This window comes from Bolinopsis microptera, chromosome 5 (assembly GCF_026151205.1).
Source record: "Bolinopsis microptera isolate Bmic1 chromosome 5, MBARI_Bmic_1.0, whole genome shotgun sequence".
In the NCBI taxonomy this organism is placed as follows: Eukaryota; Metazoa; Ctenophora; class Tentaculata; order Lobata; family Bolinopsidae; genus Bolinopsis; species Bolinopsis microptera.
Window position 1 is genome coordinate 7,611,060 of NC_087076.1, and position 66,245 is coordinate 7,677,304.

General features: G+C 39.3%; 5 protein-coding genes across 6 annotated transcripts; 2 read left to right on the top strand and 3 right to left on the bottom strand.

The window, feature by feature from the left end:
* Positions 1-1,741: 1,741 nt before the first annotated feature.
* On the bottom strand, positions 1,742-26,578 carry LOC134815192 (replication protein A 32 kDa subunit-like). The gene is made up of 7 exons (XM_063823705.1): positions 26,440-26,578; positions 26,065-26,192; positions 25,725-25,841; positions 24,894-25,086; positions 2,992-3,086; positions 2,359-2,448; positions 1,742-2,153 (listed from the first exon to the last, which is right to left on the bottom strand). The coding sequence occupies exons 1-7, from the start codon at positions 26,573-26,575 to the stop codon at positions 2,064-2,066; spliced, it is 849 nt and encodes a 282-aa protein (XP_063679775.1). The 5' UTR covers positions 26,576-26,578; the 3' UTR covers positions 1,742-2,063.
* On the top strand, positions 9,614-10,486 carry LOC134815193 (uncharacterized). Its single transcript, XM_063823706.1, has one exon. The coding sequence runs from the start codon at positions 9,614-9,616 to the stop codon at positions 10,406-10,408; it is 795 nt and encodes a 264-aa protein (XP_063679776.1). The 3' UTR covers positions 10,409-10,486.
* LOC134815194 (uncharacterized) lies at positions 21,289-24,624 on the top strand. The gene is made up of 2 exons (XM_063823707.1): positions 21,289-22,006; positions 24,524-24,624. The coding sequence occupies exons 1-2, from the start codon at positions 21,289-21,291 to the stop codon at positions 24,547-24,549; spliced, it is 744 nt and encodes a 247-aa protein (XP_063679777.1). The 3' UTR covers positions 24,550-24,624.
* Positions 26,579-26,712: 134 nt separating the features above from the next.
* On the bottom strand, positions 26,713-34,212 carry LOC134814884 (eukaryotic translation initiation factor 2D-like). 2 transcript variants are annotated; one of them, XM_063823187.1, is made up of 10 exons: positions 34,000-34,212; positions 33,619-33,748; positions 33,395-33,491; positions 32,723-32,835; positions 31,814-32,002; positions 31,582-31,708; positions 31,356-31,461; positions 31,062-31,186; positions 27,509-27,667; positions 26,713-27,360 (listed from the first exon to the last, which is right to left on the bottom strand). In XM_063823187.1, the coding sequence occupies exons 1-10, from the start codon at positions 34,053-34,055 to the stop codon at positions 26,852-26,854; spliced, it is 1,611 nt and encodes a 536-aa protein (XP_063679257.1). In that variant the 5' UTR covers positions 34,056-34,212; the 3' UTR covers positions 26,713-26,851. The 2 variants fall into 2 exon arrangements, with proteins under 2 accessions (XP_063679257.1, XP_063679258.1); XM_063823188.1 differs by lacking the exon at positions 34,000-34,212 and having other exon boundaries at positions 26,730-27,360; positions 33,391-33,491; positions 33,619-33,700.
* A 204-nt stretch (positions 34,213-34,416) lies between these two features.
* LOC134814882 (probable methyltransferase TARBP1) lies at positions 34,417-38,712 on the bottom strand. Its single transcript, XM_063823186.1, has one exon. The coding sequence runs from the start codon at positions 38,632-38,634 to the stop codon at positions 34,417-34,419; it is 4,218 nt and encodes a 1,405-aa protein (XP_063679256.1). The 5' UTR covers positions 38,635-38,712.
* Between the last annotated feature and the right edge of the window lie 27,533 nt (positions 38,713-66,245).

Below are 66,245 nucleotides of genomic sequence, written 5' to 3' on the forward strand. Positions count from 1 at the left end.
TTAAAACAGAAGTGATAACTGATTTCTAATTCAAAATTTCGCTGCATTTCGATTATCGGGTTTTAGTTTACTATATTTAAAATCAATTTCCCTGGCATAGGTTTAAAAACGCGAACAATTTACTTAAAATTTATCTTTCGCCCTGACCAATGACCATATTTAACTCGCATATGCCAGAGCCCAAACCAGATACCCACCCCCCCCCCCCCCCCCCAGCTCTTTTCAAAAATCCAATTAGGACAGATATACTGATTTTAAGGCACTCATTAATAAGTACGTAAATCCTTTGAAAAATTACACCCGCTTATTTCCTAACTTCGATGTTAAGATGAACAAATGAGCGTTTCTGCAGACAATATTATGTAATAATTAATATTATTAAAGTTTGAGATAACATAAAAGGTAGACACGCTGATAACCAACATTGATCATTAAGAAGTTGTATGTAAGTCATATAATACATGATATTTTCCGGGAATTATTTCCCCGAATAGTGGTGAAAACAGGTAACCGATAATTTTCCCGCAAGGGTTGCCAGAGTAATATGAGGACAGACTGCAAGTCACCTCAGACTGGCTGGCGGAAGTTTCAGAACATAATAATACCTTGGCTGTTGAGTGCCTCGAGCGATAAGTTTTAAGGTATGTTTTTAAACCTGCTGTTTGACTTGGTATGTATTATGTAATATGTATGTATATAATATTAATTTAATGCATAACCTGTAAAAAGTGAAACCAGGGGTTAGCAAACTAAACGGTTCATGCCAACGCAATCGTCAGTGTTTAACTTTAAGAACTGCTAAAACCTGGCTATATAACCTGTAACGCACGTCACGTAGCAGCTCTCGCCCAAAAGCAAAATTAAGTGGGTTAGCAAACTAAACGATTCATGCCGAAGCAATCGTCAGTGTTTAAGAACTGCTAAAACCTGGCTATATGACCTGTAACGCACGTCACGTAGCAGCTCTCGCCCAAAAGCAAAATTAAATACTAAGTAATGACTATGCAATTGTGCTATTTTGACATTTATATTTTAATACTTTAAAGACTTCAGTCTAATAAGTAAGATTTCATGTATGCTAGTAAACATTTAAGTCATTTAAAATGTAAGTAAATCTATTGTGAACTGCTTTCAACTCTCAAACACTGAGTTTATTTTCATTACAATAACTGTGTCTATTAATTGATAATGTGTCCGCGCCCCACAAGATACTCAATGTATTATTACAACTGTACAATCTCTTCAGTTACAGTGAAGTTGTGCAAATGACATCAGGCAGTGACGACAGACGCCCCAGAAAATATAACACAATTATTAGGGTAGTTACTCACGAAAGTATGCCGAATCAGGATTATCGAAATCTTCTCAGCTGTAACACTGCTGCCTTTATACTCGCCCAAAATCCAAATCGTTGAAAGAATTTGTTCACGAACTTAGCTGAAAAGGATTTACACAAGTTGTTCTGAAACCGAACAATTCGTATTACAATGTTTCGGGAGGGTCATAACGCACGCCCAAAACCTGCGAGGACCACTTTGAAAATTTCTTTTCTGTCTTGAACCATTTTTCAGCTATAAGGGAAGTTGATAATGTTAGAATGGTCAGATCCCTGGTACATGTTTAAAATTTAGATAAATAAAGTCTCAATTCTCAACAACTGTTTTACAGATTAATATGAGTAATTAAAAGTAAGTTCCAATTTTAAGTCTATTTGTCGAACTAAAGAAATTAAAACATCACAGTGAAATGTAATATGGAAAGTTTTAAAATAAATAAGTCAATATAATTTAAAATTATACGTAATTATTGATTTTGAATTTAAAATGGGATGTTAAAAAGATCATTTTACTGAGAAGAGGGAAATGACAGGTAAAAATTACTGTTAAAGGATCTTATGAACAGATCAAGGAATCATAGCAGCCCATGCATAAAACCGCTGAACGTTTACCAAATATCATTATAACCGAACAAACAAACATCCTCTGCTTATCCAAAAGAGGCTGAAACTGATTTAATAAGCTTCTACGGAGTATCCTAGCAATTTGAGTTTGTTTATCAGCATATCAGCAGTAGTCTGTCAGCTTGTAGTGCTCATCGTCAACAGTTGAATAGATGTGGCCTTCGTTGCTCAGAAAGTCAATAGCACTCCGAATCTGAGAGGAATCAGGTGAAGTAATTATTATAATTATTGAGGAATATATCCAAATTTGTTATTGGACTTTAAAGGTAAAAAGGATGTTTCAGTTCATTCTCTTATATGTATTTTATCATAAATTGGAGTGCGTTTCAGGTGCGTTCATCCTAAATTAATTTGTTAAATACACAATATGTTTATAAGTTAACAGCTGCACGCCCTACCTGAGTGACTGAGAGGTGGCTTGTTATCTTAGACATCTCCATCACGCTCATCCCTATATCCGAGGACGACTTCTTCAGTGCGTCAAACACCTGTCAAATAGTAATTTGATTTAGATATCTTATATATATATATATGCAATTATCCATTGATCTAAATTTCTCCTGGTTTTTAAAAATTTTATTTTACTTAATTTTTTTAAATTGTATTTTAAATATACAACCAAAGCCCTCTCCCAAAATCCAACCCCATGATGATAAGTTCTAGCTACGTTACTGAACTGCCTTTCTTCGTTCAACATTGAAACATGTATTTTTCGATTCGATCAAGTTTGATATGTTCAACCGAATTGACGCAATACTATTAACAATAGACACCTTCAAACGTTATGCCCAAAAATCAATTTTCGATCAAACGGCAATTATATTAAGTAAGTTAGAGAACAGAAGTGCTATTCTGATCAGGCACGTAGCCAGGGGGGGGGGGGGGGCTAGGGAGAAGTGCTATTCTGATCAGGCACGTAGCCAGGGGGGGGGGGGGGCTAGGGAGAAGTGCTATTCTGATCAGGCACGTAGCCAGGGGGGGGGGGGGGAGCTAGGGAGAAGTGCTATTCCGAGAGACTATTTATTACATACCGACTGTTGAGCTGGCCCAAGTCCAGATGTTGAGTCGTTTCCGTTGGAGTGAGAGTTTCCATTTGTAAAGGTCCCGTTGGCAGCACCAGCCATACCTGAAATATAATAAACTTAATAGGGGTCCGTAAATTTGAACACGAAACTCAGAAGTGTTCATGTAACAACATGATCTGAGAATGATTCATATTTAAGGAATTCGCCTTGGTTCGTTGGTCGTTTTCAAATGGGTAATCTAGCCTTCAGAATCGAATATGCACGAGTCTACTTCGAACTTGAAGATGGGCTTGTTTTACTAATTACTAATTACTAATTACTAGTTACCAGTTACTAATTACTTATTACTAATTACTAATCACGTAATTCATACCTAAGTGTAGTTTGATGCGCATGCGTTATTTCACATTATATTTAGGATCAAGTTACGGATCATTTATTATTTAAATACTTCTTTCAAGTAAAATAATTGCTTCTTATAAGAGTTACAGTTTTTAGAAATAACTCTTATATGCATGTTATATGTATATTGAGTTAGCTATAGGGGGGGGGGGGTGTCATGTCCGTCTATGTCCGCCTATGTCCTGTCCTTTTTGGATTCTATGAGACAAAAAGGACACGGACGGACATTGGCGGACTCAGACGGACATTGGCGGACCCGGACGGACATTGGCGGACTTGGATGGACATTGGTGGACATTAGCGGACATTGGTGGACATTAGCGGACAAACATTTTGAGGACTGAAGAGTACTGAAGAGTACTGAAGAGTACTGAGGAGGATGGCTGAGAAGGATGGCTGAGGAGGATGGCTGAGGAGGATGACTGAGGAGGATGACTGAGGAGGATAACTGAGAGGGAGGAGAAGGATCAGGAAGACCCAGGAGGAGGAGGACCCAGAAGGAGGAGGACCCAGAAGGAGGACCTAGGAGGAGGAGGAGGAGAACTGAGGAGGAGGAGGACTCAGGAGGAGGACTGAGGAGGATGGCTGAGGAGGATGGCTGAGGAGGATGACTGAGAGGGAGGAGGAGGAGGAAGAGGAGAAAGAGGACTGAGGAGGAGAAGGAGGACCCAGGAGGAGGAGGACCCAGGAGGAGGACGACCAAGGAGGAGGACCCAGGAAAAGGCCCCAGGAGGAGGAGGCGGACTGGGGAGGAGGAGAACTGTTGAGGACTGATGAGGAGGACTGAGGACGAGGAGGAGAAGTAGGAGGAGGACTGAGGAGGGGAGGAGGAAGAGGACTGGGGAGGATCAGGAAGACCCAGGAGGACCCAGGAGGAGGAGGAGGAGGATGACCCAGGAGGAGGAGGAGGACTGAGGAAGACTGAGGAGGAGGACTGACGATGACTGAGAAGGAGGAGGACTGAGGAGTACTGAGGAGGATGGCTGAGGAGGATGGCTGGGGAGGATGGCTGAGGAGGATAACTGAGGAGGATGACTGAGAGGGAGGAGGTGGAGGAAGAGGAGAAAGAGGACTGAGGAGGAGAAGGAGGACCCAGGAGGAGGAGGACCCAGGAGGAGGACGACCAAGGAGGAGGACCCAGGAAAAGGCCCCAGGAGGAGGAGGCGGACTGGGGAGGAGGAGAACTGTTGAGGACTGATGAGGAGGACTGAGGACGAGGAGGAGAAGTAGGAGGAGAACTGTTGAGGACTGAGGAGGAGGACTGACGATGACTGAGAAGGAGGAGGACTGAGGAGTACTGAGGAGGATGGCTGAGGAGGATGGCTGGGGAGGATGGCTGAGGAGGATAACTGAGGAGGATGACTGAGAGGGAGGAGGTGGAGGACTCAGGAGGAGGACTCAGAAGGAAGAGGAGGAGAACTCAGGAGGAGGACTCAGGAGGAGGACTTAGGAGAAATGAGAAGGAGGACTGAGGAGAACTGAGGAGGAGGAGGAGGAGGAGGACTGAATAGGAGGAGGAGAAGGAGGGGGACTGGGAGAGGACTGGGGAAGAGGAGGACTGATGAGAAGGATGAGGAGGAGGACCCAGGAGGAGGAGGACTAGGGACCGAGGAGGAAGAGGAGGAGGATGAAGAGGAGGAGGAGGACCCAGGAGGAGGAGGACTGAGGAGGAGGACTGAGGAGGACTGAGGAGGATGGCTGAGGAGGATGACTGAGAGGGAAGAGGAGGAGGAGGAGGAGGACTCAGGAGGAGGAGGAGGACTGAGGAGGACTGATAAGGAGGAGGAGGAGGAGGAGGACTGAATAGGAGGAGGAGGAGGGGGACTGGGGGAGGACTGAGGAGGAGGATGGAGGACTGAGGAGAAGGATGAGGAGGAGGACTGAGGAGGACTGAGTATTGAGGAGGAAGAGGAGGAGGATGAAGAGGAGGAGGAGGACCCAGGAGGAGGACCCAGGAGGAGGACTCAGGAGGAGGAGGAGGACTGGGGAGGACTGAGGAGAAGGACTGTTGAGGACTGATGAGGAGGACTGAGGACGAGGAGGAGGAGTAGGAGGAGGACTGAGGAGGGGAGGAGGAAAAGGACTGAGGAAGATCAGGAAGACCCAGGGGGAGGAGGAGGAAGAGTAGGAGGAGGAAGCATCTAAATGTTATTTCCATTTTTGTCCGTTTTTGTCCATTTTTGTCCGTTTTTGTCCGCTCTATTTTTTGTCCGTTTTGAAAATATAGGGTTCCGAACGGACAAAAAACATGATCCCCCTATAACAGCAAAAATTGAACATTTTATTTAGCAATTTAGGTGTCTATTAATGTCCGCCCATGTCCGCCTATGTCCGCCTATGTCCGTCTATGTCCGCCTATGTCCGCCTATGTCCGTCTATGTCCGCCTATGTCCGTCTATGTCCGCCTATGTCCGCCTATGTCCGCCTATGTCCTGTCCTTTTTGGATTCTATGAGACAAGCGGACATAGACGGACGTGACACCCCCCCCCCCGCTATAGATATTAGATACACATTCTGTATGTCAACTAATACCTAGCTCTTCTCATCCATTCATTGCAAATAGTTTGATTAGATACAGACTGTCTTATGGTCGGATTTTTAAATCGTTTGCATCTTTCAGGCTTTATCAGGAATTTTAATTAAACTAATATTCGTAAATTACACACGCACACACGCACACACACATTTATTGAGATTATAGATGTGGATTCTCTTGGGGAAGTGAGGCATATTTGTTTACTTTAAAGGGTTAGGTTCTGTTCAGCACAAGAAAGAGGTGATGCACATTTTGTATTATGGAACGCTTGTAACGCTTGTAACTCCCTCTTGTTACCCCCTTTGGAGGTTCAGATTTATTTTCTGAACGAAAGCTTGAAAATAACCGAAAAATCGACCTTGTTAATGTCATTTCAAAATTGCACGAGAAATCGATTTAACCAAGTTTCAGAACCTATAAACATTTCCTCATCCCTCAAAATTGATGTTTTATAGTTAATACGAGCAACAATTAGCAACATATTTTGAACCTTCGGTTCAACTTAGGGGGTTAAAATAGAGCTGAGTTGTGTGGTAGACAAACTGAAACAGAAGATCAAGGCAATCGTCACCTTAACTGATCGAACAGGTACCAGCACGATTTTCAGAGTAAACTCTAGATCGATATGTTTGTTACAATATCTCAATATCAAATATGTTTATTGTAAGAGCTATTCAACTCATGATTTTTTTTCTGACCTAATTATTTGACATCATAACCCTAATGCTCTAATGGGTTATCACCCAGGTCCCAGACTAACTAGCAGCTCCAATTCAACAATACTACTATACTGTATAGTGTATCAAGCTATCAAGGATGCGCAGCTGTTTGAAGACAAGCTGGTTGACCACTTAATCCAAGTTTTCAAGGCCACAGCACACTTTCTACACATTACTATTTTTGTAGGATTATCTTCCTCGATGCTGCAGTAGTTTATAGTTTTAAAACCTAGCTGTGCAAGGATCATTGTGAACCTCGGATGGAAATTTCACATAATATTAACTCTTTAAAACATGCTCGAGATATTATGGTGATGGGGAAGTGCAGAGGTGTACTACAGCTATTGTAAGAATAACGTTATTGATTTTATTATGGCAAGGTGAAATCTTAATGAAATAAGATCGTGAGTAAAAAACTGTATTTTTTCAATGATAAAAATGATGCCTAACAAACTATGTATTAAAATAAATCGCTTTTCTTGCTGAACGGTAAATTCCATATTTCACGAAGCAAAGAGTTGACCGTGATATTCATAAAAGGCTTCGTCTGATATTAGTACCCAAAAGCGAAAGTGCAGCTGTTGCAATGTGTCTTTCGTGAGTAACTACCCTGATAATTATATTATATTTTCTGGGGCGTCTGTCATCGCTGCCTGGCGTCATTTGCACAACTTCACTGCAATGTGTCAACGCTATGTGCTTATCTCCTTGAAGAGGACTCTTGAAATCCTTCAGATAGTCGAATATTACAGGAACAAATAGGATTCTGAAGGTCTAACATTATGTTCATAGTAACTGACCAAAACAACAGTCAGATAACTGGTATCACCAGAAATCTTACGTTAACATGTTTACAAACCCATACTCAATTCTTATCCTACCAAAATTCTTACCCCAGCCCCACCTAAGTTAACCTTTATAAAGTGCCCACTTTGCAACCTTTTCATTATTCTTTGTGACGTTATTTCTTTAAATTTTACTTCAGCTAATAACACCAATTATTGTTGTTCTTGGACTTTACGTTGTTAAGCTGCAAGGCAGCAGGGTCATCTATGAAAACCACTATTTTTCTTTTACTTCGGACAACCATGGCCGGCACCAGCACTTACAGGAACCCGCATACTATTTTGATATACAGGGTGGGCCAAAAGTCAGTACCCATACGTTATTTGACGTAATTCTTTCTGGTACCATTTTTTTTAATCAAGGCTCATTTTCGCATAAATTTGATAGTTTAGATAGTCGGATCGAGCCAAAATTTATTAAATTGTGTTTGGCCATTCGAATTACGTTTGTCCTGAAAAAATGAGAGTTGTAGCTTCTCAGATGACCGATATACGAAGCATAACGAGTTTAGTCATTACGTGTGATCAGGTGATTGGCTTACCTAATCACGTGATAAGGTGACCCCGTTAACCACCCCGTTAAACATTATGGGAATCGTTAAGGCTGACCAATTAAGGTGTCGTTTCACGGTGTCACATAATCACCCAGTCAATTTTGTTAACGTTATACACAAAATGCTTGATAACTTCATCATTTCAAATCCGTTTCACATCATTCTTTTAGATCAGATGCAACATTTAATAATCTACCGTCTCTGAAAAAATTAGGCGTCCAGCATGTTCAGAAAAAACAATAAAGGTGTTTCATATTGAATGGGTGTGGTCTAAAATATTCGAATCTTCAAATTTTGGCGACGGAATCCTCGAACAAGTAGGTACAGTATGCCATCTGCAAAGCAACAACTCTCAAATATAAAACACAGCGGAGGTATAAGACCCAACGTATGGGTACTGACTTTTGGCCCACCCTGTATATTATTTCTTTTTACTTGGTTATCTCTTAGGTCGTTACCAACCCGCTGTATTTGTTTTTGTAATCAAATAGTTACCAAAACGTTTGTAAAAACGTTGTAACGTCTAAGTTTCAATTATGATTTGCATTCTTACTTCTCAGCTATGTTTGAGCATAATAAGGAAATACAATATAGACGTTAAGGTCGACATTTTGAGAACATGGCATTTAATTTTTGAGCAGATTTAAGTTTTAAGTAGGATAATAACAATTGGGTGGGATTGATTAAAGTAACCCAGAATCACAGGCACGTCAGTACTATCTATAAACTATTATAAGCTCGGCAATCTTTCGTGAGTAACTACCCTGATAATTATATTATATTTTCTGGGGCGTCTGTCATCGCTGCTTGGCGTCATTTGCACAACTTCACTATAACTAAAGAGATTGTACAGTTGTAATAATACATTGAGTATCTTGTGGGGCGTCAGGCGTGGACACATTATCAATTAATAGACACAGTTATTGTAATGAAAATAAACTCAGTGTTTGAGAGTTAAAAGCAGTTCACAATAGACTTACTTACATTTTAAATGGCTTACATGTTTACCAGCAAACATCACGATATCTTACTTAATAGACTGAAGTCTTTAAAGTATTAAAATATAAATGTCAAAATAGCACAATTGCATAGTCATTACTTAGTATTTAATTTTGCTTTTGGGCGAGAGCTGCTACGTGACGTGCGTTACAGGTTATATAGCCAGGTTTTAGCAGTTCTTAAACACTGACGATTGCGTTGGCATGAACCGTTTAGTTTGCTAACCCATTTAATTTTGCTTTTGGGCGAGAGGAAGTAACTTACTCCTTCCGCAACACATCCTGAGTTCATATGTAATTCGATAGTTTTATCATTATAGGCGGGGTTTGGCTGTTGATATGATCGACAATTCTAGTACTTCCCTGCTACTAGTACTTCTCAACACCAGTATTTGAGCTTATAATAGTTTATAAATAGTACTCAGTAACACAGTACTTAAAAGTTTTAATAGTTGTTGTTGGTATTTGTAACATAATTTTGTAGGCCTAAATCCTAATCATCTAATTACCTTGTCGTTATAAAACATTAATTTGAACAGAAACTTAGGACCTTAACCAATCAACCCCTCAGCTATGAACAAAGACCTCTTCTTTCTCACCATTGTCGTAGCTCACCTTATCTTGGTTCAAACTTCTCCTAAAGATGGACAGAAGTTATCTGACTACTTGTGGGAGCAAACAGCTGAATACCAGCAACAAGCCCTGAACTCTAGTCTGATATACGGAATGATGGAGAGATGCCTGGACCCATCTGAGTTTGGAGGCTACATGATGGATGATACTCTCTACTGTTACGAGAATTCGTTGATTCTCAAGAAAGCCGGGGATCGTTCCAATGACAACGCTACGCTCAAAGAGTTCATGGAGTCCAAGGCTGATAGTTGGGAAGAATACTGGGAGTGGCTGAAGGACATTTGGCATGTTGAGAATGCTGGGGGTATTAAGATGGGAGAAGCCGGTCAAGCGTACGTGGATCACATCAGAAATGTGTCTGAGAATGAAAGTCCTGTGTATACCATCCTGGCGCTGACACCCTGTGCCAAGCTATGGCCTTGGTTAGGCAAACAGATCGGATCTGGAAGCAACGATTTCGGAGTTTACACTTCTTGGGTGGAGGAGAATCTTGTCCCAACCAGTACCGGATACATGGAATACCAAGATCAAGTGGAATGGGCTTACGAGGCAGGAGTAGTCACAGCTGAGAAGGCTCTGGAAGTTTTCACCGCCAGTATCCAAAATGAGGTTAACTTCTTCAACTCTGTCGCGAGATGCCAGCCGGCTGCAGCTGACTCCAGTGCTTTACCTTGGAGTGGAACTATCTTGTTCACCCTTTTCTTCGCTACCGTTGGAATGATGATTGATCATTAGAATTCAGAATTTCAATGTTACATATTATTTCTTTTTACTTGGTTGTCTCTTATGTCGGAACCAACCCGCTGTATTTGTTTTTGTAATCAAATAGTTACCAAAACGTTTGTAAAAACGTTGTAACGTCTTAGTTTCAATTATTATTTGCATTCTAAGTACCTAAGTGCAGTGTGATGCGCATGCGTTATTTTTACTTATGTTTTGAGTTAATAAACTATGATGATTGTATATGAATTTTACTTGATAGAGTGCTTATCTTAAAATTAAATGTTTTTACAGGCTCTAATGATGTAGTTTTACAAAGATTTCAAGCCTTACGTTGTGTGTTTCCCTTCGTGTCCAAAAGCATTATTATATTATAGTTAGGATCAAGTTACGGATCATTTATTATTTAAATACTTCTTTCAATAGTCCGAGACGAAAAGGAAACTCGTTAGCTTTTTGTGTTAAAAGCGATTTCTCGGCGGTTATCACTTCTCTAGATGATGCTTTAAAAATTTGGCCACTATTGCATTTTTGTAATAAATGCAATAGGGGCGTTTTCGGCCACACCCTTTTTTAGGGTTTCGCGGTCTCTCGAATTTTTGTATTTCAGCCCAGAAACGTCGTAGAGATTATTCCGATACACCAAAATATGCCTAATAGCCATATTTATATACAACTTATGAAGCAATATATACCTTATACGGGTAAACCGCCCCTAAAATGTCACCCACCCCTAAAACGCCACTCTTGATTGATTGGATCCCATCTTCTTAGAAAGTATCTTACCTAATCATTTGTAACTCCTAAACATAAAAAAATATCATTCAGACCCTGCTACATCCTGAAATTGAATCTAAATGATGCCATAAGGGCATTTTTTTTCACTTTGTACGAATTTTTTACTTTTGAAAAAAAGCGCACAATTTTATAACTCTGGAATTCATTAATATTAACTCGGTTTTGGTCTAGGATAGTGATATTTACATATTTTAGCAACTTTGTACATATGACTGGAGATATGGAAAGTTATACATTACTCAATATTACTACCCTCCCCTAAAATGTCACCTGGCCGCCCCCTAAAATGTCATTTTATCAGATTCTGGCTTTGAGACTACAAGCACCATAAAATGGAGGTACCAGCCTATTAAACATCATATTTAGCATCTAATGGTAATATTGGAAAGCTTTGGCAGCTCAAGGAATTAGTTTTATTTTATTAATTGCAATAAACATCCCCTAAAATGTATAATTATCCCCCCTAAAATGTCATATTAACCTGATCAAATTACTCAGGCTTTTCCTAAGATGCAATGCATACTCACATTTCGTTAATAGTTGATGTTAATAATTAACAAGTGCCAAAACAAGAGCTATTATCGCACACCATGCGAACAAAATACAAATTTGACATTTTAGGGGAGAAAAAATGACATTTTAGGGGGCATATCATAGGTTAACCATAAACTAGTAAGTACCAAAAACCGTAGTTTTTGACATTCAATTTTGCTAAAAGCAGTCAAATCTAGTCTATAGAGATGGTCAGATCGATTACTGGGTTGGCTTAGTTAACTACAGGTCACTAAAATTGCCAAAATGCAGGATGATGTTAAAAATCCCAAAAAATGCAATTAAAACATGCAATTTGCACAAGGTTAAAATCACATTGAATCCATTTCTTTTGTGCCAATTGTTAGTTTATAACTAGATAATCTAACTACAGGTGTAAATTTTGTTGACTGAGTTACTGTTTTGCCGGGAGCAGGACTATTGAGCGGTGGACTGTTGAGCGTAGGACTGTAGGTCGGTGAAGGTCGGAAGTAGGACTGTAGAGCGGTGTCAAGTCGCCAGGGTAGGACTCTAGAGCGGCCGCCCTTATAGATCTCACAACATGAGGACTTTAGAGCGGTACGATCCTAAAATGAGGACTGTAGAGCGGTGGACTGTTGAGCGGTGGACTGTAGACCGGCGAAGATCGGAAGTAGGACTGTAGAGCGGCCCTCCCTTATAGATCCCATAACATGAGGACTCTAGAGCGGTACCCTCCTATAACATGTGGACTCTATAGCGGTTGAAAAGATTGAACACTCAACGAAGCTAAGTTATACATTGTAACTCGTGATTGATTATGGTCATGACATTCTAGGATGAAAACTTTATTAAAGAGTCATTTAGACCTAGGATTAGGTCTAGGAGCTCGATGAATGATGGGACAACATCGTCGACTGAGAGGGGACACAGGGAAAGACCCAGGGTGCTCCACCTTGATGATTGGGTATCTCTGCGTGTATCACTAAGAGTTGATAGAATAGCTGAGGACATACTCTGAAAGTTGCGTCCACGTACCAAGAAGGACTTCGCTGGAGTAGGAATCGAATTTGATATACGAAAACTGGATACTCCGTGATATTTATACCATACCTTCGAAATCCTAACAAGATATCGCACTGCGATGGGATCTGATCTGAATCAGTCCCGTCACCAGATTGATGAACATAAGATATCCTTAGTTGGCGCTAAAGCGTCACGCGATGCGATCCTCATTCCTAAATGATCTGCACGAACTTGATCGGTACTCTGCTTAGCGAAATCACATTGATAGTTGATACGAACAGTTCACTAAAATACCGAAGACACGTTTTACATTTTTGAGTAGCAGGGGAATATTTCAATCATTTGGAAGACGTTGAAACCGACCAATAATCTTAAATTAAGTTACACTATAATATAAGTAATGAAATATTTATAATAAGTAAATGAAAATGTTCATTAACTCCATGACTCTTTAATAAAGTTATCATCCTAGAATGTCATAACCATAATCAATCACGAGTTACAATGTATAACTTAGCTTCGTTGAGTGTTCAATCTTCAAATTTTCAACCGCTATAGAGTCCTCATGTTATAGGAGGGTACCGCTCTAGAGTCCTCATGTTATGGGATCTATAAGGGAGGGCCGCTCTGCAGTCCTACTTCCGACCTTCACCGGCCTACAGTCCACCGCTCAACAGTCCACCGCTCTACAGTCCTCATTTTAGGATCGTACCGCTCTAAAGTCCTCATGTTGTGAGATCTATAAGGGCGGCCGCTCTAGAGTCCTACCCTGGCGATTTGACACCGCTCTACAGTCCTACTTCCGACCTTCACCGACCTACAGTCCTACGCTCAACAGTCCTCCGCTCAATAGTCCTACAGCCGTTTTGCCGTAAGTTCTGGGTATTCAAAAAAAAGTCCCCAAAATGTCGCAAAAAGTAAATTGACTAAATTCCACCATTTTTTTTCAACAGAGAGAGAAATTCTGGTCGACACCTCTCAGAAATAGGTTATATTTGTCCCAGAAATGGTTAAAATTAATAATTGAGCAACATTCTGAGTGCTACACAACCTGTTTTAGCTGACGTTTTAGGGGTGGTGCACGTGACATTTTAGGGGGTGATTACGGTTTTGAGGTACTTCCTTTAGTGAGTGAATGTTTTCAAGTAGCTTAATGTTTTAATAAGACAAAACAAATAGTACTAGTGACAAAAGATAAATCAGGCCTCCTGTACATTTTGTAATTATCACACATATAGAGTTGAAATTTTAGGGGTGGTGTTTTAAAAGTGACTCCATTTCAACGTCAAAAAAATTGTACCTGATTTTATTTTCAAATTTCCAAATCTTCCTGGCAGGCTAGAAAAAGGTTTAAATATTATTCCTAGACACTTTAGAACCCTGTAAATTTAGCCCTAACTCGGCAGTCGGCAATCTGGGCCCAAAAAACAGGTGACGTTTTAGGGGCGGTTTACCCGTAATGCTTAATTTCGGAAATGTGGCTGAAAAACGGATTTTTACCGCGCGAACAATGACAATACTCACATTGTGGGCTATTAGACTGTTAACTAGAAAGGTCCTAAAGACTCATGTGCAATATAGCACAACGGAGTAGACTTATTTACGAACACTTTAGTGAACGTTATGTAAACGCTGTGATCTATTATTCGTTATGTTAACGTTGTGATCTATTATTCGTAAATCGTAATGTTAACGGTGTGATCTATTATTCGTTATGTTAACGCTGTGATCTATTATTCGTTATGTTAACGTTGTGATCTATTATTCGTTGGTTACAGTGTGATCTATTATTCGTTATGTTAACGTTGTGATCTATTATTCGTAATGTTAACGGTGTGATCTATTATTCGTTATGTTAACGCTGTGATCTATTATTCGTTATGTTAACGGTGTGATCTATTATTCGTTATGTTAACGGTGTGATCTATTATTCGTTATGTTAACGGTGTGATCTATTATTCGTTATGTTAACGGTGTGATCTATTATTCGTTATGTTAACGGTGTGATCTATTATTCGTTATGTTAACGGTGTGATCTATTATTCGTAATGTTAACGGTGTGATCTATTATTCGTTATGTTAACGGTGAGATCTATTATTCGTTATGTTAACGGTGTGATCTATTATTCGTTGGTTACAGTGAGATGAGATTGTTAACCCGGAACTATGACGGAAGTAGGGTCAGATGATTAGAGTCAGCGAGGCATACAGGTTTACTAAAGGAAACTACGTTAGGATAGCGGGAATCTCTCGAAAGTATGGTAAACTAGCTAGGGAAAATACTGGAAGCATTGACGCAGAGATAATGGACCTAAATCTCCGTAAGGAGGCAAGTCATGTGACCAATCAAGAAGCATTGAGGCAGAACGAGTTATCATAGGGAAGTAGCCAAAGGTAATTGTGGGCCGCTCGGAACTACGGCAATGACTAAAGGAGGGAAGACTTGATCGAGGGAAAAAGACAATTACCGGCGGTCAAATTGCCAAATTGACGATTGAACCAACATCTCACGAGGCTTCTGAGGGATTACGGGAGTTTCAGGCAAGGATGAGTGGAGAAAGAGAGTTCAATTTGAAACAGTTTTTTTTGTTTTCGCCAAGAATTTCTTGAAGGACAATGAATTCAATGTGTTTAATTTCGATCTCATACCTCAAGGTTATAAATTAAACATTTAAAGTTTAACACCAACGATCGAAACATTCTTTATTTTAAAACCGTATAGTTTTGGTCGTATAAATTATAATAAATTATAGTCGAATTTACCGTGCGATGCAATCCATCACTGCACCTTCTCAATGACTTCCATTCCTTAGTGGATGTACACATATTGTGATTTTGAAGAAAATTGTGGGCTTTGCGACACATTATATACTGTTCCTAATTAGGCCCCTTCCAGCCATTGCCACTGCGAATTTAGCCTAAATCCTGCCTACTTAATTGCGAAGTCTGCGATATTATCACTCCTGCCTAGTAATCTAATTTACCCAGTGCAGATCAGCAGTATATTACACTAAATCCGCAGGTTTCCTCTTAATTTTTTATGGCAAAACCTGCCTCATTAACTAGTGATCCTGCATCAACAGCGCAGGTATTTGTTATTTGGCAGGATTTGCTATTAACTGGGCAGGATTTGTTATAAAATTATCAATCCTTGCCGGATAGATGACAGCAGTGTTAAAGTTAAATCGGCAGGTTTTCTATTAACTTGGCAGGATTTGTTATAAAATTATCAATCCTTGCCGGATAGATTACGGCAGTGATAAAGTTAAATCGGTAGGTTTTCCATTAACTTGGCAGGATTTGTTATAAAATTATCAATCCATGCCAAATAGATTATGGCAGTGATAAAGTTAAATCGGCAGGTTTTCCATTAACTTGGGAGGATTTCTTATAAAATTATCAATCCATGACAAATAGATCATGGCAGTGTTAAAGTTAAATCGGTAGGTTTTCTTTTACACTTGGCCCAAAAGTGACTACCCACACGCAACCTTTTAATAACTCACGTAATTCGTCTCCAAATTGCACCAAAATTTCAGAGATTATAGATATGGGTCAAACTTAGATTTCTTGAAAGTTTCGTAAGCCAACTCAAAATTTTTTGCACACATTTGGCTTGATAATTTAAAACCTATCCCAAAGTTTCAAGTTCATTGTTCAAAATTTGGCTGAGTTATGACCATTTCAAAATCCATCGGATACATGATCCGAGAACTCAGTCAGTGATCTCTGCACTCAATCAGTGATCTCGTCACTCAATCTGATCAAGAGTAAGGCGTTAGCGTGTATTAATGAGGTTCATTAGGCTTTACCAAAAATACTGAGGAGATGACGACCTGATCATGATTGATCGGATACCGATAAAGACTTTGCTAGACAGGAAAACACCAAGTTTTAGGATAAATGAAATCAACTAATCAGCAGGGCTAACAAGCCCTGAAACGGTGACACCACCATTAATTCGTGTTATAGCGTTTTAGGTGCTGTCAGCTGTATAGGCCGGCCCATGTAAGCAGGCTGCAACCAATCAAGCGGTGCATGTGAGCCAAACAGGCCATATTTAACCATGAAGTGACGAGATCACTGACTGAGTGCTCGGATCACGTATCCGATGGATTTTGAAATGGTTATAACTCAGCCAAATTTTGAACAATGAACTTGAAACTTTGGGAAAGGTTTTAAATTATCAAGCTGATAATTTTTTATCGAACTGAGTGTTTTTTTCAGCAGCATAAATCGCTCCCACACGGTAACAAAAGGTTGTAAATTATATTGTATAGTGTTATCTTTATCAGATGTACGTGTAACTTCATTTCCCAATATCTTCAGAATATTTTGTAACTTAAGCCATGGCATGATGAAATCACTGAAGATATGTGCCGTGAGTAGGTATGAAGCTATTAATAATTGCAGTGTCAGAACTCAGAAATCGGAGCCCTGGGCGTAAGGTTTGAGCTACTCAAGTGGAAATTATACCAACATTCCAGCCATAGAATTAAAACAGAATTTGATCACAAAAACTGTAGCGTACTTTGAGTTTGAGATAAGAGCAGTAGAGCCCCTCCCAGATTGCAACATTGCCATGTAGAAGTAGTGACTGCACTAACAATATTTGTTACATGGGCTGACTCCAACTTACTTTTTATCTAGACAGACATCAATTTAATGGTGAAATTTAATGGTGAATAATGGCGAAGAATGGAGAATGATTTTTAAGGTGAATTGAGTATCCAAATTGTAAAATTTCACCATTTTACACGGCTAATGTAACAACATATTTTGAAGATATTAGGAAAGGATTTACACAGAATTTACACAGGATTTACACAGTATTAAAATTAAATTATAGATCCATTATGGACCGTCATAATTGTTTACAGAGATTAATGAAAACAATCATCTTTGCTTGAAGTCAGGGCCAGGGTTATCCTTAAATCTTAATTATGACTAATTCGCGAGGTTCTCACCAAATTGATAGTAAAATTGTTTAAGTTTCGCGCATTTGAATTACGTTGACGCATATCTACGGTGAAGCTATTTCGCTCTTCGGGGCGAAAAATGAACTGAGTGTTTTTTAACAGCATACAACTATGATTCATTCATTTTTATTGATTGTAAGGAACGAACCTGTGACTAGCAGGGCTAACAAGCCCTGAAACCGTGACACCACCATTAATTCGTGTTAAGTGCTGTCAGTTGTATAGGCCGGCCCATATAAGCAGGCTGCAACCAAACAAGCGGTGCATGTGAGCCAAACCGGCCATATTTAACCATGAAGTGACGAGATCACTGACTGAGTGCTCGGATCACGTATCCGATGGATTTTGAAATGGTCATAACTCAGCCATATTTTGGACAATGAACTTGAAACTTTGGGAAAGGTTTTAAATTATCAAGCCAAATGTGTGCAAAATCTAAGTTTGACCCATATCTATAATCTCTGAAATTTTGGTGCAATTTGGAGACGAATTACGTGAGTTATTAAAAGGTTGCGTGTGGGTAGTCACTTTTGGGCCACCCTGTATCTTATAGAAAGAAAGCTGCTTATTTAGTTTAAAATCTGCGATCACAAATGTTATAAGTTATTTGGAATTTTGCCTACTTGGCACCAAAACTAAAAGTCAATGAAACCGAGCTGATTAGCGCAGTCAAGAAATTTATTATCGGAGGTAATAAAAAGCTGACAACCACTGATTGGTACTGAATCTCCATGCAATTTCAACGATAATGCTACTCCTCCTCATGCTCCTCCTCCCCCAGCCCCCTCCGCTTGCTCCTGCTCCTGTTCTTGCTCCTCTTTCTGCTGCTCTTTCTGCTCCTGCTACTACTCCTCTTCCTCCTCCTGCTCATCCTCCCCCTGCTCCTCCTCCTCCTGCTCCTGAACCTCCTGCTGCTACTCCTCCACCTGCTCCTCCGACCTCCTGCTCCTGCTCCTGAACCTCCTGCTGCTACTCCTCCACCTGCTCCTCCGACCTCCTGCTCCTGCTCCTCCTCCTCCTGCTCCTGAACCTCCTGCTGCTACTCCTCCACATGCTCCTCCGACCTCCTGATCCTGCTCCCCTCCTCCTGCTCCTGCTCCTGAACCTCCTGCTGCTACTCCTCCACCTGCTCCTCCGACCTCCTGCTCCTGCTCCTCCTCCTCCTGCTCCTGAACCTCCTGCTGCTACTCCTCCACATGCTCCTCCGACCTCCTGATCCTGCTCCTCCTCCTGCTTCTCATGATCCTCCTGCTGCTACTCCTTCACATGCTCCTCCGACCTCCTGCTCCTGCTCCTCCTCCTTCTGCTCCTGAACCTCCTGCTGCTACTCCTCCTTCTGCTCCTGAACCTCCTGCTGCTACTCCTCCACATGCTCCTCCGACCTCCTGATCCTGCTCCTCCCCCTGCTTCTCATGATCCTCCTGCTGCTACTCCTCCACGTGCTCCTTCTGCTCCTCCTCCTCATGCTCCTGTTCTTCCTCACCCCCCACTTCCTCTTGCTCCTCCTCCTCCTCCTGCTCCTGTTCTTGCTCCTGTTCCTCCTCCTGTTCCTCCTCCCTCTCCTCTTGCTCCTCCTCCTCTTCCTCCTGCTTCTCCTTCTCCTCCTCCTCCAGCTCCTCCCCTCCTCTTGCTCTTGCTCCTCCTCCTCCTCCTCCTCCTCCTCCTCCTCCTCCTCTTCCTCTTCCTGCTCCTCCTCCTTTATCCTAATATAAGTAGTATATGGAAAATATGGAAATCATAGCCTTCCGATTTCCGAATGTAGGTACGGACTAGGAACCGACCGGATATTCACGCGGCTGAATCCGGTTCCGGCCGGATATCCGAGTAGCATGAAACGTGAACAAAATCAGTTTCCAGAAAAACTTTGAAAAGATTTTGACTTTACAAATCTTTGGTCAGAGTCATTCTCGATACGTACCTCTGAAGGCAGAGCTCCCGCTTCCGAGCTCGTATTGCAAAAGGAGGCCTGCCTTCCGAGATCGTATTACAAGGAGGAAGCCTCGAGTCCAAAATTGTACATCGAGGAGTTAGGAACGGACTTTAGAAAACCGAAAATAATATGTACTTCCTTCGGCTCATAATGATCAGGGTAGCATGAACCGTGGACAACCGTCAGCATCTCTTAACCCACTCGCCTGCTGACCTACAATTTAAAGTACGGACTAGTCACACTTTTCAATTCGACGGTGCAGGTGTCATACGTACTTTTAAATTTTTATTGAAAAGAACTGTCCAAAAAATCCAAACAATCGTTTTTGAAGTACGACTTCTCATCTAAGCTGCTGACGTAACCTTGTCACTTGTTAGCCAAGAACTTCCCTAAATCGTTACCACTAGACATAAACAATAAACATGACCATTACTACCAGACATTCATTAAATCCGCAGCATTCGACTTTATATATTTAACGGAAAACCTGCCTAAATAGAGCAAACCTGCTGTGGTTAGGGGAAAGAATAGGCAGGTTTTGTGTTTATTTTTCAGTCTTTCCTTTATATTTAACAGAAAACCTGCCTAAATAGAGCAAACCTGCTGAGGGTAGGTGAAAGGTGAGGCAGGTATTGTCTATTGCAGGCTTTTCTATTAGTATTAATCAACAACTCAATAAAATAATCACGTGAAATACACCTCTGCGCGAATACGATAAATAGGCAGGATTGCGGTTAATTTTACGGGAATAATTTTAAAACTTTAAATTGATTATCAGCCTTAATGTAAAACCTGCCAAATTAGGTGGCAGGTGGCAATGGCTGGAAGGGGCCTCTAATTTGATGATTAAAGCCTTCCACGATTTAAAGCGATAAGAAAAGTTTACTTACTGTTTCATTTTAAGTAATTTCTGGTACGAATTTCCTCACCAGTGCGGAATGCGGAATGGAGAATGCAATGAAGACAGATAAGTTTTAAACACGTCACACACTTTAAATTTAAGACGGTGCAACGCAAAGAATAATTAATCCGTCCAAAGACATAGTTTATCTCTGTTATTTGCGGATATAGGTGTAGTGGTCGTTACTTTTAACTAATGTACTGAAAAGTCGATTTTGATATTGGACTTCGTCCTGATTCTTTTTCTGTAAATGGGGAAATAACCAAAGTTATTATGTTGGTTCTAATGACCGATACGTCATTTTAATCATCTGAATTCTGACCAATACGAATTTGAACTTTTGACTTTCAATTTCGGGGACAGCAATGATGTAATTTATACCAGATAACGATGGTACCACTACCGCTGCCTAGTGATGTCACCTACAGAGCTGAAGCTGTAAGCTAATTAGAAAAGTAACTGATCTAATTATTTTGCACCGTGGTTTTCATTCAGCCTTTGCAGTTTGCAGAACTCATTCTTCAATCTTTTGGCTTTAAATGGTTTCATCGGGTTCATTGCCACGTATTAGTATTTCAATAATTACACCACACCTGTCTGCAACATGCAGTGAACGTATTTTGCGCAGATATTTTGCCTCTTTTTTATTGTTGCACTGAGAATACTCTGTTAACACGTCACTTACTCGTATACAATTAAACCTTGGACACCCTGTAGTATTAAAATATAATTAATTCTAACAAACCCAGGCATGATCAAGCAGCTTGGGTTCCTTATTTTGGTCCAGTTTCTCGTCGTTGACGCTTCTCCTAAAGATGGACAGAAGTTATCTGACTACTTGTGGGAGCAAACAGCTGCATACCAGCAACAAGCCCTGAACTCTAGTCTGATATACGGAATGAGGGCGAGATGCCTGGACCCATCTGAGTTTGGAGGCTACATGTTGGATGATACTCTCTACTGTTACGAGACTTCGTTGAGTCTCAAGAAAGCCGGGGATCGTTCCAATGACAACACTACGCTCAAAGAGCACATGGAGTCCACGGCTGATAGTTGGGAAGAATACTGGGAGTGGCTGAAGGACATTTGGCATGTTGAGAATGCTGGGGGTATTAAGATGGGAGAAGCCGGTCAAGCATACGTGGATCACATCAGAAATGTGTCTGAGCATGAAAGTCCTGTGTATACCATTCTGGCGCTGACACCCTGTGCGAAGCTATGGCCTTGGTTAGGCAAACAGATCGGGTCTGGAAGCAACGATTTCGGAGTTTACACTTCTTGGGTGGAGGAAAATCTTGTCCCAACCAGTACCGGATACATGGAATACCAAGACCATGTGGAATGGGCTTACGAGGCAGGAGTAGTCACAGCTGAGAAGGCTTTAGAGATATTCACCGCCAGTATCCAAAATGAGGTTAACTTCTTCAACTCAGTCGCGAGATGCCAGCCTCGACCACGCCGCGAATCTGGTATGTATTTTAATCTAATAATTGAATTTCTTTCTCGGTTCACAGAAATGTCGGATGGTTCTTTTTACCCTAAATGCCGACATGATAACGGATAAAATCTTAGATACATATCATATCTCATGACGGTACTGTTTAAAGAAACCTTGAGACATACAAGTGTGTAAGATTCAAAATTATAAGAATTTTAAAAATATACAGGAGTTGAAGTTTTAAACAACAGTCCGTTCGTGGATTTTTTCATTGATATAAATCAAGTTTTCCTATAAAAAGTCTTAAACAACAATCAGTTCGTGGATTTTTTCATTCATATGAATCAAGTTTTCCTATAAAAATATTATGTCCCTTGTCCAGTCCATTAAGCTTATAGAGCCTCGCATTGCTCGTTCTTTGCTCTGTAAACGTCCGTTTGGTCTTCGCAGAAAGACTCGATATCATAAATCTTGAAATACCTCTGGAAGGCTTTAGAGAGATCCGGAGGGGCTGCTTCAGAGAAGAATATCCACACATTGTTGAACAGTTTTTTGTAAGCTTTCTTCATTTCCTTGGTAACAAGGGTTTCCATGGCATGCTTGGTGCAACATGTGTAGAAAGCATCACTTATTTCGGCAGCGCAGCTAGGATCACATGTGGCCTTCCTTTCCATGTTCAGATATATACCCATCACTCTGTTAGCGATAGACGTTATCGACTCTGCCTCCAGGTCTATGGTACCCATTGCCGTGAGAAATTCTGTGATTTCTTTTTCAACTCTTTTCAAGGAAAGGCAACCATCGTCTCCACTGAAGGTATTGTCGATTAACTTGCCCCCTAAAGAGTACATCTTTGAAGTTTCTAAGACACAGTCTTTCCCGTTCTTTACGCCACAAACTGCATTTGTTAAACCATAAAGGATTGTTTTCAATGATTTCCAGTCAAGATTGTCCACAACATTATTGAACATGCTCCCATCCAAACCTAGCATCTCAAACAGGATACCGTTGTAATTCTTGGCACAGCGAGCAGAAGCTCCAATCATTTCAGGACACTCACATAGAGCCGAGGATACAGGGACCACAATGTAGTCAATAATGGATTGCATCGATCCTTCGAGAGACTCGGCATCAATAAACTTTCTGAAGGAAGCAGGGCCATTATCCTTGAAGTGCTTGAACAGCTGACAAGGCTTCTTCTTGCACTCTCCCAGATCCCGGAATTCTTTACGGCAGTTGCAGCCAAACAGCCAGTTCTCACTGGAGTCACATTCCTGTGATTCCTGTGGGCAGATTTGGGATTCAAGCATACCAAGCATCATGTTGACCTCCGGGGTGAAGGACGAACCAAACTCGCTCAGGTATTCACTTGCCTTGACCTTCGCCATACCCTCAGCATTAATCAGAGATACCACAAACGAATCGAGCACACTGGTGTCATCTGCACTAAATTTATATTCCTCACCAGGTTCCCCACCAGGTTCCCCACTGAGTTGCCCACTAAGTTCCCCAGTAGGTTCCTGAGCCACAGAAAGAACAATACAGGACAGAAGAACCACAATCTTCATCCTGTTCATAATAGGAAGTTGCTATGTCAAGTGGGCATAAAAATCTTAGTTAAAATTTAGTAATGTTCACAGCTATAATTATATTATCATTGAATAGGAAAATGGGCATTCGTGAATCTTCCGATTCAGATCAAATTGAAATGAGGAGTTTAGATATCATAAAAACATGAGGCATAACCCGGCTGGATAGTGGAACTAAGGCCGAAAAGACGATCGGCTATTAATCAAAGAATAAATCACGTGACGGCAAACAAATCCTAATTAGCACTAGCCACTAGATCAACGTTAATATCCAGTCAGTGCACTTAAAAAAACCTTTATTAAAACTTCATGTCTAGCTATAAAATTTCTTCATCCACAGAAGAAGGGATATAAAATAAGGTGAGGTATTAACTGGCATGGTTATAAGAAAAATTCCAGCAATTAGATTAAAATATAATCACCATCAGCAGCAATTTGAACCAGGTCCAAATATTCAAGATAAGAGGCCAGAGGGCCTTGACCTGATGATCTTATTAAGGGTTAACCCCTTAAGTCTAAACCAACATGTTAATAAATTTATCACAAAATTATGTGCAGGGTTGTATGCTCAGTGCATATTTGATAAGGTCCTATCACATTAACGTACCTGGTTATGACTAGTTATGACTTGTTATGACACATACACGGCCCTATGACTGTGGACGATAACGGTAAGAATAAGGTACTGAGCTACACGTGCGTCACTAAATCAATTACTTAATTAGATAATTACTATCACCAAGTCCTGATATCAGCTAACCAATTAGTGATAAAATAATAGGGACGCTGAGAGCTCACCAGGACAAGAATTCAAAATGTTCACTCATCTCTGAAAATCATAAAGAATAGGGGACTCGAACTCCATACCTAAACTTTTTTTCTTAACAAGGATGATCGGACCATAATTCAAAATTCAGCAATTAAAAGTTGTCTAAATAGCTCACATTTATCTGTTTCAGGGAACGATTGTCAAGGAGAAGCATGATAAATATGATCAATTGAATAGAGCGACGAATCAAGACAAATTTTCCTAAATTGTAGAATTAACTTTGCGTTTTTTTGTATTTTTAAAATCAATTTGGGCTATTTTTGTTTGTAGTAAATCAAGTATCCTTGTAGCACATCAGTCAATCAGTCAGCTAATAATTGGCGCCTTCATGTCTACTTAAATGAGCTCAGTTACAGATAAATAATAATGTTCTCTGCAAAATAAAAAGTCTGCTAAAAACTCGTTTCTAAGCAGAAAAAAAATCACGATTTCAAGGAAGGAAGTTCTTTTCTTGAAAGAAATGAAAACCAAATCTTGTCTAGAATAAAACAAATTCTAACCTCCCGGAGCGGATAATCCCTTCTTCAACTTCAGATGAGATCTGACCACCTCCAGGATATGATTGCTGATCTCGTTGTGGGACTCCAGGGGAGCAACCTTGAATGCGATCACATTTCGTTGGTCGTTGAGGGAGCGGAGGTGACCGTACACCCGAACATAGGTGTGGGTACGGGTCATATTGCTTGTATCCTCCTGGGTGATTAGTAAGTAATTAGTGAGTAATAAGTGAGTAATTAGTGAGTAATTAGTAACTAATTAGTAACTAATTAGTGAGTAATTAGTGTGTAATTAGTGTGTTATTAGTGAGTAATTAGTGAGTAATCAGTGAGTAATCAGTGAGTAATTAGTGATTAATTAGTGAGTAATTAGTGTGTTATTAGTAAGTAACTAGTGTGTAATAAGTGAGTAATTAGTGTGTAATTAGTGAGTAATTAGTGTGTTATTAGTAAGTAATTAGTGTGTTATTAGTGTGTAATAAGTGAGTAATTAGTGAGTAATTATTGAGTAATTAGTGAGTAATTAGTGAGTAATTAGTGAGTAATTAGTGAGCAATTAGTGTGTAATTAGTGAGTAATTAGTGAGTAATTAGTGAGTAATTAGTGAGTAATTAGTGTGTAATTAGTGTGTAATTAGTGAGTAATTAGTGAGTAATAAAAGATTGATGATGAACGGCCTCATTTCTAAGCATCTCCCTTGAAATGATACAAATACTTTACTGGTCGCCTAACTTATAAAAGGAAAGACGAGGCTGTCTCTATGCTAGTACATAACTGTAAAATAACGAACAAAATACATAAATGAACACAGAGAAACACCTAGCAGGAACCCACCTCTCCCTCCTGAATGAACTTTCTCACACTAATAGGAGGTCCAGTGTAATCGTCTATCTTGTAGGTGATGCTGGTTGAAGCCTCTATAATGTCCCTTACCATACCTACAAACGTTACCTGAGGTACCATGCTTTAGTATATAATTCAGATAATCCTATTAGTCAGACAATTTCCGTGAGGTTCTCACATCTGATTTATACAGGGTGTTTAAGTAGTGGTGTAGTAGTGACCCAGATGTTATTCTTCGTAAGCCAAGTGTGAAGGAGTGATCTAGCTCTACTTTGCTAATAAATCTATTAGAATTGCCGTTTAAAACTGCAATTTCGAGATTATAACTGACCAGATGAACATCTACTCCTTTGTAGTTGAAAATGTCGTCAGCAGGGTTGTGGTCAGCCTGGAGCATCATGGCTACCGTTACTGGCATCAAACTCGTAGGTTTGTTAGAGCTTTCTGGTTTCCGGCTTCCTGAAAATAGTCAAGACATTAAACAGGGCTGGACTACAGTTTACAGATTTTGAAGAGTTTTTTGTGTAATGTTAACGGCCACAAGTAGTAAAGTTAACTTAAAAAACCACGGTGAAATTTCAAAAATTGCGAGCTCCAAAGATGTACTCTACAGAAACATGTCTCATTCAATCGGGTGCGTTTCCCTCACACAAGGAGTATTCGAACCAACAACAACAGCAAGCATTTCTCAGGAGAAGAGCTTTACCTCCGGGCGAAGTGAAGCTTTGATCTCCTCCAGCGTTAAAACCGCCCCCAGTGTTACCTCCTCCAAAACCTCCCCCTCCAGTGTTGGCAGAGTTACCACCAAATCCACCACCAAATCCACCGGCTCCTTGAAACATCCTACAATAGGGAGATTGGTGTTTTAATTCTGCGATCAAGCATCAAGTTTTATACACATCATTTAGAATAGCTTAAATTGAAAATAAGGTGTAGTGAGTACGGGTGATCCTGTTGATTGAAAATCTGAAACGCAGTAAGGCGACCCAAACTTCTAAAAACACCCATTTACCCTCAGACATATTACAAACAAAAACATATTCACAAATCACAAATACCAATGTTGAATTTTTACACTGTATTAATAACCGAGAAAAGAAAACGTTTGCCCAAATTATTCAGCTAGAATCAACAAATGTTTTAGGAATTTTATATTCATCTATTAAAAGTTTAGAAGCAAGTCTCCTGGCGTCACCCTGTACCAGAACATTGGACTCCGTTCTCAGGCCAGGTACCACCGCCGCTGACGAAGACATCACGTGTTGAAGTTTTTGTGCTAGCTCCTTTGCTTCGATCCCAAACACCTCAAAGTTCGAAATGATGGTTACTTTTTTGTTTCCTGTTCTTTTTTCCACTTTAAACTGTATCGGGGGCAGGTCTCCCTTGACGGTAATGGGAAATTTGTCAGGAAGCGAGATGACGTAGCATTTTCCACAGTTTGATTCCACTTTCTGAATGACCTGGTTCCACTGGGCGGTGAGGTCACGTGTCTTTATGATTGTGGAAAGAAGGGGATCTAGTCGAACTAGTTTCTTGTTGTCAGGATCGGCTAGGTCGTGAGATTTTATGTAGGTAATCACGTTATCCCGCAAAGTTTTCCGTGACAGAATATCACCTTTTTTGTGTCCTGAGATTATATTAGTTTTATTACTAGTTATTTCAAGATCAAGCTAGCATGTAGATTAATCAACTTGTACACTGAGCAGATTTCTTCAGATAAAATTAATCCTAATAGCCCAATATAAATCTGATATATTTTAAGTATATATCCTTACCATATAAGGAAAATAGTCGAGTCACGTGCGCATTGCACGTGAAAGCCTGAACAATAGCAATATTTTCTTCTTCCTCCACCTCCTCTTCTTCTTTTTCCAGCTTCTTTACTCCCCTTAAACTTGGGTGAGCAAAGTTGACTTCTGTTATCATCAAGACTCCTGAAACATTTTGAAAAAATTAAGATCAACAATATTTTTACCGATCATCGTCCAGAATCAGTTTACCTTACTCGGGATTATTACGACGGGTTTATTAACGACCGGTTAAAATATGGTTCGGGAAAAATATGGCGAAATTGCTCAAAACCCACCACATTTTCCTGGTCGCCATTTTACCGGTGTCCAACCTTTCAATTTTAGATTCAAAAATTTTGTCTCAGATGTAAATGTCCTTATTAGAGATAAGCAAGTTTAGAAATTTTCGCATTGCTAAAACTTGTGAAACAAGTCGAATTATCAATAATTGTTGAAAGTAGACAGAAATAATGACTCGTGGTTAATCAAACTAGATGGAAAATAATTTTTAACATTTGAAGCGTAACAACCAGATCGATATTAAGATAAAGGGAGAGCTGTTTAGTCTTCCAATAAGTTGTAATCATCTTCGTTATCTTCATCTGGATCATCCCTTTCATCAGTTTTAATTAAGTCAAGTTTTAATTTAATTGTTACTTTTACTTTGAGTCCTATTTCATTATGTAGAGATAGTCAATACCTAAGAAATTAAAAATTGGCCGGGGGGGTACCAATGGCATAGAATGGAGACAAATGGCATAAAATTCATCAAATGGCATAGAAATTTCATGGCATAAATGGAAATTTTGTTTGGCCAATTCTCCATTTATGCCAATTTATGCCATGAATTTAGGTCTTCATATTTGACCTTTAGGATGACTTTAAATTCGCAAATATTATTAGTACTTGAATAAGAGACATGTTTCATGCTTTATAACGCTTGGAATGATCTTTAAAGATTCATATGACAAATAAAGAAAATAGAAATGTATTATATCAAACATATACCAAACATTTGACTATTCAAGAAAAGCAAATTCGAAAGTAGGACCCTAGAGCGGAGTCAAATCGCCAGGGTAGGACTCTAGAGCGGAACCCCCTTACCGGACCCATACTATGAGGACCCTAGTGCGGAGTCAAATCGCCAAGGTAGGATTCTAGAGCGGAACTCCCTTACCGGACCCATACTATGAAGACTCTAGAGCGGTACCCACATGCACATTTTAGAGCGGTTAGAAATTTGAGAGTAAAGTTTGTTTTTAAGATTGAGCTATGTTTTTTAATCAATGATTAATAATAGTCGTCACATAATGATGATAGAATTGATACAACTTATTATACATTAATACTGCGAATCAAATATCTTAAAATACAGGGTGGGCCATAAGTCAGTACCCATACGTTGGCCTTTATAGCTCAGTCACTGAGTGCCCAATTTAAATACTTCTTTCTGGTATGACTTAGTACCACCACTGGTTCGAGGAATTTGTCAACTCGAAAAATATTCGCGTTCATTTTTTTCAAATGGAGGTTCATTTTCACATTTATTTGATAATTTGGATAGTCGGATCAAGCTAAATGTTATTGAATTGTGTTTGGCCATTCGAATTACGTTTGTCCTGAAAGAATTAGAACTGTACCTTCTCAGATGACCGAGATATGAAGCATAACGAGTTTATTCATTACGTGTGATCAGGTGATTGGTTTACCTAATTACGTGATAAGGTGCCCCCGTTAACTACCCCGTTAAACATTATGGGAATTGTTAAGGGTGCCCAATTAAGGTGTCGTGTCACGGTGTCACATAATCACCCAGTCAATATTGTTAACGAGATACAGAAAATGCTTGATAACTTCGTCATTTCTAATCCGTTTTGCCTCATGTTTTTAGATCATATGCAACATTTGATAATATACCGTCTCTGAAAAAATTAGGCGTTCAGCATGTTCAGAGAAAACAATATAGGTGTTTTAATATTGAATGGGCGTGGTCTAAAATATTCGAATTTTTAAATTTTGACGACGGAATCCTCGAACCAGTAAGTACAGTATGCCATCTGCAAAGCAACAGCTCTCAAATATAAAACACGGCGGAGCTATTAAGGCCAACGTATGGGTACTGACTTTTGGCCCACCCTGTAGTTCACTCAGTTCCTCGACCATCACGTTCCTCAACATGTCAAGGTGGGAGAGTGAGACAATGTCATGATCGTCGTAGACTTTTACTAAATGTGCCAGTCGGCTGTCCTTGGTACGCTGTGGAAACTCCCTGTACCCAATTCGTCATGAAGTAGTCAAGGAAGTCGTCGAAGCCAAGGTGGGAGGGTATAAGATCTAGGAGCTCCATGAAAGAAGGGAGAACATCGTCCACTGGGAGAAAGGCAAGCTGCATAGCGCATATAAGTCTACGTATCCACACTCGAACAGGACCTGAAGTCCAGGAATTGGTAAGGGGGTCGTTAATTCCTTCGTCGTAGTCCTTCTTCAGTCCGTTCTCCCGTACCCATCTCAGCTGTTCGTCCCCGCATGAAGACGGCCTTCTCAGGAGGAGTTAAGTAATAACTGTTACTCAGCATATTGTAGATAGTTGTAAAGAGGAGTAGGAATCGAATCTGATATACTAAACTAAATTCTCTGTGACATTTATACTGCACTATCGAAATCACTAACAAGAACCGCTATGCGATGGGATCTGATCTGGAACATACCCTGTCACTAGACTGAACATGAGATACCCTTAGTAGGTGCTAAAGTGTCACGCGATGATCCTAAATGATCTGCTTGAGTGCACGTACTTGGTCGGTATTTCGCTTAGCGAAATCACATCGACCAGTTCATAATTATACCTCTTTATCAAAGAATCTTTTTGCATTTTAGAGTAGCATCAGGATATTTCAGTCAAATGGAAGAAGTTTATACCGAACAATTGTCTAACGTATCTAAAAATTACAATATGATATGATGTATAATATAAATAATCTAGGACAATTTTCTGCTTCAACAACTCCATGAATTATTCTAATCTCACTATTATAATAATCAATCACGAGTTGTATCTAATCTGATTTCAATCTTCCGACCAAGTCCACTCTACAGTCCGATCTCAAATTTCTAACCGCTCCAAAATTTACATGTGGGTACCGCTCTAGAGTCCTCATAGTATGGTTTCGGTAAGGGAGTTCCGCTTTAGAGTCCTATCCTGGCGATTTGACTCCACTCTAGGGTCCTTATAGTATGATTCCGGTAAGGGGGTTCCGCTCTAGATTCCTACCCTGGCGATTTGACTCCGCTCTAGGGTCCTACTTTTGACCAAGTACGCCATACAGTCCCCCGCTCTACAGTCCTACAGCCCAAATTGCGAGATGTTCAAAATCCTACAATGATTATACTAGATTAACGTTATTATAGAAAACTAATTAAGGAGTGCTATGTTGCCATGCAGCAGTGAATATGAAGATATTTAAGCAATATATTATGTCATCATAATTTTGTATGTAGTTGTCTGGCTTAGAAGTCACAAATTTCTGTATCACTGTACCCTTTTTCTGATCTTTGACGACTATGATTCCCTGCATCTCCAAATTCTTCATTAAAACCCCAACTTTCTTGAACTTAGTCTGTTTGATCTCAGCGGACCCTGCTAGGCATGGCTTCACATGCTGACTGAAAATAGTAAGATTTCAGCAAATAAAATTCTATCAGATTTATCAACATTCCTGTATCTGTTGAATAAGAAATTGCTTCTAGTATAAGTTTGAAGTCTGAACACTGACTACCATACTTATAGAGACTATTTATAAAACTGATTAGTATGAAAACCTGGATCCCTCACCTGTAAAAATTGCTGATAAGAATAGGAAGGTCTGTCTTCTTTAGAGAGGTCTTCAGTGCTCTGTAACAAGCTTCCATAATGATATCATCTTTACTTATTGCTACCTCTGAGAAAATTGTTTAAGTGGTGAGGCTCCTGTTATTCAATATAAATATTAAACCATAAAATGTAATTAAAATTGCAGAAACATCTAATTTAAACACACGGGTTGCAAGACACATGTTACCTTCTAACGATGTCGCAATGCTTTCAACAGCAGAACTCAAGTCTTCTTGATCAGTTGCCACTTCTTCTGTTTTATCAGTTTCTACCCCTTCAGAGTGTTCTCCTGGTTCATCGCCCTCTACTTCTGTCTGGATATAGCTTATCAGAGATACAAAATGTATGTGATATATTGATTAATTAATATATCAATTAATAATAATCTATGTAAAACTGTCTTCTCTGGCGAATTCTACCTGGGAACTTGGTAGAGGTAAAGAAGGAAGTTTCTCTTTAGTTCCATAATGCCACAGCTGATCTTGATATATTTGATAAATGTGTATTCCCTTGCCCTTGAAGCCTCGTTGGATCGCCTCCTGCCGAGAAAGTGCCCATGTTCCGACAGCTAAAGCGGCCCCGTTACTCGGCCCGCAAATAGCGACAATCTGAGGGTGAAATTGGGCATTTTTTCAACGGCTTGGATTTGTAAGAAGACATCCAACATTCTATCTGGATAATTGGAGGCTGATAAGTTGAACGTGTTGTTTTAACCCCTTGAAACAAAGTAGAACATCAAAGCGGCCTGCATGTATTATAATAGAACGCACGTGAAATATATATTTTTCGCGGGTTCATTGCGCCTTACTGATAGCCCTGTAGCAGCGCGCGTTACGTAAAAGTGTTCGAGCGTTTGTAACCGTCCGAAATATTTATATCTTTCGAAACACTGTTGCTTAGAAATTAATACAGAATGGCTCATGCAATTTTGATTGAAATAAATTTTCGTGCACATACAGAATGAATGGTTAATAATTTAATATATATGTAGACCAAGGTCTGTGCACGGGATGCTTCCTGGAAGAATCCAGTTCTTTTAGCGGGGCACCCTACCTAAAGCCAAATTGAGATATAATAATCATATTCCTAAGAAATAATCAGAAATCGAATACCAATCAAATAATATGATATATATGAGTAGTAACCATATTTACTATGCAAAATGCCCCAACCACATAGTGTAAATTTATATAGAATTCAAATTCCATATCATCATTAAACCTCAATACCTAGTCAATATAATAGCCCAAGCAAAATTAATAATACCATAAAAAAACTTCAAGCGGTCCGCAAGGAAGGTTAAAGTAAAGATAGTTGTAATTACTCACATCACCAACGTCCCAATATTCTGGAAGAGAACTTGTATAGATGCCGGGTAACATGAGATGTGCACCTCCTAGCAACTTGTCCAACACGTTATACGGCATAATTACTCGGGGCACTGAAACAGTTCAAATAAACACTAGTATTTCCATCACTAAAAAACCTGGCGTTAAGCCTGAGCACAAAATATAAAACACAGTAAAATCACTATGAAGGACAGATTTTTGAAGAGAAGCTTCTCTGCCGTTTCCTTGACCGAAATTTCGAGGTTTTGGCTGAATTTTTGACCAGAGACCAATCAGTGAGGTCGGTGAGAGTGACACAAGTCGCCATCAAGGTATTGGAACCAGTATATCCGGAGAAAACTTTGACGGAATGAATATTTTGAATATGTCCTACCGGTAGGACATATTCAGATTTCAGCTTTCCGCGACCCAAATTTCATTGTTTTGACTGAATTTTTCTTGAATGGTCACTCAGGATGGCACAAGACACGATTGAGGTAGCGAAAGTTCTATTCTCAAAGAAAGCCCTGATAAACGGAAAATCATCATAATAGAAAAAGAGATTTTGGAAGATTTTTGAAGAGAAGCTGTTCTGCCGGTTCCTTGACCGAAATTTCGCGGTTTTGGCTGAATTTTTGACCTAATTAATCACTAATTAATTGAGCTACCTACACAGATCAGGGATCCGCCAGAGAGTGTGAACAGTGGGAATTGGGACATTATCTTCCTCTAGTGTCATAAACAGGGGTACTTTGTCAATACTGTGAACCTGATAAGTAAACAAGGTTTAATCCATAAATACGCAGTGATATGAATTACATATATTATATATATTGAAACTATGTTGAACTCGATAATTAGAGCAAAAAGTGTCAAAAATATTGTGATTTTTCTACCTGAATGAATCCCAAACTGTCATAATGTGGAAGTAGTTTCGTAGCGAGTACATTAGCTTTGTTTTGTAGCACTGTGATTATTTCTGGATTTTTCGAGAAAGTTTCTTCAACTATATGTCGAAACTTCTTCCTGTAATTGTTAACTCTGATAGTTGAATGACCTTAAATGTCGATTAGGGATGAATGTACTTCGAATAAAACGATCTAAACGATGTTTTTATTTTCTTAAAGAAGAATTTGGGTCATGCAATTAAAAATCGCAGGATCATCACACTTGCAGACATATTGTCTAAGCCCCCCTAAGATTGCCCCCCCCCCCCCCCGCAATCTTAGGGGGGCGCCAAATCGTTGAATGTGGGACAATTTCGAAACTGCACTTACTTCTCAGAGGTCTTTAGTTGGACACTAGATTTCACTTTGAATGGCTTACAAAACATGCTATAACTTTAACATACCTAAAAATATCACAAAAACTGTATTAATTGGGCAGACAGGGCAACAATTTGATATTCCTAAGAGAACATAGTCGATACTTTCACAAACATTTTATATGCCTTTTTTAAAGAACACAAATGAATACTATCAAAATTCATTCAAAATAATCGATCAAGTCTATGTCACAACAAACAATACAATAAACCTAATATAAACAAATTAAACCCCAGATATATCTAAAATTCTACAAAAGTACAGAAGTTTGCTTCAAAAATTGTTATTGATGTTAAAGCGATAGATGTACATTTTCCATTTGTCTTGTCTTTAGCTTGCATTGTAGAAGAATTTCTTTGAATCCAATCTTTAACACCCCTCAGTCTTGATTAAGTTGGAATCAGCAAACAAATGTTGTTTTGAATACTCCCATATCATAATGGAAGCAGACACGTGAACATTCAGCGATCTGATTAGACCTAGTTGAGGGATCTCAACACAAACATCCAAATGGCTCAACAACTCAACGGGTATGCCATCCCTTTCCCGTCCCAACACTAGAACTGACTTTCTGGGAAACTGGAATCTGTCGAGATTTACACTGTCTGAAGCCTGTTCTACACCGACTATTGTGTACCCCAGACGTTTCATCTTTTTAAAGTATTCTACAGTAGGAGTTGTGTCATAGGACACCTCCTCAAACTCTATCCATTTCTCAGAAGTCATACTCAAGGACTTGAAGTCTTTGTTGTTAAGAACCTCCAAGTTGTTTACCACCATAGTCTTCACTCCAAATATTTCACCCGTACGAGACAACCCACCAAGGTTGTTACCTTTGCTGATCAGTGAAGCAAACACGACAAGGTCACCTTTTTCAGTTGAGCCTCTGTCAAAATCAATACCAAGGTTAGTTGCCATAATCTGCCAAGGGGTTATCTTTTTCTGCAAGGATGAAAACTCAGTCAAATCTTTAAATCGTATGATGTAATCCAACTGCTCCCGAGATTCTGGTTTTGGTAATTCCATGAAATTACCAGAGATCACAGGATAATCCATTTGAAAATCAAAACCTTCTATTTCCCTTTTCATAACACATTCGTTTTCCAGAACGCTGTGTTGCTGAGGCAAGGACAAGAATATGTTGAACAAACATAGGTCGTTAATTATGTTAAACTTTGAAAAAAAGACTTTCTTTTCAATGTGCTTTGAAAGTAGCTTGCTGTACTCAGTTGATTCGGTAATGAAATCTACTTGAATTTTGTAGTAGTGTGGTAGATCCCAATTATGTTTATCATACACGGGCGATAGTAAAACCAAACAGCAACAAGCAAAGCTCCTTACATTGTGATTGTTTGCACAGGTCCAAACACTGATTCTCTGCAATGCCTCATCCAACAGTGATTTTTCCAGCAGCTTTTTCTCATTTAGGTACATCAAGTGATGATAAAGGATTGAGAACAAGGCACTGAGAAGAGCATTACTGTTCGTGACTTTTCGAGAAGTTTCCATCATTCCAAATACTGATGACACTGTATCAGGGTGTTTTGAAAGGATGTAGCAAGCGCCGCATTCAATGAAGCAACGAACTGAAGGCTGAGATTCAAGAGTCAAGCACATCATTACATCTTTAAGTAGACTATTGATACCCTCATTATTCATTTTCTTTACTACTGCTGGGATCAAGCATAATAAAGCCTGTGCTATTCTAATCTTTGTTCTATTTGGCAGGGAGTTCTGTAGGGCAGACTTATCAAGGTTCCGGAAAGATGTCAAGTAGAAGTCAACAACAGTAGTTGACAAGGCAGGAAATCTTTCTATGATTACGAAGAGCATGTTCAAAACTTGAACCCTCACAAATGGAACACCTTTTTTCAACCTCTGGTACAAAGTGTTGACAGGAATTTCCTCTCCCAAGTGTTCTATGTAAGCCATCAAATCATCCTGATTCTGTTTCTCTCGAGACTGTGTCACCCCAAACAGGGACAAGTCTGTCAAAAGGTCAAGGTAACATGCTGCATTCTTCATTTCACATGTAGTGTACAAGGAGAGATGTTCAACAACAAGGCCCATAACCATTTCCTTTGAGTGTGTCAGCTCCTTGAAGTCAAAAACTGTCTTGATAACTGCCTTGGCGCATTCAGGGTGGTCCAGGACGGTGGGGTTAAACATTGTAGAGCAAAATGAGTCCAGCAAATCCCAATATGTACCTGAATTTGAGAAGTCTTGTAACACACCCACAGTATATGGAAGACTCTCATAAAACATTTCAGCATCTTCATTAATGATTTTCGGAGTAATGTGCTTTATGAAATTAAAAATCATTTGGATAACATATGGGTCTTTCATTTTTTGAATGCTTTCAATTCCTAAGTTGAAGACATTGCAAATATCTTTGTTATCAAACTCAGTGGTGTAAGGGTAAAGGAAGGCAAAGCAAGTCCAAGAGCTCTCTAAATTTACAAGGGATTCTGATGAGAGATAAGGTAGAAGCCACTCCAAACTTCCAGGACTCTCCGGAAGAGATAATTCATAAGAATCTTTTATCCTATAAATAGCTTGAATAACCACAGAGCTTTGCACCATAACTAGAGATTCGCTTTCTTTGTTCTTTATTGATGAGAGAAGATCAATGATGAATGATGGTACCATTCCTTGTTGTAGCATAAACTGTGCAGAGAAGTTTGCTAAAAAGCATGCTAAATGTTTTAATCCCTGCTTAGATTCAGTACTTATGCTTTTCGATTGATGGATATCTTCTGAATGCCTGATGAAGAAAAGAGAGCAATTCTCAAAAATTGAAGAAGAATTATCCTGGCAAAACTTCAGAATATCACTATTTTTGGAACGTCCTTTGAAGAAGTGTAAAACGATGTTAACGCTGATAACTGAAATTATAACTGAATTTTTTGATACATACAAGTTCATACCACAGTTCAGCAAAGGTTGGAACACAGAGGTAATGATTTTATCATGAAGTAGCCCTTGGTCATCACCCATAGCCAACAGCAGAGCAAAACCCTGAGTCTTAGCAAAGCTTTCTTTCTGAATGGCTAGTTCTTGCATTACAAAGTCTTCAAAAGCTCTGCCAGCGGTCTCTGCGTCATAGTCTTTTACCAATAAAGACAGCTCTTTCCAAAGAGAATGGTTAGAATCCAATGTATGCTCAATATAGACCAAGTTGAGTAATGTTTGAATCGAACAGAGCACATCTTTTCCATTTACTGCTACATTATTGGATATGAAACGTAGCATAAATCCTTGAACAGCCCCTTTGACTTTATGAGGTTGTGTTGACAAAACTGTTCTACAAAGTTGAGCCAATTGGTGCACACAGCCTTCACCCACTTTGTATGGTAGCTTTATGTTTGACAAAAGATGTGTGAGCATTGTTAGAGGAGTTGAGCTGCTTTTTGTCTTACTGAGAAATACAAGCAAATTTTTGAGGAATGATTTGCTGATTGAACTGTCTGCCTCACAGAGAATTGTGGTAAAATAGTTTTTAAGTTGATGAAAAATTGGAGGACCTTCACCTTTTGCAATAAAATTCGGTCTGTAGAACATGTAAGTATTATGAATATGTGAAAATAAAAGCGTTTCCAAGACAGTTATACCTTCTTTGGTCAAAAATGCTTTAGGAGGCAAATCTAGGAGAAGCTGAAACCCCCACCTTGAAATCATTTTGGATTCCTGGAACATCAGTCTATTGAAGATTGTGGCTACCCATCTAATGTCCAGTTTTTCTTCAGTAGCATAGTCATAGAGCTTCGGGATCTTGGCTAAAACAGGACGAATGATGTGACCCTGAGTTTCTTCTAAGGTCTCCAAAACAACTAGAAGATCTTCCATAATTTCTTTTCTATCAGCAGGATATGAAATATTTGGGGTAGTCATCAAGAAATTGACAAGAAAGAGAGATCTTTTACGGATACAGCAATCCTTATCATTGAAACATTCTATCAGTTTATCCCAAAGAGTAGGACGGTGTAGAATGGATGACACCAAATTACTGTCGAATGAGAGAGAACTTGTGATATCACTTAGGGTTATCAGCAGTGCTTTTGATGGCAAATGTTCAATTAAATCAGAAATGAAATCATTTTTGATGTCAAAAGAAAATGTCAAAGGAATTTCAAAAATACCAGTAAGAGCAGAGACTGCAGAATGGTCCATCTCCTCAGTTGTCACAGCTGAATATATTCTTTTAAGTTGCAGCCTAAATTCTCCCACAGGAAAGAGAAGTCGATGATTATGGGTCTCCACTATTACAGATAGAACTTTAGATACTAGAAGACATGTCTGATATTCACATTCAGCAAACTTATCACAAATCATTACCGTTAAAATGTTCCATTGATCAATGATTTCAGTAGTCGATATCCCATGCTGTAGAGCCCTGGTCAGCTCAAGAAACTGCTCAATCCTATTGTAATAAATTGTATCTGGTAATTTGGCACAAATCAATGCGTTTATACACAACGATGTTGCTTTAGCTCCATGTTCATCCAGAAGGAGTTTCCCAAGTTCTGAAATGTTTGTTCCTAGATTTTCAGTAGATGTGAGAAAATTGGACAACAGCTCTTCAGACATAACTGGGACTGAACCCTAAAAAAAATATTGTTTACAGTAATATAAATAAGGTATGTATAAATTTGGATGTTTTGATTTTAAAGAATGATAAAACGATACAATTATACAACTTGTAATAATAATATCATAAATAAATTGAAATACTGACTCTAAATTGAAACATCCAGCATTGCTAGAAGAAGACTTCGAATTTAACAACATGCAGCTCATGAGCTCAATGAAGCTAAATTTAAGATTTTCAACTATGTAACTCAATAATTTGGTTCTGATACGAAATCTGCCATTCACAAATGACAAACGAACTGCTAAGTTACAGTCTTACAAAAGGCGAAGTAATTGAGCCGGCAGAAACTGTTAGGGACTCGGGTGATTCTATCACACAACTGCTCTTGGGCACCACACATCCAGAAAATTATCCAATCAGCAAGGACCATGCTTTACTATGTGACATGAACCGAACAAGAGACTAGGAAGCTTGTGCCTTGGAAGGATGTGAAACAAGAAACTGTTTAGAAAACAGTTTGTTAATAACTGTAAATTAAATCCTGACTAAATAAGGCAGATGCACCTACAAGCAGATATCCAAGAAAGGTTAGCAGGTTTTCTAACAAAGGACTTAAAAAATGGATAATGACTAGAAGAAATCTCAGTATGAAACTCATCAGCCTATCAAAATAATATTCAAGATAATAAAGAAAAAAAAGGGGGGGGGACCCCCAACCCACATAGCTGAGACACCTCACAGCAAGTAGACTAAAGTGGCTCTTACTTGTGAAAGGTGTATCAAATACCCGTCGAAACGGTGAGTTGGGAATCAGTAAAATTTTACACGACATATAAAAGCTACAATATATTATCCATAAAATTTACATAAACAAACCTCATAGCTAGTCTTCTGAGGTCTGAGATTGAAGGATACATCACCCAGTCCAAGGTGCTGAGCTTTTTGTCTTCCTCTGATTCCCCTGAGTGCTATGTGTGTGCTTCAGTGGCGTAACAAAGGGCCCTGCTGACCCCGCTGTGTGGGGGGGCACCATCTTAGGGGGCACCAAATCGTCGTTTGAATGTGGGACAATTTGGAAAAACTTAACTACGGTACTAACAAAAGTGGGCGTAATGCTCTAGAAATACACTTTTGGGGGGGTGTCATGTCCGTCTATGTCCGCCTATGTCCTGTCCTTTTTGGATTCTATGAGACAACGGACGTGTTTTTTGGGACATTGGCGGACACGGACGGACATTGGCGGACTTGGACGGACATTGGCGGACTCGGACGGACATAGGCGGACCCGGACGGACATAGGCGGACTCGGACGGACATTGGTGGACATTAGCGGACATTGGTGGACATTAGCGGACAAACATTTTGAGAATTTTTCGCAACTTGTATTATAATCTTGTACAAAACAAACGACTTATTAATCACACTAAAGCTATTAATAGCTTTAACTTATTATATCAAATTATATAGGGACCCAGGAAAAGGCCCCAGGAAGAGGAGGAGGACTGGGGAGGAGGAGGACTGTTGAGGACTGATGAGGAGGACTGAGGACGAGGAGGAGGAGTAGGAGGAGGACTGAGGAGGGGAAGAGGAGGGGAAGAGGAAGAGAACTGGGGAGGATCAGGAAGACCCAGGAGGAGGACCCAGGAGAAGGACCCAGGAGGAGGAGGAGGAGGACTGAGGAGGATGACTCAGGAGGAGGAGAACTCAGGAGGAGGACTGAGGAGGACTGAGAAGGAGGAGGACTGAAGAGTACTAAAGAGTACTGAGGAGGATGGCTGAGGAGGATGGCTGAGGAGGATGGCTGAGGAGGATGACTGAGAAGAATGACTGAGGAGGATGACTGAGAGGGAGGAGGAGGATCAGGAAGACCCAGGAGGAGGAGGAGGAGGAGGACCCAGAAGGAGGACCTAGGAGGAGGAGGAGAACTGAGGAGGATGACTGAGGAGGAGGAGGACTCAGGAGGACTGAGAAGGAGGAGGACTGAGGAGGATGGCTGAGGAGGATGACTGAGAGGGAGGAGGAGGAGGAAGAGGAGGAAGAGGACTGAGGAGGATCAGGAAGACCCAGGAGGAGGACCCAGGAGGAGGAGGAGGAGGAGGACCCAGGAGGAGGAGGAGGACTCAGGAGGACTGAGGAGGAGGACTGACGATGACTGAGAAGGAGGAGGACTGATGAGTACTGAGGAGGATGGCTGAGGAGGATGGCTGAGGAGGATGACTGAGGAAGATGACTGAGAGGGAGGAGGAGGAGGACTCAGGAGGAAGACTTAGGAGAAATGAGAATGAGGACTGAGGAGGATGAAGAGGAGGACCCAGGAGGAGGAGGACTGAGGAGGAGGACTGAGGAGGATGACTGAGAGGGAAGAGGAGGAGGAGGAGGACTCAGGAGGAGGAGGAGGAGGACTCAGGAGGACTGAGAAGGAGGAGGACTGAATAGGAGGAGGACTGAATAGGAGGAGGAGGAGGGGGACTGGGGGAGGACTGAGGAGGAGGATGGAGGACTGAGGAGAAGGATGAGAAGGAGGACTGAGGAGGACTGAGGACTGAGGAGGAAGAGGAGGAGGAGGACCCAGGAGGAGGACTCAGGAGGACTCAGAGGACTGGGGAGGAGGAGGACTGTTGAGGACTGATGAGGAGGACTGAGGACGAGGAGGAGGAGTAGGAGGAGGACCCAGGAGGAGGAGGAGGACTCAGGAGGACTGAGGAGGAGGACTGACGATGACTGAGAAGGAGGAGGACTGAGGAGTACTGAGGAGGATGGCTGAGGAGGATGGCTGAGGAGGATGACTGAGGAGGATGACTGAGGAGGATGACTGAGAGGGAGGAGGAGGACTCAGGAGGACTCAGGAGGAAGAGGACTCAGGAGGAGGACTTAGGAGAAATGAGAAGGAGGACTGAGGAGAACTGAGGAGGAGGAGGACTGAATAGAAGGAGGAGAAGGAGGGGGACTGGGAGAGGACTGAGGAGGAGGACTGCTGAGAAGGATGAGGAGGAGGACTGAGGACCGAGGAGGAAGAGGACGAGGATGAAGAGGAGGAGGAGGAGGACTGAGGAGGATGACTGAGAGGGAAGAGGAGGAGGAGGAGGACTCAGGAGGAGGAAGATGAGGACTGAGGAGGACTGAGAAGGAGGAGGACTGAGGAGGAGGAGGAGGAGGAGGACTGAATAGGAGGAGGAGGAGGGGGACTGGGGGAGGACTGAGGAGGAGGATGGAGGACTGAGGAGAAGGATGAGGAGGAGGACTGAGGAGGAGGACTGAGGAGGACTGAGGAGGAAGAGGAGGAGGAGTTTTTCAAATTGTTGCTATAATTGATTTAAATAAAAATTTGTTGTTTTCTTGATCCAGGAGGAGGACCCAGGAGGAGGACTCAGGAGGAGGAGGAGGACTGGGGAGGAGGAGGACTGTTGAGGACTGATGAGGAGGACTGAGGACGAGGAGGAGGAGTAGGAGGAGGACTGAGGAGGGGAGGAGGAAGAGGACTGAGGAAGATCAGGAAGACCCAGGAGGAGGCCGAGGAGGAGGAAGAGTAGGAGGAGGAAGAATCTAAATGTTATTTCCATTTACTCTAGTAGCAGAGAGGAGTTGAGTGTGCACTTCAATGTCCACAATTTTTGACCACACAGGGTCTTTCATTAGGTCATTCCAAACCAAAATCATCTAGGTAGCAATTTTGTATCGCTAGTCCCAGTCCTACAGGGCGAAATTTCTAAATTGCCCCCAGGCGCCAATTTGGGATTTTTGTATCTCGGCTTCTAAAAGACTTAGAGACTTGAATATTGGCTTAAAATAACGGCAATACCCTTATTTATATACAAGTTATGAAGCAATATAAGGTCTCAAGTGCCTAGTTTTAAAGATATTTACGAAAAACTGTTTTTTGGCTCATCGCAGCCGGAATTATCGGATTATTTTTATATCTCGAGCTAGAAAGATCGTAGAAACTTCTCCGATATTGAAAAATATTCGCAATGAGCACATTTATATAAGACTTATGAATCACTGTATGCTCTAAAATGCTTATTTGTAGAAATATTAGCAAAAATCGGTAATTTTGGCTACACCAATACAAATTTGGTAATTCGTTTTGTCTTTTTTTTGCAAATTTTCACGTTGCAATTTTCAAGATGCGGTTTGTGGCTATCGATAGGGCTTTATATGCTATTGTATGGTTTTGATACAATCCTTCAGCACCTAGGACATTGGCAATAGGGGTCACAAACCCTGAAATGTCAGGAACTGGGCAGTGGCCGAGATAAATATTTGATAATTACTTGGACTCTTGACTCACATCCATCCTTTCAACGGTTAGTTAGACATCTTAAACCAGTATTGAACGTTGAGTAAAACTTCTAATCCATTTGTAGCTCAGGTCATGTGCCCCAGAAAAACACGCCTGAGTGACAGTGGGCCTTATCGATCATGAGCCGCAAATCACAAGGGCATTCGTACTCTTGGCTTAAATTGGCTCTTCGTTAGTATCATCAATTAGATTTCTAACTTCTATTATATCATCTGCCTGTCCAGTGTCCATCCGTCTCTTTGAGATTCATTATTAATTCAAGTTCAGTCATTTCGTTTCTGTTCAACTGTAGGCGTAATGAGGGACTTCAGTCCAGCAATAAAGTCAATATCTCTAGATTTAGCAATATTTGGTTTCGCTACTTTTAAGGTAATTGTGTTCAGCAAGCAAGGTTGTAAGTTTCCAGCCCTACGCCCCTACTGCCCCAAAATATTGCCCCCCCCCCCACCCCCGGGGCACTAGTAATACTGGAGCACTGGTAATGCACATGGTATAATGCTGATTTTTTGCTTAACATAGCTCATTTTAAAGTTCCTTTTTCAGCAGTCTTCCCTATCATAATTCATACTGGCATAAAAACAGATTCACCTCCTTTATCTCTAAATATAATCTTGAACCTGGGCTCTACAGAATTAGAATTAGAATTAGAATCAAATTTACACAGCAATACAATAATAATAGTAAATAATTTAGGGATAGATACAGGTTATCTAATGTCCATCTCAGCATTTACAATTTACATTGAGTCATGAATTAGAATTATGTGGGGCACAAAGTCACTGAGGGACAAGTATCGTTGGGCCCGAAGTTCTGGGACCCAAAGTTGCAGGTGCCAGAGGTCCTTAGGCTGACAATTGGGGCAAGAGGTTGGTGAATATTCGATAACCTGTAGAGCCCAGGTTCAAGATTATATTTAGAGATAAAGGAGGTGAATCTGTTTTTATGCCAGTATGAATTATGATAGGGAAGACTGCTGAAAAAGGAACTTTAAAATGAGCTATGTTAAGCAAAAAATCAGCATTATACCATGTGCATTACCAGTGCTCCAGTATTACTAGTGCCCCGGGGGTGGGGGGGGGGGGGGCAATATTTTGGGGCAGTAGGGGCGTAGGGCTGGAAACTTACAACCTTGCTTGCTGAACACAATTACCTTAAAAGTAGCGAAACCAAATATTGCTAAATCTAGAGATATTGACTTTATTGCTGGACTGAAGTCCCTCATTACGCCTACAGTTGAACAGAAACGAAATGACTGAACTTGAATTAATAATGAATCTCAAAGAGACGGATGGACACTGGACAGGCAGATGATATAATAGAAGTTAGAAATCTAATTGATGATACTAACGAAGAGCCAATTTAAGCCAAGAGTACGAATGCCCTTGTGATTTGCGGCTCATGATCGATAAGGCCCACTGTCACTCAGGCGTGTTTTTCTGGGGCACATGACCTGAGCTACAAATGGATTAGAAGTTTTACTCAACGTTCAATACTGGTTTAAGATGTCTAACTAACCGTTGAAAGGATGGATGTGAGTCAAGAGTCCAAGTAATTATCAAATATTTATCTCGGCCACTGCCCAGTTCCTGACATTTCAGGGTTTGTGACCCCTATTGCCAATGTCCTAGGTGCTGAAGGATTGTATCAAAACCATACAATAGCATATAAAGCCCTATCGATAGCCACAAACCGCATCTTGAAAATTGCAACGTGAAAATTTGCAAAAAAAAGACAAAACGAATTACCAAATTTGTATTGGTGTAGCCAAAATTACCGATTTTTGCTAATATCTCTACAAATAAGCATTTTAGAGCATACAATGATTCATAAGTCTTATATAAATGTGCTCATTGCGAATATTTTTCAATATCGGAGCAGTTTCTACGATCTTTCTAGCTCGAGATATAAAAATAATCCGGTTATTCCGGCTGCGATGAGCCAAAAAACAGTTTTTCGTAAATATCTTTAAAACTAGGCACTTGAGACCTTATATTGCTTCATAACTTGTATATAAATAAGGGTATTGCCGTTATTTTAAGCCAATATTCAAGTCTCTAAGTCTTTTAGAAGCCGAGATACAAAAATCCCAAATTGGCGCCTGGGGGCAATTTAGAAATTTCGCCCTGTAGGACTGGGACTAGCGATACAAAATTGCTACCTAGATGATTCTGGTTTGGAATGACCTAATGAAAGACCAAAAATTGTGGACATTGAAGTGCACACTCAACTCCTCTCTGCTACTAGAGTAATTTTTGTCCGCTCTATTTTTTGTCCGTTTTGAAAATATAGGGTACCGAACGGACAAAAAAAATGATCCCCCCTATAACAGCAAAAATTGAACATTTTATCTAGCAATTTAGGTGTCCATTAATGTCCGCTAATGTCCGTTTACGTCCGTCTATGTCCGCCTATGTCCGTCTATGTCCGCCTATGTCCGCCTATGTCCGTCTATGTCCGCCTATGTCTGCCTATGTCCTGTCCATTTTGGATTCTATGAGACAAGCGGACATAGACGGACGTGACACCACCCCCCCCCCCCCCCCCCCCCCCCCCCACTTTTTTATAGATCTTACCGGTGTATCCTCTGAAATCATCTAATTTGTTCACTTTTAGGTGCACTTTTAGGTGCCAAAAGGGGAGGTGGCGCCAACAGGAGGGCGCTTTTAGAGTGGGGGGGGGGGCAACAGGCAACGTTACGTCACTGGTGTGCTTCATAGCAGATCAAACCTGAATCATGTTCTGATGTGATTTTTGACGTGGCTCTTAGCTTCTTTATTGTGGTCAGCTATCATCTCAGAGATACGATCTCACAGTGCAGAGTGGTCCCATACCTCCAGATATTGTAAAGACTAGTGGGACAAAGGACCATTTCTCTGACTGAAGAACTTTCTCTTCATAGAGATCTTTGATAGAGATCTTTGATTAAACTAAGCTCAGTTAATGTAAGAGCCGCTTTAGAAAGCACTGGAGTTTATTGTTAATCTTATATACCATTTACAGGATGGCAGAAACTCCAGGAGGCTTTGTCTGACTTGATTTGTATTCCTCGTTTGAAGTTTATGTTTCTATCATCCACTAGTGTTACTGTCTCACTTTATTGAATTAAAAGTGATAGCAGGAAATGTCGGAAAATCAAGTGAACAGTAGTGGACCACCTATCCCTAAGTTAGGAGATTCTTATCTTTTGTTCAAGAAAGAAGTGAAATTGTGGTCGGCAACCACATTGATCGAAGAAAAGCGTCAAGCAGGATGTATTGTTTTTATGTTACCTCAGAAGGCTAAGTCTGAGGCAGTGGAAGTTCCACTTGAAGTATTACAAAATGGCAGAACAGACACAGTAGAAGGTGCTGAAGTAAAGACATCGGGATTAGACTGCCTCCTGGAGGTCCTTGATGGAATTTATCTTGAAGATTTGGCTAAGGAAAAGTTCAAGACTTATGACATGTTCAGAAAGTTAAGTCGGGAAGGAAGCCAAGATGTCAAGGAGTTTATTTCGTCATTCGAAAAAGTTGTAAAACGAATGGAAGAGCATGATATTAAGCTTCCACAACCTGTTCTAGCGTATGAATTACTTAGAAGTTGTAATGTTAGTGATTACAAGTATTCTGTTGCCATTACTATGTGTGGCGACTTAACATACACTAACATGAAAGAAACGATAAAGAAGATCACAACTATGAAAGATCCAGAAAGTTCACACCAGAGAATGATTGGTGTAGTTAAAGAAGACTCTACATTTTATACTGGTAACTCCTGTATTGAAAATCAGTCTAATATGTATGATGAATACGAAAATGAAAATGAAGTACTGAATGCTCAGGAAATGGAGCAGCATGCATTTTACAGCCAAGGAAGAAGTGGCTATTCGGGAAGAGGATACCGGGGATATGGCTTTAGAAGAGGAAATGGTAGAGGAGCCAAAGGATACCGACAACAGAATCAACAGCAGGAAAGTCAACATCAGGTAGCTGCGGGTGTCAGAAGTGACAGAAAAATGAACCCAACAGACAAATATGGGCGGCATTTTACTTGTAATGTTTGCAAGTCGATTTACCACTTTTCTAGAGATTGTCCAGAACGCCGCAGAATAAACAAAAGTGGAAATCAGGTAACGAGTGAGAATGTAAATCTCTTTATGAATGCTCCTGCCCAAGAAGAGAACTCAAATGTTATGGACCAATTTACCAGTGACAACTTTGGGTTAGCAGTTCTTGACAGTGGATGCAACAAAACGGTTTGTGGAAAGGAATGGTTGAAAGTCTATCTTCAGTCGCTGTCTCCAGAAGATTTCATTAAGGTGTGCTATGAAGAGAAACATGTATCGTTTAAATTTGGAGATAATGCACCATCAAAGTCAAGGACATGCTGCACATTCCCAGCCGTTGTATGTGACAAACAGGTGAACATTGTGGCACAAGTTGTTGATGATCAGATTCCATTACTGATTAGCAAACAGTCAATGAAAGATGCTAGAATGGTATTGGACTTTGGAGATGACACAGTGAAGGCTTTTGGTGTAAAGCAGAAAATCATCTTCAATGAATCAGGACACTGTAGCATCCCTCTGAGCAAGAATACTATCCATCAACAAGTCTGCTTATGTAAATCAGGAGAGGAAATTGTAAACCTGACCATGGAAAGTACTGACAAAAGAAAGATAGCGATTAAGCTACATAAGCAATTCGCCCATCCCCCACCTGAAAAGTTAAAGTCACTCTTAAGAACAGCAGGACAGCTTACCAAGGAAATTGCTCGAGAGATTGACACAGTATCGTCTAACTGTGATGTGTGCAAGAGATACAAGCGACCGAATAATCGTCCAGTAGTCTGTATGCCTTTAGCCAAAGACTTCAATGATACCGTTGCCATGGATATTAAGGTGTACGACAAGAATAAAAACATTTACATCCAGCACATGATTGACCATAAAACCAGATTCTCTGCTGCAAAAGTTATCAGGTCAAAAGACAAGGAAACCATTGTGGAAAGTGTCTTTACACACTGGATCAACACTTTTGGACCACCGAAGAAGTTCATGAGTGACAATGGAGGGGAATATGTTAACAAAAGTTTTGTTGACCTCTGTGAGAAATTCAACGTTCATATCATCACTACTGGAGCTGAAGCACCTTGGAGCAATGCCCTTGTAGAACGGCACCATGCCCTTTTGTCTAACAGTATGATAAAGATCATGGAAGATACTAAATGCTCAGTTGAAGTTGCTTTAGCATGGGCCTGTCATGCCAAGAACACTTTGGCAAATGTAAATGGTTTCTCGCCATATCAGTTAATCTTTGGCAAAAATCCATCTCTCACTTCTATTGATGATCCCTATGCTAGTCCAACGATTGTTGAAGATGAGAGTCCAAGTGAAACTGTTGCCAAGAACATCTCTGCCATCTACAGTGCTCGAAAAAGAATGATGGAAAGCGAAGCTAGTGAGATGATCAGACGTGCCATTAGATCAAAAACTAGAGAAGTGTACACTGATGAGATACAGTCGGGTGATATGGTATACTACAAAAGAAATGATGATAAGCGATGGCGAGGACCAGGAACAGTTATAGGTGTGGACAAGAAAGTTGTAGTTGTAAGACATGGTGGGTATATTGTTCGATGCCACCGGATTCATGTTGTCAATGTAAATGAACTGTACTCAAAAGATGTTTCCGAAGTAAGTGGGACCGATCCACCAGATGAGCCTAATCCCACTGTTGAAGAATTTTACAATGCAACTCAAATGCTGAAAAATGATGTTCTGTTGAACGCTTTCGATATTGCTCCTGCTGAAGAGGATGATAATAATACTGTAAGCACAGATAATATACCACAAAGCAACGAAACTAATGTAGAGGAATCAATGTCTACAAAGGAGCAGAAGTTCTGCAAAGCTAAGTCAAAGTATGAGAAGAAGAAGGTCAGTATCGAAGTGTTAAACACTGACCCCTATAAGTCACAGAAGACTGACGAAATCGAAAAATGGAAGCAAAACAATGTGTATGAAGAGGTTGAGGCTCACGAAGTAGATGATCAGTTTGTCCCCATTTCGACAAGGTGGGTCACAAATGACAATGGTCATAAGAAAAAGGCCCGTTTGGTAGCTCGAGGTTTTGAGGAAATTCCTCTTGATAGTACCGAAAGAGTCAGTCCTACTTGTCGAAAAGAATCTCTAAGACTTCTATTCACAGTAGCAGCATCAATGAAGTGGCCTATTCATTCTCTTGATATAACCTCAGCATTTCTACAAGGTAAACCAATTGAGCGACTAGTTTATCTTACCCCTCCAAAGGAATGCTATAAACCAGGAATACTGTGGAAGCTGAACAAATGTGTTTATGGACTGTCAGATGCTGCAAAGATGTGGTACAGAAATGTAAAAGACCACAGTGAACAAGCTGGTTTAAGGAAATGTTTATATGATGATGCTCTGTTCTTTTCAAGAGTTGACAAAGAAGATCTTGCAGGAATAATGACTGTACATGTAGATGACTTCATCTATGCAGGGACCAAAGGTTTTGAGTCTAATATTCACAAAGATGTGCTGCATGGATTTGAGATTAAGTCACAGGAAGCATCGCGATTCACATATCTTGGACTTGAGGTGGAACAAGATCCAATCTCATATGAAATCACTGTTGGACAGTCAGATTATATCAGTGCTTTAAAGACCATAGGACTATCAAGTAACAGAAGAAGCCAGAAAACACATGCTCTGACTCACGAAGAGTATGTACAGTACAGATCAGGTGTTGGACAACTTATCTGGTTATCTGTCCAAACCAGACCAGATATTTCGTTTGATGCTTGTCAGTTGAGCAATAATCTGAAAGATCCCAACGTCTCAGACATAATGCTTCACAACAAGATAGTCAAAAAGCTTAAAACTGATGAAGATGCCCCACTGACCTTCAGAGAACTGCCTAACATAAAGAATGGAGTAAGACTACTTACATACAGTGATGCATCGTTTGGAAATCTTAGTAACAATGGTAGTCAGTGTGGGTATCTGATACTTATTTCGGATAAAGATGGTAGAGTCAAAAACCCTGTCTGTTGGAAATCTGTAAAGTTGGACAGAGTCTGTTACAGTACTTTAGCCGCTGAAAGCCTTGCACTCCTGAAAGCGGCTGATCACACCATTTTTATTCAGCAAACACTACAACAAATACTGGGAGATTCTTTAAATGTGACCATAGACTGTTTTATTGACAATAAAGGACTTCTAGAGCTTGTACAGAAGACAAAGGACCCCATTGAAAAAAGACTGATAGTTACCATGGCATCACTAAGGGAAATGGTTGAGAAGGGTGAAATAACTGTTAACTTTATGCCCTCAAGGACGATGCCTGCTGATGTTTTGACTAAGAGAGGGCCTAGTTCTCAAAGTCTGCGTATGTGTTTTGAGAGGGACTAGTATTTTTAAAGAGTGAACATCGAATTTATTTTTTATTTATGGATTTATCATTTATATTTTTAGCTTTTTCATACATTTTAATGTCATTTTTGTTTTGAGTCAGAATCTTTATTTTTTACTTTTGCAGATTAGTTTTTAAAATCAGTGCGTGTGAGTTTCATGGGATTTTTAAAGTGCAAACTAAGTTATTTGACTAGTTTTGCTATGTTTATAAAAATGTTTACTTTAAAAAAAAAATTTAAAAAAAAAAAAAAAAAAAAAAAAAAATAATAATAATTTAAAGACCGAAGTCCCGGCCAATAGCCTGGTTCCCCTGGGTTGTTGTAAAATGATAATATAAAAATCCGAAGTCCCGGTCAGTAACCTGAACTGTGTTTAGGATAACTGAAAAAAAAAAAAAAAAAAAAAAAAAAAAAAAATGAAAAGGGGATATATATTAGTCAGTTGAGACACCTGTTTAACCTCCCTCTGAAGTCCTCCTTTATGAGGCAGCCTTTTAGCCTGCATAACTCTTTGTGGAGCTGGTATTGATTTGTTTGTTTTGGTTCATTACCACTGGCTTTTAAGTTAGTTGAGAGGATTGCATAATCTATCCTCATATCACACCCATCTCATTTAATCATCATTCACATATGGCCATTTATACACAGAAGAAAGAAGATTTATAAAGATCTACAGAAGAAGCATTTCTAAACAGCTGCCAACGCCTAACGAATAAGTTCTCCTGCTACATGTTCTGGTATCCGTGAAGATCGCCTAATAAAGCCGGATACCGTGAAGAAACAGAAAGAAAAACTAAAAGAGGACTGATGTTAATCTTATATACCATTTACAGGATGGCAGAAACTCCAGGAGGCTTTGTCTGACTTGATTTGTATTCCTCGTTTGAAGTTTATGTTTCTATCATCCACTAGTGTTACTGTCTCACTTTATTGAATTAAAATTTATCTCCAGGATTAAATTATATCGAGTTATATGATTTAGCTATAAGGCGGTTTATAAATGTTGTAATTATTATTATTATTATTATTCTTCTCGTTCTCATGCGCACTGTAAATTTTATCTAGTTGCTAAAAAATATTTGAGTCGCAAATTAGGATGAGCGACCCTGATGTCAAAAAAGTTTTTTCGAATAGTGCATACAGTCCAACAGTTGCTACATAAAGACGGGATTCATCCTGGGTGTCGGTCTTCCTGGAGAATGAAGTCAGCTGGCCAGGCAGAGTGGTCCCATACCTCCAGATATTGTAAAGACTAGTGGGACAAAGGACAATTTCTCTGACTGAAGTACTTTCTCTTCATAGAGATCTTTCTTCTCGTTCTCATGCGCACTGTAAATTTTATTTAGTGGCTAAAACGTATTTTAGTCGCAATTAGGATGAGCGACCCTGATGTCGAAAAACGTTTTTTCGAATAGTGCATACAGTACAACAGCTGCTACATAAAAACGGGATTCATCCTGGGTGTCAGTCTTCCTGGAGAATGAAGTCAGCTGGCCAGGCTGGTTCTATCCTAACTTCTTTACACTTTGCCTCTTGAAGAAAGTAAGCTGCAGTCAAGAAAACAACAAATTTTTCAAAAAAAGCAGTGTCTCTTGTGGTATTATAGCATATGGAAACTTATCCACCTAATTTACGACCAAGAGCGTAGTAGACACTGTTCACACTTCCGCAGGCACATTTTAATAGATAATAAAGATTAAATTCCTTTATCAATTAAATATTAAAATATGCTGCGTGTTACCAGCATTCACGTAAATGTTTTTGATGATTGCAGCCTCGAAAAAAACACGCGCACGTAAACTACCGATTGGATACGCTACAAGAGCCGCGCGCTGAGTTACATTGTAAAATCTGATTATTGAATTATAAAATTGAAAAAACGTGCACTTTCTTGCGCGTTTCTATAAAAATTATATTTTAAAACATTTTGTCATACGTTGTATGATCCGCCGCGCACGAGTGCGCGGCTCCCCCTGTATCGTAGAAACTCTACAGGGGTAGAGTGAAAACCATAGTGAAACGACTGTGGGGGTCACGACGTGATACAAAAAACATTCTATTTTTAAAAATTTATAGAACTACATGATCGAGCGCGCGATTTTTGGCAACTCTTCATTATTTAATTGGATCGCACACGCAATGTTTACGGCCTGCGCGAACGACAGAAATTTCCTTAAAATTATTCTGCTTCTGAAATTTTGGCTCTAGTAATTAACAAATGTGACATTATTTGTAATTGCAATTGTATAGATTGTAATTACACATGTAATTGTTTACCTGAGGACCCCAGGCTATTATGTTCATTAACATAAATAAAGATTTGGCGGAATGACAGGCTGAGCGCGGCCCAGTAAGTAATTGTTAGATAACAATTAAATAAATTCTGTGCGCGGTGCTTACAGCTAGGCTGCACCTAAATTTAAATTTGAATTTATTTATGAATATAAAATTATGTATTAATTGTTTTGTGGTTAAACAAATGTTGTCCTTCTTAAAAAATTGTTTTTCTTAACTCCAAATATACAAACAGTCTTATCCAACACGAAATTTGTTGTATCACGTATAGTAATGACCCCCATTGTACATTATACGTTGTAAGGCTATTGTTTTCTTAGCCGATTTTGTAGATACAATTTGGAATTTTTTCATTTTTGATCCTTTTAAGCTGCCCGAAATGAACCATAAAACTAAAAACACGCAACTGTGGCTTTTGACTTGTTTTTGCACTTCCCGCATTTGGAATTTGGTTGGTGTGTTATTAATATTAATATGAACACTGAAAACGTGTGATTTTCTTGATACAATTATTTTTTCCTTATCGGGCAATTTTCGAGTAGTAAAACAAAATCGTTCATCTTTTGGCAGGACTTTCTGATTAAACCATAATCACGATTTCCTGTATTGTTACTTATATTAGATCAGTTTGAGGACTGCTGGTATTTCGTTCACGTAGCTCTCTTATCAGCAGTTTTGTGTGCGCGTTGAATTATCTCTCTGGCTTTGTAGATTTGTATACATTGTTTGTACATTTTCTGTACAACGTGTACGATGCCTTTGCCGCTACAGAATGAACACTTGGATATGATAGATGATGCTATGGTTATGAATGGCCAGTTCCTTACGGAGTATGTGAATCAGATACACATGGCAACTAACAGTATTTTCAAGGAGATTAGAAGTAAAATCGGTGCCGAACACAACGATGATGTGCAATTTGACAAACTGAATCAGAGAAGTGTGCCTAGAGAGAGGTTATCAGAATGGCTAGAGACAGTGTGCTGTTTGCTGAACGATTATTGTGGTCCATTGTTACAATCTGCCACAGAAACAGCTACCGACAACAGGGTGTTCAGGAAAGAAAAAATAGAAGATGCGAATAAGATCATAGAACTTCAAGAGAAGTTACTCTCTAAGCAAGAAGAAGATATGACAAAAATCAGTGATCTGCAGGAGAAGTTAGCTTTGAAGAAGGATGACGAGATTGGAACTGTGAAAAGTGCAGCTCAGAAAGAGATTAAGACCTTTTCGTCTCTGTTGAAAAACACGTGCAAAAACGCCTTTGCACCGAAGAAAATCCAAGCTGCAGTGAAAAGGGTTGCCCTAGAAGAAGATCGAAGTAAAAGTCTGATTATCTTTGGGATTCCAGAGACTGAGGAGAACCTGGATGCTAAGGTATCTGGTATTTTGTTGGACCATCTCAACGAAAAACCAAAAATTTTGAGATGTAATAGAGTTGGAAAGGACACAAGTGAACGAGTCAGACCAGTTAAATTCACTTTGTCAAGCTCAGATCAAGCTCGTACCATCTTGAGCAAGACTAAGTTATTAAGACATGTAGACGGGTTTACTTCTGTTTACATAACTCCTGATAGATCAGCTGCAGACAGAATAGCCTACAAGAAAGTTGTCGTCCAGCTACTCAATAAAAGGACAGCAGAGCCGGACAAAGTTCACGTAATCAGGAACTTTAGAGTCATTAGCTCGGAGAAGGAGCCTTGAGAGTTTTATATTTTCTATAAGTACAATATTATATGTTTTGATTCATTGATTAATTAATTGTTGCTAGGGCCCAATGTTATTGCGGGTGTGGTATTTACTGCACACTACCGTGTTTTGGTTACCCCTCTTTCAATACATAATTTGGGTTTCGATATTCTGGGATAGTGAAAATTAGGGCTATATCGGTTTTTTCCTTTTATAACTGGGTTTATTTAGAAGCATTCAATTCTGTATAATTATGTATTGTTTGAAAAGTTTTAGATAAAAAATGTGCCTACGCGTACTGCGTGCCGCGCTTGTTTCATAAGTAGGATAGCCTCCGGCGGTCGCGCGCTACTGCAAGCGAGAGGGCTCTGGTTAGAGCAAGGTATTTTGTATGTATTTGTTTCCACATCTGCACCGTTAGGAAGATGATCTTGTGACAAGAGTTTCAGAGTTATTTTTATACATAGAGAATCTCTAGCTCACTCCCTAGACTAATGTTACACTGGCATTTAAAGTAAAACTCACATAAAATTTGTTGTACAACTTTTTGTAACTTTTTTGTAAATTTTTTGTAAAATTTTTGTTGATCACCATACTTGCCGGTCCCTCTTTTGCAGAGTACAGTACTTACTTTTGGTTACTTTGGTTGTGTTTATCCTCGTAGCAGGAAGGGCCAGGGTCATCAGATTTCTGACCACCTCGATTGCGAGTAGTCTTCCAGGGAATTAGACCAGCTGCAGCTATAACCGGAAGTCGGAGTGTTGTCCGGTATCAAAGCAATAAACTTGGACAAACTAACTTTAAACGACTCAAAAGTAGCTTCAGCTTTAATACTATCAGGCACTTTGTTCCATAGTTTTGGTCCTCTTACAGCAAATGAGCTGTCATAGCGTGTCTGGTTGCTCGAGGAACTCAACCTAGACAGGGAAGGGATGATTGCTTGGGTACCATGTAGTACTTCCAAGATTTTTGATAATCACCAGCTAACCAGGCCCTATTTAATTTTTGCCTCCAATATTTGCTGCTTTTTCATCAGTTGATATCTAAGCAACTTGGTGGAAGTTGCTAATGGCCTCTTCTGTAGGTTGGTATGTGTTGGTGGTACATAGGGATGTCATGCCACTGCCTTTCATAGTAAATTAATCTATAATTTTATTTCACTTGTTGCTGCCACTTGTGTCATGCTACCAGGTTTAGGTCGGCACTCGGCCAAATGTGCAATTCTGACTGTTTTCCTGTAGAAGACCTGCAGAACCTGCTCAACCCAAAAGGAGTCACTCAATGTTGTTGAGCCTTCACTTACTTTGGTGTAAGTTGATTTTTCGGTTATAATGTGAGACACAGATGCCTGTGATATATGGAGAACAAGAGAATGTTTTGTTGATTGCTCTGCTGCCTCGTCTTCATTCAAACAATATATACATTCAATCCTCTTTACAATAATTATGGAGCAAGCGATATTTTGACAATAACAATTTGACAATATAACAATTTGTGTGTAAAAAACACAGGGGATAGGCTTTCTATTGATATTATAAGATACACGATATTGTGGTCATGGTAACTGACAGGGCCCCTCTTCATTTAACCCTCAATCAATGTTCTCTGATCATTTGGTTTATTCTATCTTGTGGGTTTGTGTAGATCTTAGCTTAAAAATTTAAGGCAATAGTAGGGCTTAAACAATAAACAAACTTAATTTCGATAAGAAATATTCTTAATTCCCATGAATTCCCCTTTCGTGTTTCCAAATGTTTTTACACAAAAGCATGTAACTGACACATGCTCGAAAAGGGGCCTCCTCTTAAGGCCACAGGGGGGGGGGTCAGAGATCGAAAAATTTTGTTGGTAGATCACATACTATCTGACGCTCACACACCACCCCTAGCCCCCCAGAGCGCCTAGTTTGTCGTAAAATTGAGGTTAACTATTGCCTATTCAATCAGTTAACCTTGCTAATAACCAGTTCTTAATGGCCATCCAATGTGAACAGAACTAGTATATGCCTTTTATTTATTGGAAAATTGAGGTTAAAATATTTTCTCGAAAATCAGTCTTTTGGCTCTCTTTTGTAAAATAAGGAGATGAAAAAATCCCCAAATACCATGATTTAATTTGGGGTACGATATGTGGCGGTTTTCGTTTAAAATTCCCATATTTTCGTTCACAAATCATTTAGGTCACCGGAATTATGTCGAACATAAATATGTATTATGTATCGTAAGGTAGCTGTTGGTTACTCCTTCATGAATTAATCTAGTCTACAGATGTTTGAAACCGTTTCGATGTATCGTGGACACCCTGTATTATGTATATCGTGAAGTTATGTACGTATAACTAACATTATAAGCTATTATATCCAGGTAATCTCTAATACAATCTCTAATACAATCCCAACAGAATGGGGTACGTACAAAATGTTATTAAACAAAAGTCCTAAGTACCAGAGAACTACAAGTTGCATCTTCAAGTTGTAGATACGATACTGCGATAGATTGGTTTATAATTTTTCTTGGGCAACTACAGCATTGTCATTTATTATTATCAGCTCTTTCCTCGATTTTTAATTCATAATTGTCATCATAAAATAAAGCAACACTTTTCTTCAAGTGAACAAGTTGTTCTTAGGCACGTGGTTCTGGAACAAGTGGTCCTATGGCCATATTATATGGCATATTATATGGTAATCGGACAGAATGAGGTTTAAATCACTTTACATCTTTAATTCTATCGAGTGTCTGTTTGTTATTTACAAATGGTTAAATCAAGAAAACGGTAAGAAATATGGCCTGGGACTGGTTTTTTCGGTATAGTACCGACAAAACTTTGACGAAGCCAAATGGTTAAGGTTTTTTAAATCGGTCGGTGGTAAATGGTTTAATTGATCATTTTGTGACCCACACAGGTTTCACTAGTAAAGTTATTATATAGATTAATTGTTATAATTATTGATCAATGTTCTTATTGTTCCAAATCTCACATAACAAATTAACTACTAACTAACCATATGCCTAACACATTACATATTAATATTATGTTATTTCCTCATCTTTCGGAATTTGGTCTGCTAAAGCACAAAATAATATCAACTTCATGGGAAAAATTGAAATATAATCCCTGTGCGTGCGCGTGCTGGCGTTATGTGTGTTAAATACATAAAGAACGTGATATTTGCCCCTCGGATTTAAACTTAAAGAAAAATGCAGATAACTGAAAAATCACGATTTGTTGCGAGGATCTGAGAAAATCGCGATTTGTTGCGGCAAACGTCAAAAATCGCAAATTGTTGCGGAGAATGGGGAAAATCGCGACTCAGCACGTGCCACAATTTCCTTTTGACCTTGATTACACTTCACAAACCCATCGGGTATGTTTATGAACAGAAGACTTCGACTATCTGAATTAATCTCAATATTATATTGATTTCCCAACGTATGCATAGGTCGATCCAGATAAAGTCAGGGAAGAGTTTTAAAATATAATCCTTCAAAAAGCCCATGAAATTGCAATTGCTGTGTTCCCAAATGGTTTCAAACATATAAAATCCTTGAAATAGGGCCCTAGTCTGATGTGGATGTGTTTTTGAAAGAAATAATCATTTATTTTTAGACTAAATGGGTCTCTGACTAATTATGTAGACATGGGTGTTGATTAGCCTATAAATGTATTATCCTTGGCCTTGTAAATGTAAACTCTGATAGAAGCCTGACAGCCTATATCCATGGTACAAAACACAAATCTATATATATTTATGTGTATCCTCTTCCTGTGCTATTGTATTAATTACAATTATACTTTATAATCAGGCATCCACCATTAAATTTTCGCTAGTCAGCAAAGACGTAACTTTAGAAGATATATCGTTCAACATCTTTTACTGCATTGCACTACCGCTGTCATTTGACTTCAATAGCTGTACTAGTCGAGCCTTTATTTCTTTTGTTTTATTTTTACGTAGTTGAAACTACCTAATAACTGTTTCTTCTCTCATCTTCTTCTCATGTATTTTTGAACAAAGGCAGGGAAATTACTATACTGTTTGTGTTAGATACAACACACTAATTGTCTATTATTATATAGTATTGACCATTTGACCATGAAAAGTGGATGTGATGAATGATGGTCGACAGATAAAATTTAAAGGTGGTACTGCGATGTAACATCCTCATACAAAGAATAGTGGTGCCAATTATGCTGTGTCTTAGGTATTGTGTGGTAACGAGTGTAACTTGGCGTTTCATTGTTGAGACTCACTGTTTACCAATTACGAAGCCCAAGGGGGCCTAAAAGTGAACATGTACTGAATCGTGGGTGTATATCTTTTCTTCTGGTTCGAACATATTCTTAACATTGACAATGCTAATTTCAAATAGATACAGTCCTTCTTTGTTTAAAATACGTTCTGGGCCTGATTCCCTAAAATTGTGGTTACTAAGTATAAGCATATAAACCCGACGGTGTAAGACTCTATGTCGGAGTTTAAAGCAAGATTTAACTTAATTTACTGCGTTTCGGGTGACTTTAATCATCTTTAAAAACGAAGGTCCCTTTAAAGGGCATGCGTCGAACTAACACATTTACCGCCGCAATTTGTGGCTAACTACCTTCAGTTAAGCTGTTCTATGGATTTGCTTAGCTTTGACTATATGGAGGCATTTCGTAGTGGTTTAATTCAATGCAGCCGCTGTTCTGGGAATGAGATAATTTTTCTGTTTAATCTAATTTGGTAGTCATTTGCTGCTGTTTGTAAAATAGGGAAAATGAATTATTTGCTTGCTTAGAATTCGTATAAGTCTGTGCCTTGGACGAAATGTTCATATATACATATATATATATATATATATATATATACCTTTGTACATAATATATAGACTTGTCGTAGGAGATGTACATGGCCTGGGTATGAGCTATTGACCATTAGTGGCAGGAGGTGTTGACAGAATAAGCTCGAAGCTGCTGACAGAATATCTTCATAGTAGTTTTAAGCAAAAACACGTTACTGTTCCGTCTAGAAGTAGTGCCGATATTCGTACCTTTTTTCTAGACGGATCTCGATTTCTAGACGGATCTCGACAATGTTGTGTTGTCTTGTTGTATTCATAGTCGACTCTAATCAAAATTTTTGTTCCTGCTTCTCCTACTTTATAAGTCAAGCTAATGTGAGCTCGCTAAATACGTTTTATTAGATTCGGGAGAATTATAGTCTCATATGGCGCCGAAATAGAGCTCAAATATTTGGTAAGATCTCCTGAATCTCAATAAGAATTTTTGCCAGCGATTACAAAGTTTGTCATAAAGTGTGCAGGGTGATCAAAATATGTTCTGTCAGAATATTATATTCTTGAATACCTACCTCATTAGCTAGCTGTCAACATGTGCACGTGTTTTGAACTGTCCGTATATCTGATTTGACTTAAATTGACTAGTGATGAGAGATATGGCACTCAAACGTTTTTGCCTATTTTTAAAAGTTTTTATGCATTATCTTTTCATTTCATGCATTTGTTTTCTTTTAGGATATGTATCTAGTGCGACGACAGAATAGAATTGACGATGGCTTAATGTATTTCGACCATAGCATAGTGTTTGACCAGTCAGCTTGTAGGATCGGGTTTGGTAAATCAGAACTAACTTACAAGTCTCTTTTGGGTGTCAAAACGGTCTGCTGAAAACCTAGTTCATTTGCTTTTCTAAACACTGAGCTGTCTCTTTTTATTACTTTCCCTATAATTTCGCAACTGATCAACAAAACATGCAGTTATGATATGACATTGAACTTAATTTAGCTTTTTTAGATATAATGTTTTCCTATGTCCTATTTTTACCTTGATTTGTTTTCTACCATTCCGCGATGGCTGACTATCACCCCTTTCTGAACTAAAAAAACATTAGTATACTGAACGTCTAGACTTTATAAATGATGCAATGTTCTTCCTGACTGAGCAAAGTTTTAATTACTGTGGGCTCAAACCATTCTCAAAATATGTTCTTAAAGTAGGTTCATTGTCTTCTACTATCAGTAGTTTGAGCTTTTGAGAAGCCCTAGATGATATGAATTGCTTCTTTTGTCTTCATTGTGAACACTGGAGTAAATAAAGATGATAGGAATGCATTTTCTACTGATTTCTTTCAATCGTTGTTCCCCTGGGATTCTCCAAGTCAGACAACAATAATGGGAATAGGTGACTTCGTTGTATCCAAACGTTAAATAATTGTGGAACAAAGCTTATCTACTGCTCTCAAGATACAATAGCTAATGAGCCGTGGCTCTGTAACTATCGGTTGGCCACAGGCTTTAAAGTGGTTAAACCAAAACAATAAATTGCTCTTTCATACAGTGTGTGACCACGCACAATTTTTGTTCCGAAGTTGTCGTCACATCCTGTATTGTCTGGATTCCAACTAGCTGGAAAACCATTTAGTGGCACTGCTCCAGGCAGTTAGTAATTAACACTCACAACCACGTAATTTGTCTTTGAGCAACATTTTGAAGCTCCAGATGCTCAAAGATGCCGAAGATTACCCGGTCAAAAGAATTTTGATAATTGTCATTTATATAAATTATAAAAAGGAAACAATGCATTAAATATTTTCTTGTTAAATGTCGCATAACAATGAAATTTACATCACAAAACATCTATTGACATTGTCATAGAGAAATTAAAATGTTTACAGCAAGTCAAATTTGTATTATAGATTTACCCGGGCTTTTTTCATTGCAGAAAAGCAAAGCTTGCCGGGGTAATCAACAAATTTAGCTGAACGCTTCTCATACACTCCATACCATGGAACGTCAGAATTCCAACCAGAACAATTTATATCTAGTAGCCAGTAAACATGGCCTCCGTACTTTAAACTGCCAAGTGCTTGCTCGCGCACAACTAGAGATTTAAACAGCAGCCAGATATCGAGCAAGTTGAGCAATTATGTTGTTGTTGTTTGGTTACGTTCTATATACTCTTTACGGTCTATATACTATTTGGCTATTTTAATGTTTAAACTTAAAAACGTGCCGAGCGAACCCGTCGTAGGAATATTCGCCTGGGAAAGTGGGAAATTTATTGACAGTCAGAGAAATCGCCCTTCGCTATAGCTCGCCGTGTACGTTGCCCTGTAATCGTTTGTCGCTTTTCTGTTTGGCATATATATAATATATAATATATGTATATTAGCATTACTTTTTGTTGGGTTTTACTTCATAGTCGGGTGCTACCTTAGTCATAAACGATCGAGGCTGTTACATACAATATAATTTGTGAATTGTAAATGGTATAATCCGTCTTTTTATCCATGACTTATTGAGTTTTTATCTGCCGAAGCTAAGTTGAGCTAGAATGACAGAGAATAATTAGATATTAATTACATAGTAATTTGGTTATCATTTTATAATCAAGCCATCCTGGATGTGAGCTGAGAAAGAAACGATCTGAGTAAGTGTGATTGCCTCTCGTTGGGCTTCCTCCAGATCTCTCACTTTCTTTCCATTGAAGTCAGTGTGCGTGTGACTCGTTGCAAGCTCACTTACAATAATTACACAGCTAGCCCCATCTTTATTAGAGCTTTATTTTTAACACTTTTTTTCTGTTGACTGACGTGTACATTTTGATCATAAAAATAGGTGAATGTGTCATTTTTAGATCATTTGAGCAAGCTGTTGTCAACTTTACTGAGTCAACAGACCACCTGCTCATTTTTATCATGCTGTTTAAAAATATTTAATCCTTCGGCCAATGGCCTATGAAATAGTACAAGGGATGTGCAAAATTGTTTTTGTTGAAACATTTATTTCATACGGTGGCTCAGTTTACATTCTGCTCTACAGTCTACATTATACCTTAATTGAAGACAGCTGCAAAACGGAGGCGACTGACTTCGTCTCAGATGCCTTGATGGATCTCAGGTTCAAAGTTAAATTGAACTCCGTAGTCGAGAATCTTTCTATTCTTAGTTCAAAATGAGTTTCAATTGCACCGAGACCACTTTGCTCCGACTATTTTATTTCTTACAATTTGAACCTCTGGTCAATTACTCGACTAATAACTGCTAGTACGCCGTTTACAGCATTTCACGTGACTAAACTCATTATATTTTCCGTGGCTCGTGGGGCGCTAATCGTTCGTTATGCCCAGCTAGAGCTCTTATTTTTTCATTTTGGTGGTTGTGTTCCGCTCTCAGATGTAGTTAGATGTGTAATGTGTATGACGTATCTATATTATACGTGTTTAGGACTGAGTTCAATTTGATCACGTGTCATTGTTTAAGCCAAATAATTTGAGTTCAATTGCTCCATGGATCGTCCTTAATTTATTAAGTCATGACGCAACTTCCTGTTCAAACATTTACCGTTAAACCAAGCCTCGATCCGTCTTACCAGGAATAAGTAAATTTATACCTGGAAAACTCTTCAGGGCCAGTTTACTGTTGGCAAATAAGCTAATAGCTGTCATTACAAGCGAGATTATATTTATCCTGTAAAACGTTCGAAGAGCTGCAAATGTGGGAATGTGACTGACACGCTATATAATAATCCAGGATATTGAATAATATATTAACGGCTAATAAAACGTTTATCTAACTCTTAATGGTCACCTGCGTATTGATATGTGTGTACTGGACACTGGTCTGTAGTCTAAATGTCTTGCTGTGTAATTCGATGGCGTTTAGACTTTAGAGTTTTATTATATAAGCATTCTACATTTTACCTCAGTTCGCGAGTCTGAAGAAGTTGAATAATGACGGCTGCTCTTAGCTTTACTTGTCCAGTTGTACTTGTACATATCGCGTTTCACTTTTGTTTTTCTTCAGCTTTATTCAATATTCTCTATAGAAATTAACTCGATCACTAAGTTTTCTTACACTGTATAACATACCATGGAATAAATGTAACCGTGCTCGGCTACAGCCTTAACGTATTAGTCTAACAAAGCCTCGCTGTTCTGGTAAAAATTTGCAGATTATGGCTCACAATTCTTCTATTATTTCGTCAATAGTCAATAGTCATACTTATAATCTTCATCGTGCACAAATATGCATCCCGTACGCATTCAAGGCGCAACATATAATGGTTTCATTAAGAGCGTGCCAGCCAACATTTTTTGTTGAACATGTCGTTTTGTAATTATTATCACCGCATGGAATTAGAACAGTTTGTCCTACGTTCTGTTTTGTTTGAAACCGCTAAACCGCAAAATTTGCTATTAGGTCGCGGTCGCAGTGCAATCAATAATTAGCATGTACTACGATACATTATAATACAAAATATACACAGCCTAAGCTACATACCACAATTCATAGATTAACTATTATATATGTGGATCATTTGTCAGGAGATAGTATGCTTGCCTAAGACACGCTGTGTTTATGAATTGTAGAGAAGAGCGATTGTTTGAGACTTATGCTTTTTTTAGGCTACATAAAATATGCACACATATAATAATATTATGATCTTCAGGTCAGGTGCTGTGATAACGCATGACATGCTCAGCCTATAACAGCCCACTCAGGTGGATCCACCAGGCTGGTCATTATATACATGTAGAAGGTGTGTCAGGGTTTGCCATGTCCGTGTTATCCGCACAGTTGTCTCGCTGATCCATATTATATGATAATACAGGCTCGAGGAGAAGGCTGTGGTGTATTTATGTGTCAACTAGCTAGATCTAATGATATTGTTAATGTCCATATAGCAGGCAACAAAGTACAACCTAATGACTTATTAACTCCTGTGACGTGGTTGCAGTAACCAGATCCCGTGTTTTCAGCACGGCTTATTATCAGGCTTGCCTTGTATTTGTTTGTTTTGTCCGTGTGTGACGCGCCACACTGTTGTCGTTACATGTGTGTATAGACTATATGTACGATCAGCTGGTCGCCGGTTCCTTGTGTGACAAAATCTTCGAGGCATGTATTGGCATATTGTGTACAGGCGGAGTTGGGTGATTTGAACAATTGAATTAATATTAGCAGCAATATGTCATTCGTTTTGTGGGTCTATAATGATCGGCATAATAGCACTCATTGCTCCAAGTGGCCATGGCAAGTAAAAGATTTGTCATTAAATTTTAATCAGTGATCATGTAAGCGGGGACAAATGTCAATTTATCTCGACTTCAGTTAATTCATTGGTTAATTGATGATAATGATATCATAAATTAAATCACGATCTTCTAATATTTATGATTAAGCTTCCCGATATATTCAGAGAATTAAGAAAACAATTATTTTAATAGAATAATTATTTATTTCATACTTCATACTTCATACTTCATACTTTAACTTAATTACTCAAGCTTAGTCCATAAGCCCAATTGGATCGGTTAGAATTTTCGATCATCGTTAATTGCATCTATAGTTCCTAACTGACACAAATATTTATCGATAAATTTCTGTATAAATTCGAATTTATTTATTTATTCCTATCTTGCTGTAAAACCAATTTGCATTCGAGAGCAAGATTTCTGTCCAGTTTTTGATGTATCTCATCTGTACATGCTTGCTTACTTCTTAGTAATTTGCTTCATCATAATTATTTCAATTTCAGATTGACGTAGGTTGTCTTGTGTTGTATAGTACAACTTTCATCATAATTGAGATTAAGTGTTAAAGTTTCCGGAGAAGATTTGGTAAGGAAGTAAAATCACTGGGTTTGGGAAAGTAATTTAACTAAAAAATAACGTTTTGTATTTTATACTTACACCAACAATTCTGGGATTTTTATACATATTCATGACTTTTGTCGTAGAATTCTTGTGCTCTATTTTCATCACATGATACTAGATCAATTTGCACGCTTTATAAACTTGATTTTAAATTGGATCCTCATGCACTCTCGCTTTATAGTTTATACTCTTGATTTAAAATCGTACGATCCTCACGCGCTCTCGTATCGTAAATTCGTATAAAACCGTTGCTGCTGTTTTTATTGACAGAAGGACAAGTTTTTGTTTACATATGACCTACTATCAAGCATATGTAATGCGTATGGTTTGTTATGATTTCAAAATACAACATTTACAATTGTAATGGGCTTGTGTTTTTATAGCAAATTATTTTGCATGCTTTGCTTATAGCATCTGTCTGTGTCACCAGTACAGTGCTTTTATGTGAGTGATTGTATTGCTCGATGTTATGTCGACATCGTTTGTTACGACGAACAGTTTTAAATCGTCATTCAGCCACTTCAAAAAGATCGAACGATTCGAACCTATATCCATTATTCAATGCTTAACGGAGTGACTATTAACATCAGATACTGCCATTCATATAGATGTTCATTCATAAGCGAGAATCATTTCCATCATGTTACATTTGCTTGTGTTTTAAGCAAGGGCCGCAAATCACGAAGCATTTCCGATTTTTAAAGTTTCACATCGCACGTTGCTATGAAATATTTCATAGGGTCTAGACTACACGTACGCGTACCACATTGTTTCACGATAATGAACATAATTAAAATTTATAAATACCATTTGCTCATGTGCATTTGAGGTGTAAGCTGATCGAGTAAACATGATATTTCTCTGTACTATGAAATTTGTTTTGGTCCCCATTAACGTAGTTATCTCATTTTAAAATCCATTTAACTGTTGTGACATGATCACAGCGGTCAGGTGGCCCAGACATCTTTTGTAAAACAACAGCTCCTTTACACCCCCTGGGATCACCACTTCTTTGCTTGCTTCTCTGCTTGCTGCTTTGATTGCTGGTCTTTACCAGGATTTAACATTTTAGAAAATTGTTCAAGTCTGTCATAAAGCTGTCGAAAGGGTAAAGTTCAGCCACTAGTGGGTAAAGTTCTACCCCTAGAGGGAGAAGTTCAGATCCTAGAAGGTGAAGTTCAGCTCTTAGACCATGGTGTGGCCCAGCATAATTTAGATGTTAGCAATTAGTTAAAATTTTACTCAAGGC

What these genes read in the sequence shown, in the direction of transcription:
- LOC134815192 (XM_063823705.1), bottom strand. Translation starts at nt 26,575, where the DNA reads ATGTTTCAAGGAGCCGGTGGATTTGGTGGTGGATTTGGTGGTAACTCT. An exon ending in AAGCTTCACTTCGCCCGGAG is followed by an intron (nt 26,193 to 26,439) that starts GTAAAGCTCTTC and finishes GACTATTTTCAG; the next exon opens with GAAGCCGGAAACCAGAAAGC. An exon ending in AAGGAGTAGATGTTCATCTG is followed by an intron (nt 25,842 to 26,064) that starts GTCAGTTATAAT and finishes ATGGTACCTCAG; the next exon opens with GTAACGTTTGTAGGTATGGT.
- LOC134815194 (XM_063823707.1), top strand. Translation starts at nt 21,289, where the DNA reads ATGATCAAGCAGCTTGGGTTCCTTATTTTGGTCCAGTTTCTCGTCGTT. An exon ending in TCGACCACGCCGCGAATCTG is followed by an intron (nt 22,007 to 24,523) that starts GTATGTATTTTA and finishes TATCTGTTTCAG; the next exon opens with GGAACGATTGTCAAGGAGAA.
- LOC134814884 (XM_063823187.1), bottom strand. Translation starts at nt 34,055, where the DNA reads ATGTTTTGTAAGCCATTCAAAGTGAAATCTAGTGTCCAACTAAAGACC. An exon ending in AATATTGGGACGTTGGTGAT is followed by an intron (nt 32,003 to 32,722) that starts GTGAGTAATTAC and finishes TTTCACCCTCAG; the next exon opens with ATTGTCGCTATTTGCGGGCC. An exon ending in CGTCAAAGATCAGAAAAAGG is followed by an intron (nt 27,668 to 31,061) that starts GTACAGTGATAC and finishes AAAATGTTTCAG; the next exon opens with GAGTCTTGATGATAACAGAA.
- LOC134815193 (XM_063823706.1), top strand. Translation starts at nt 9,614, where the DNA reads ATGAACAAAGACCTCTTCTTTCTCACCATTGTCGTAGCTCACCTTATC.
- LOC134814882 (XM_063823186.1), bottom strand. Translation starts at nt 38,634, where the DNA reads ATGTCTGAAGAGCTGTTGTCCAATTTTCTCACATCTACTGAAAATCTA.